This window comes from Phlebotomus papatasi, chromosome 2, assembly GCF_024763615.1.
Source record: "Phlebotomus papatasi isolate M1 chromosome 2, Ppap_2.1, whole genome shotgun sequence".
NCBI lineage: Eukaryota > Metazoa > Arthropoda > Insecta > Diptera > Psychodidae > Phlebotomus > Phlebotomus papatasi.
The window spans coordinates 62,391,496-62,452,750 of NC_077223.1; the positions used below are offsets into that span (position 1 = coordinate 62,391,496).

The 61,255-nt window shown below is 34.3% G+C and overlaps 4 protein-coding genes across 9 annotated transcripts; 2 read left to right on the top strand and 2 right to left on the bottom strand.

Moving 5' to 3' along the window:
• Window positions 1–7,194: 7,194 nt before the first annotated feature.
• On the bottom strand, window positions 7,195–11,126 carry LOC129800907 (vacuolar protein sorting-associated protein 26C). The gene is made up of 4 exons (XM_055845645.1): window positions 10,713–11,126; window positions 10,502–10,645; window positions 9,816–10,437; window positions 7,195–7,318 (listed from the first exon to the last, which is right to left on the bottom strand). The coding sequence occupies exons 1-4, from the start codon at window positions 10,833–10,835 to the stop codon at window positions 7,233–7,235; spliced, it is 975 nt and encodes a 324-aa protein (XP_055701620.1). The 5' UTR covers window positions 10,836–11,126; the 3' UTR covers window positions 7,195–7,232.
• Window positions 11,127–11,150: 24 nt separating this feature from the next.
• Window positions 11,151–16,167, top strand: LOC129800908 (serine/threonine-protein phosphatase 6 catalytic subunit). The gene is made up of 3 exons (XM_055845646.1): window positions 11,151–11,315; window positions 14,988–15,275; window positions 15,341–16,167. The coding sequence occupies exons 1-3, from the start codon at window positions 11,151–11,153 to the stop codon at window positions 15,794–15,796; spliced, it is 909 nt and encodes a 302-aa protein (XP_055701621.1). The 3' UTR covers window positions 15,797–16,167.
• A 2,831-nt stretch (window positions 16,168–18,998) lies between these two features.
• Window positions 18,999–28,393, top strand: LOC129805027 (aldo-keto reductase family 1 member B1-like). Its single transcript, XM_055852835.1, has 4 exons — window positions 18,999–19,207; window positions 23,479–23,910; window positions 23,982–24,385; window positions 28,229–28,393. Exons 1-4 carry the CDS (start codon window positions 19,136–19,138, stop codon window positions 28,278–28,280), a joined length of 960 nt encoding a protein of 319 aa, XP_055708810.1. The 5' UTR covers window positions 18,999–19,135; the 3' UTR covers window positions 28,281–28,393.
• On the bottom strand, window positions 28,392–56,862 carry LOC129805025 (venom dipeptidyl peptidase 4). Of its 6 annotated transcripts, XM_055852828.1 has the most exons (6): window positions 56,519–56,862; window positions 56,143–56,434; window positions 52,077–52,144; window positions 31,732–32,775; window positions 30,617–31,634; window positions 28,392–28,921 (listed from the first exon to the last, which is right to left on the bottom strand). In XM_055852828.1, the coding sequence occupies exons 2-6, from the start codon at window positions 56,213–56,215 to the stop codon at window positions 28,605–28,607; spliced, it is 2,520 nt and encodes an 839-aa protein (XP_055708803.1). In that variant the 5' UTR covers window positions 56,216–56,434; window positions 56,519–56,862; the 3' UTR covers window positions 28,392–28,604. The 6 variants fall into 6 exon arrangements, with proteins under 6 accessions (XP_055708803.1, XP_055708804.1, XP_055708806.1 ...); XM_055852829.1 differs by lacking the exons at window positions 52,077–52,144; window positions 56,143–56,434; window positions 56,519–56,862 and adding exons at window positions 42,395–42,725; window positions 47,052–47,281; XM_055852831.1 differs by lacking the exons at window positions 52,077–52,144; window positions 56,143–56,434; window positions 56,519–56,862 and adding exons at window positions 42,395–42,596; window positions 46,755–47,269.
• Between the last annotated feature and the right edge of the window lie 4,393 nt (window positions 56,863–61,255).

Genomic DNA, 61,255 nt, shown 5'->3' on the forward strand with positions numbered 1-61,255 from the left:
GTTGTATTCGAGGAGGTTCCGAACATCAATTAAATTAGTGACTAATTAAAATGAGAGGGCTGCTTATGGGTAAGGAAATTCACTTTCCGTCAATTTTCGTAACTTCTACTACAACGAGATTATATTGCCTGGAATTCTCTTCAATGAAATTTTATTAATTTATTGCCAGATTATTAATATTTTTCTTTCACAATTTTCTTTGCGCTATGAATGAATTTATGTTGGTGTTTATGGTGGATTAAATGTAGAGATAAGATTCTTCATCACTTTTTAACACTCTCCCTGTGCAATGCAATGAATTTTTATGCTGAGATTAGTGGATTTTCTCACCAAGGGACACCCTTAATTACCACTAGAATTTTTATGAGAAACTCGCTTGTGAGTGGATTTCCAAGTATACAGAGAGTCAGCTATAGAATTCATAAAATTCATGAGTTGTTACATTTATTATTTATTTCTACTCAAATCTCGAGACACTTTTCCTTAGAATCTTATTAAAATTTCCTGTGACATGATGTATATTTCGGGATGAATATTTATGAGACTGAGCTATTTTGTGGGTAAAAGTACAAAATTGTGTACCCTGGGACAGCACTGAGACTGTAATTGTTGTCAGAAATTGGGGCACACATCAGTACGATGCAACATATGAATTCTTGCAACTTTTGCGATGAAAGTCACACGAAGGCACGAGGCGTCTGTGAGAATACTGTTTTTTTGAAACATGTTCTCACCTACGCACTTTCACCATTCTATGAGCTTTTAAATCACCCTTTCTCAAGTATCAAGCGTGTTAAGAATAAAGCAAGAGTTTGAAGTGTTTCACAGTCTTTCACTGACACAATTTACAAAATATTCTTAAACAACTCAGTACAGCTCACCAGTTGAATGCTAACGACACGTTCCTTTGAACTTTACATTTGCCACATATTTTACCAGCTATATGATGCTCGATGCTACAAAATATTTCTTAAAAGGCTTTATATAAATACCGAATATAGCAAAATTCCCAAAGTTTCCAATAAATTATTGGGAAACTATCAGGTTGTTCAGTTCGATAAACACGTCCCATCGATTGCCATTTGCGCCCCGAAAATGCCTCTTTCACTGCAACGGAAATTGACAGAGACAGCATCAATTTCCCAGCAGAGAGGTCGGATGGGCAGCATAGGATCGTCCTAGAAAGGAAGATAAGCGCCTAATGAGCTCTGCGAGAGCGGATTTCTCGCCCTCTTGTACACTTCAATACCGTGACGATATATACCCATCGTTGACTGCATGACTTTTCAGGAGCGTATTCGGGATAAAATTTTAACACAAATTATCAATTTTTAATTATCTGATAATTTTTGGATAATACTTTCGTATATAATTTTAACTCACTTTAGCAAAATTTAAACAGCTAAATCCATTTCAAATAATGTTGTGAATGTTATTAAAATAAATCTGAATAACTAGACTAATATTATCTTGACACAATAAGAAAACTTCAATACATTCTTTTGTTCAGAAACCTCAAAAAGAGAGAGCATTTATATAAACCTTTTTCCAACTTGTCACCGCTCTGGAGCTTAAATGGCAAAAGATATCAAGTTACTGTCTTCACTGACCCCCAATCAAAAAAAAAAGACATTATCTCCAGACGTTGTTCTTCCTTTTACCCCCTGAAACTGCTCCAAAACCATATTTTTTGTTTATTTGGAAAACGGTACCGTCGTTGCGGGTGACTTTGCACTCGGGGGGTGACTTTGCACTCTGCTGTTCGCGAGACTTTGAACAATTCTAGCGCTTATTGATAGTCTTCGCCGATCCGGTCTACCATGTTAAAGTATATAGGGATATGTTAAGTACCAAGTAAGGTACAATGATCCTCAAAAGGATTCTTGTGCTTTCAGTAATAGTCAATGAAATGCTAATATAGGTATTTTGTCAAAAAACGGCTCCGTGAAAAAGTTATCTGAAGGTGCAATTTTAAAATCGATTTGAGAGTAGTAAATTGCCCAAATCTATTCTAAATTTATCTGGCTAGAATAATCCACTTCGATTTTGTTGATTATTTTTATTAAAATATTTTTTCCCTATTATCTTTCTAAGAACGCATGATTTATGTTATAAAATTGCATGTAATGGTCTTTCTAAAGCTTTATTATAAAAGTATTTGGCTAAAAATTATCCAATTTTTTGATAATTTAAGATAAAGTGACCGAGATCTACAAGATGGTGTGGTCGCCATCTTGGTTTGACGTTTCTGTCAGCCATTTTGAATAACTGTCAAAACCTAAAACTGGTCCGATTGAGTTGAAATTTTAGTATGTTCTAGCTGATGTCAAAACCTTTTCAGAACATATATAACATCCGACCTAGGTCAAGCGATTGCCTGAATACAGGAGCTCCAAGTTCAAAATTTTGACATTTTCATGAATACAGAACTACGGAGAGCTTCTTTTATCGAAATCATCACAAAAAAGACAGTACTATCGTTAGGCGATGAGATCTAAATAACAAACAAAAAGAAAAGTAATGTTTTTCTTTATAACAGCATATTATTTGAAGATCTGAAAAACTGTTTTTGCAAAAATGAAAAAATAAAAAAAAATAATAAATGCACTTTTCATTTATTTTTTTTTAATTATGTAAGAGTAAATAAATATATAAAATAAAAGCCTCAACCATTTTTAATGGTTACTGAGGCATTTCATTTAGATTTTAAAATTAAGGATTAGTAAATAAAGATCGCCAAAATATGATGATTTCAAAATTTTAAAATGTGAGCCTCTGTATCTAGGTAAATACTTGACGTAGACTGGGACATAGATACGTTCTGAAAAGGTCTTGACATCAGCTACAACATACTAAAATTTCAACTCAATCGGACCAGTTTTAGGTTTTGACAGTTATTCAAAATGGCGGACAGAAACGTCAAATCAAGATGGCGATCATGTCATCTTGTAGATCTCGTGCATATTACCCTTAGATGTAAAGATCTTCATTGTCGTTTATTATCAGAAATTGTTGATTTTTTAGTATTTATTAAAAAGTGCAAAGTCACCCGCACCTTATCCCCAGTGCAAGCCTTTTTTCTTGATTTTTTTAAACATAGTAAAATTTTACAAAATTAATGCTAGTGGCACAAAATCCATTCATTAACAACTGAATACAAATAATTTTACTCAAAAACCCCCCTCCCTTCACTTTAACTATCCACTTTTAGAGAGCAAAGTTGAAAAATAGCGAAAAAACGTGCAAAGTCACCCGCAACGACGGTACTATACATAAATTTATTTTAGAGGCGAAAATTTCGTCCAAATACACCTATTACCGAAGAAATCGCAATTTTGAATTGTTGAAGGTCAAAGATCAATCACTTTGTAGGTCTCATTTTTAACCAATTTGACCAAATTTGGATTTTTTGCAGGATATTGAAATTGGCAGCATCGGTCTTCGTTGGTAATGAATCGGTTAAATACCGATAATTGAAGCATTTTTTCGGAAATTATTTCTTTACTTGACGAAAATAAAACACGTGGGTTTTGAACTTTCAGTCCTTGACCTTTGTAGTCCGCATTTGACTGTCCGTGGTGCAAATTTGTACAATTTTGTGTGAAAAGATTTGTGAAAGTTATTGTATCCTGACTCCTGACCCGATTTCTCCATTAGATCTCAATACCTGAGGAAGGGGACAAAAAATCCCCGAAACGTGTCATAAAGAGTGAAAAGGAAGAAATCCTAAACAGATCAAAACCCGTGTTTTATTTCCATCAATCAAAAGTGACCAAACTACATCCACCATTTTTACTTGACCTTATGTTTGTTCTCGAGCTAGAGGCAAAACGGTAAGAGATATCGACTTTTGGTCTTCGGTGACCCCCCCCCTAAGTGAACATTATCTCAGATGGTGTTTCTCCTTTTTTTCCCTCACCCTCCCTCAGTCCCTTTAAAACCATGTTTTTTCGGTTTTTCTGAAAATTGACCAAGCTTCACTCTCTGTGGAATTCGAGCAGTCAAAGTGTCACGTGAAACGCTTACAGCTTCTATTTACATGATAGCTTTTGCCATAGCTTGACAAAACGCTTTAGGCAAGAATTCTCTCGTTCTGTAATAACCTTCTTGATTTGTGAGTTCTCTCCGATTGAATTTTTTTCTGTAACGGTTTGAAGTTACACATCTCTCTCCGATATCCGACACTTCGATATCTGGCTGACAGCTGCCAAACACCGGTTGATGAATTCAAACTTTTTTTTACTAAGTGTGCAGCTTGTCCAGGATGAATTAAAATGGTTCTTTTCACTTTATCAAAGCCTTAATTAATTATGGTACAAAATGGAACATAAGAGCACAATAAAGAAAATTCTGTTGTTTTTAGACAGAAACTAAAATCACACAGCGCAAAATGGAAAAACCGTTGATCAGATTCAAAAAACACAAATGTCATTTTGTCCCCCCCGTCAGCCGGATATCGGAGAGAACTGTGTATATCAGAGAGAACTTACCTAAAAATCAACTGGAAGTTCGAACGTTTAAACAACTGATGAGTTACACAAAAGTGAGAAAATTCATGAAAAGGATATTTATTTTAATAAAATTGCGACTGAAACGTTCTCCCAGCCTAAAATTCCACAAAACTACACAAAAATTAACTTTATACCGCAAACTTTTACACACTGTCGTTCACATTATTGATGATTGAAGTGTCAAGAATACCTAAATTCGAAATGATAGAACAATCAACGCTAAAACGGCGAATACGGGAACTTGCATTTCAGGCTTTCGGTAGATTTTCGAATAGGTTTGGCTTGGCTTTAGGGCGTGAATTTCTCACATGAATAACTCACAATATCCGAATTCATAATCAGGTATAACATTATCTTTATCAAGAATGGGACTCAGTCGTGCCAGGAAGAGCCCCTCGTAAACCTTTGACAATACAGGAAGTTCCGCTTTGAAAGAAATTTTCGGGATGTAAAAAAACCCATGAATTCACTCGTGACACAGAAAATTCGCATACCCATAGGAGATATCTTTGAAATGAGATACAGAAATGCCATGCAAAACATTTTTGGCCTCTTTTCATCGTCAACGGTTCATAAGAAATGCATTTCAAATTCATCGCATGAAAATTTTTTACATAAATTCAGGGCCAATTAAAAAATTATTTTATAAATAAGCTCCTAATAGCAGACAATTCATTTCAAATTTTTTCAATCCGTTTTCACTTAAGCCGGAACTCCCTGTATCGGTAGCAGAAATACTTGAAAGAAGTCATCTTTTCTGGGTTTTCCCAGGTTTAGTTATTATTATTATTCGTATCGAGACACTTTATGTGGTATTACAATGTGCCTCGTGTTGGAAGAATCTGCTGATCGTAGATCGCCCAGGAACGCCTTCTTTTGGAAGAGATAACTGTTCAGGAGACTCCAAGAAGCTATTTATTTATTTCTATTTATCCATTTCCGGTCAGGAAAAAAAGCCACCATTCAAATGGTTGGGAAATTCATTCGATTTGTCTGAATTTAACTTCCAAGGGTCCTTTTTATAAGATGAATCGCATTTTTTTTATTTCGGCTCTTTTGTAATTAGACTATTTTTTCCTTGAGTTACAACCAAGTTATTTACAGTGTGTGATGTTCTACTACAGAGGCGTGCAAGAACCGTTTGATAACCGAACAAACGTCAAATGAAACTTGTACAATAAGGGCAGAATCACATTGACAGTAAAATGCTCACCGTCACCGTCAAAGCCCTCACCGTATTTCGTTAATTTACGCATTTTCATTGCAATTCTTACGTAAATTTTCCATTACGATATTACCTTGTCTCATACTCGGTGGCCCTAGGTGAAAATAGTATAAGAAAATTGAATAAATAAAGCGAAAATGCGATAAACGGTAAGCAAAACAAAAAACTGTAGGATTTTTTTGCTACAGTTTTTCGTACAGTTTTATTGCTCACCGTTTATCGCATTTTCGCTTTATTTATTCAATTTTCTTATACTATTTTCACCTAGGGCCACCGAGTATGAGACAAGGTAATATCGTAATGGAAAATTTGCGTAAGAATTGCAATGAAAATGCGTAAATTAACGAAATACGGTGAGGGTTTTGACGGTGACGGTGAGCATTTTACTGTCAATGTGATTCTGCTCTAAGGGTCAAAACGCTATCTGAACAAACTTATTTTGACGTTTATTCAGTATAAACGGTTCTTGCACACCTCTGTTCTACTGGATGTTCCAGGGCAGAAGAGTACAAATCTAAAGAGTACCGTTAAGAAGGTTGCTCTCATGAAGTGTGGTGCAAAGGAGTAGGCAGTTATCCGCCAAAGCTACAGTGATATGATTCACTGGAAGAAGAGGCTAGTGACAGTGTTTGGTTTAATTGATCAGCCCAAAGGTATACTGTCAGCTGAACAAATTTTTTTTCAAGCACTGGGCACGGTTCGTCGCTTGAACCAGAGATCTCTGCGCCATAGATCTACCACTCTATCCACTTAGCCACGAGATCTCCACTTTGTCAGTATTTGACAGCTGTCAATAGGGTATCGGAGAGAGGATATTCGGTGTAAAAGATTTCTATTCTAATGATTGACAGACGCTTTTGTACAGCAAAAGGTTATAATGTAAATTCTAAACTTGGATAACTCGGATAAGCTTTCCATTTTATTAAAAAATATCAAACTTTTCCTGAACAAATAATTCTGGACAGATTTTGTCACTTTTCGCTATAGAAACGTTCAATATACGTTTGGGATATTCCGGATAACCTTTAATGTCAAAAAATATTTGATTATTATCCAATTTTTAAGTTAGTTGCGTCTCGGCTAAAACTGGTTAATGTCATTCATATTCTTTATACTTACATTTTCAGTTGTTATCCAAAAAAAAGAACCACAAATTTCGCTATAAAATCACGCAACATTAAAACCACTATGTAAAAAAAATCAAAGCACCATAACCTCCTAATTACTCTCCTGCTTGCCTGGAACTCCTCCGTCCGAGTCATCTAACATATTCCGAGAATGGAAGCTGCGACTGAAGCATCACAATTGTTAAATGGATAAAGTTTATGCATTAGCGAGCTTATCTGCACAATTTCGAGGTCCTCTCGGTTGCCTCAAATTTGACAATTTTGGCAAATTTCACAAGAAAAGCCACAGGGAAGGGGAAACAAGGCGCTGCAGATAGAGAAAATCCAGCAATTACAGTGACTCACTCACTTTATCTCGCCTCTCGTCCTTCAGTTACATCTATTGAGAATAATTTCAAAATTCTCCGTCACGAGATAATCGTCTTGGAACAGGATAACAAGATTCAGTTCAAATTCTGCAAAAGACAGAGGCAACAAACAAAAATGTGAATATTTGTTGCCGTATTTGCTCTCATTCTCAATATCCTTAAAATAATTCTTAAAGATACTTTGTATTTGTACTGTCGTTATTTCTTAATAAAATATTTTATTCCATGAAAATATTCCCTCAGGAATTTATTAAAAAAAAAGAAATAAAGTTTTCTGTATGTTAAAAGTTTGTACTTGGGGTGAACTGAAAGTTTAAGAAACTCTTTCATTTATTGTTTCTCTTCCGATTAGAGATGCAAAAAGTGTCTGGAGATAAAATATACTTCGATGCAATGAAAAATTTAAGATGCAAAACTTTCTGAGTTGAATGAACGAACAAAAGTTTGATAAAGTTAATATTTGCATAATATGCTTAATAAGATTTTCTCAAACAAAATGGTTTCAGTATGGTCTTTCTTCAGAAGATCTTTTGAAAATCTCTATACAGTATTATGTATTTTGCTAAGTCTGGATAAAAAGGAAACAATAAAAAGTTTTGTCAGAATCAAATGCAAATCATTTAAAATATTTTTATAATTGAAATGATACTGAAATATGGTATGAGGGATTCATATGGAGATAATAACTCGGATAATTTTTTATCCAAACAATTCGGATTTGGATAATACTTTATCAAAACCCTTTGTAATCTGGATCATTTATTATTATCTTGAATCACAATAATTTTAGCTTTTAGCAGAAAATAATATTGGAACTATAATAATTACAGCTTTATCCAGAAAAACAAATATTTTAATGAAAATGATAAACAAATTATTTTATTTCCCGCGTAGTTTGTAAAGTATTCGAACTTCCAAGAAAATTGTACTAAAGATTTAAATTAAATTATAAGCGAAAAATTAAAAATTTTGCTTTCAGATTATCAATATTCAGAAATTCTGGATAAAATACAGACTTGTTTATGATAACACATCGTAAATATATATTTAAATAATTCATCTTATGACACATTTTATCTATATCGTATTCTTTGAATGATTAAAGTTTTGGTTGTTAAAAGGACCTTAATGCAGGGATAATTTAAAAAAATGTCATTGGGATAAAATAAAATGCACAATTAAACTCATCCACACTAGTTGAATCATGGATAAAGCCAGCTGTTAAACTTCCAACCAAAGCATTTACAAAGATTGTAAAGCGACAAAATCATAAATAATTTTTTAAGTATCAGTGTTTAGAAAATCTGGATAATTTTTTAATAAACTACAATTCTTGATCTTCATCACAGTTGGAATAACTCATTTGGCTTTGCTCACTTAAAGATGTTGGATTTTTATCCTAAATAAATTAATTTTATAAAGAAAATCCTTTTTCGTGTCTGATATGCTTTATCCAGATTCGGATAATTTCCGAGGCATCGTTTTTGTTTTATCACAGTCAAGAATAACTAAAAATTATTTTTCAAGGTTAAAACAGACACTCATTTTTATCCAGGAACTTTAAAACGAAAAAATAAAACATATTTCATTTACATTTTGTTATATTCATGCAGACTGGATAAGTTCTTTGTTCAATACACTTCTTTTACTTCCTCTCGAATAGGAAATATATGGGAAATATATGTAGATTAACTATAAATTCATAAAAAGTTAATTTCTTTTTTTTTATCCTAGATTGCTAAAATATCAATGCGAAAATATTTCCGTATCATCCATATGCATTATCCGGATTCAGGTAATACTCAAAAATTATATTATGTTATCTATTGTTTAAAGTCTCCAAAAATTTCTGAATTTAGAATAATAGCTAAAAAAGTCTAAAGAAAAAGTTTCGAATTTTTAATATTAAGAATTTTAATCAATACAACGGCTTTCAAAGATCAATTTATTAAAAATAAGAAGTCCAAATTTTATCTCAAAATTCAAGAGATAGTACTTAACTTTGATAGTCTCTCTGGATAAAAACTGTTAAACATTTGGTTTTAATCTTTTCATTATTTACGAAACTGGATAAATATTTTCTTACAAGTTATTTTTTATCCCTGTCCGTAAATCAATATTAATTTGTGATTATGGATAAATACTTGAAAGTCTGTTTCTAGTTTTTACATAATCCGAATAAACGTTTCCCTATTACTGTTATTTATCTCAATAGTTCAAAAACTCAAAACTGATTTAATAAAGTTTATCTTTCTGGATAAAAGTTTTAAAAGCTTGTATTAGAAAGAAATATTTCTGAAAGTTATGAAAAATGGATAAACATGGATATAGCACAAAAATATTATTTTTATCTTTCAATAAGACTGTGTAGTAATTAAAGAAGTGATTATCCTGATTATCGACTATAAGATTTTGGATAAAAGCTTAAAATCTTTCAGTGAAAATAATTTTCAAGATAAATAATCTGGATAAGCATTTACGCACGTTACTTTTTTATCCCAGTTCAAAATTTAAAAAAAAAATTGAGTTCTGGATAAAATGGATAAATACTATAAAATCTTTTAGTAAGAATATCTTCACTCACCAACTTTGAAGTTCTTCGTCAGGAGAGTTGGGCATGTGAAAAGGCGCGGTAGGATCATGTGGATGGGAATGTGAAGCTTGGGGCAGACGTTTCCCTCCGCCACTTGGATATTCTGGATCTCTGTGGCATCCCTGGAATATCCTTCGGCACAGCCACAAGTCTCCACACGTACCAGTTGCACCTCAATACTTCTAATGGGCACCTCAGTGTGCTGGACAGTGACATGTCCAGTGAAGGGCTTCGTGAGACAGCAATCTGTGGCATCCAGGCGCCCAGTGATCAGGAACCTGGGAATTGAGATTCGTTCCTTGGCGCTTTTCTGGAGTGTCTCTGGGCTAATGGTAAAATGAACTTCATTGCCAGAGGGCTTCTCCGATGGCTTGTACTGAATCATAAATTCCTGCTGCTTCTGGATACTCTTGGCAAGGAAACTTCTTCGCATCTCACACTTCAGCATGTAATTTATGTTCACAAAGACCCCATGATAGGTCTCATAGAGAATTGAGGGTTCTTTGCGCATCCTCCGCCCGTCCAGGACAAACTCAAAGGAGAAATCTGTGCGTCCGGGAGGAAGTTTTCCCGGAGGTGCTAGTTCCAGTTGAAGATTCAGAAGCTGAATTGGCTGCAATGATACCATCAGGAAGTTAATTGATTGATTAAAAGAGATGGCATAGGGATCAAATTACCTTGACAGAATTGTAGAATGCCTCAAAAATGCCCACATTCTTGTTACTGAGCTGGAGATTCACAACTCCCTCCATGGTCAAGTAGATACCATCATGCTTCGTTTCAGTCCCACAATTAACACTCACAATGCCAGTTAGGGATTCCTATTTTAATGAAATTTGATAGTTAGGGTATTAATCTATCGATTTACGTTAAAATTTGGTAAAATACCCCTTCGTGATATATTTTATTTGCCCGCGAAACCTGGATCTCCAAATTTACCGCCATTGTTTGCACTTTTTGACATCCACCCTGGAGAGGAAAAGTCTGTAGGTTTCCATTAGAATTTCCCATGAGCTGATTTAAAGGGCTACCGGCGAAATTTCCAGTGTATTCAACAAGTGGAATACTTTTATTTTTACTTTAAATACCTTTAAAAAAGCTTGCTATTATTAAATATAATTATAACAGGGATAATACATTATTGTTCAGTTTCCTTAATTTCTTAAAAAATTAAAGACTTCCGCATTTTTTCGAATATTTTATATATGAGTTCTCCAATAAGAAAACAGTGTAGCAACGGTAATTTTGAAAATCAGTAAGGAACTTGGATTGGATAATCACTTCCAGTTGGTCGTAGTGGCGTTTGGATTGTGGAATTGTGTCGCAATGGCAGAGCTCGATAAATGGATTGAAGTAGTGAAAAATTGCAAATACCTGCCTGAGAATGATCTCAAAAGGCTCTGTGATATCGTGTGCGATCTCCTGATGGAGGAACCAAATATTCAGCAAGTCAGCACACCAGTTACAGTCTGCGGAGACATCCATGGACAGGTAACCCATTCCCCCAAATATCCTCCCATTTCCTGAACTCTACTCAACTTCCTGCTCAAATTCAATTGAAAATCCTTTAATTTCATCATTATTCTTTGATTACTTCTCAATTTATTACATAATTTAACTAGCTAAAAAGTCGAATTGGACATGAAAAGTGAGGTTACCACCCCAATCACTTGGTGTCTTTGTCCTCCTCCAAGTTCAATGTTTTGAGTTCCATCTGGATAAATATCCGGATGTTCGGGTCCGTAATGCGACTGACGACGAGATTCCGAGCCTTTTCACCCCCATCCCTGTAGATTTTGGTCAATTCCCTAGCGTATTCGATCCAGACGCAATTTGCACATCCGGACATGCAACAATTTGTCGGTTCTTCCGGAAGGGTCCCTTCTTCACACTTCCCTATTTCTTTGGTTGAATTTGAATTACTACCTCCTGAACATTTCCGGATAACGAAGAAACTAGAGTTTTGAAATTTAACTAGGGATCTTAAGAGATCCCGGGAAGGATTCATTTATTAGCATATTCCGGGGTCGATCTGAAACGATATTAAAGATTTTGCAGATATTAAAGATTTACCTTATCATTTAACAAGTTAGTGTAAAATTAACATAAAGATAGGAAATCTCTAAACTTGATACTGTGTGTACTGAATATCAGAGTTGAGGAACATAAATAATTAGCACTTACAGTAGACTCTCTTAAATTCGGGCATTTGGGACCGAAATTATGTTTCTGAATGAAACAGAGAATAATTCTATGGATTTAGAAGAAGTAAAAAAGAATTTCATCCGTCCAAAAGCAAGCGTTTAAGTAGCACTTTTCGGAAAACGATTCACTTATCCCACTTTACTATATTGGGTTCATTTGATAATCATAATCAATAAACTTGAAAAATGTCAATAAACTTTTTTCGAATTTAATTGCCGCCCGAATTAAAAAGTAGTCCGATCTTAAAAGAGTCGAATTAACGAGAGTTTACTGTAGTTCGCGAACTAGAGTGCACCTACTTAATCTGTAGCCTTTTGATACCTAGAAGAGAAGGTATAATTTTCAACGCGGTAACTTATTCCGGGGACCTTTAATCAATCTGGCCAGAGAACTCACGGGGAACTCGGGGAATCCATCAATTTTTCTCCAGGGAACTCACGTGGAACCCGGTGAACTCGTTCATTTTTCAGGGAACTCTCTGGAAACCCGGAAAACCCATACATTTTTCAGGGAACTCCCAAAACCTCGGGGAAGCCATACATTTTTTAGGGAACTCATGGAGACCCCGGGGAATCCGTATATTTTTCAGGGAACCCTGGGAACCATACACTTTTCAGAGAACTCACGAAGAACCCGGAGCACACATACACTTTTCTGGGAACTCTCTGGGAATCCGGGAAACCCATACATTTTTCAGAAAATTCACGGAGAACTGTTGCACAATAAACCCCGGCAGGTTTATTGTTACTCTATAAAACCTAAATCTGAAGAATCAGTTCCGATCAATTTGGGACGACCCTTTTGACGCACGCTACACTACTGACTTCTATCTACTTGACTTTACTACACTGTTATACTCTGCCGTACCCTACCTAGACCTGGTTCTGAACCGAAGTCAAGACTACTTCTCCACGCTGAGAATTTCACGGGAGTTGGGACAATATGTCTACAGAACCCATACATTTTTCAAGGACCTCATATAAGAACCGGGAACTTGAGCCACCCTAATTGCTTATGAGTAATCCCCTGGTAATTCTAATAAATGTAGAATGTAGTAAAATTCAAAGAACAATTAAATTCTAATACAATCCAGAAAAATACGATCTAGTAGAAAGAATTTTAAAGTCGTAAGAATCACTAAAACACATCAGAATTCAAGCCTAATGTCATCTACGAAACTTGAAATTCCAGTACAATCTTATTGAGTGTAGAGAAGTGCCAGAGAGCCTAATGCCCTAGACACAATTACGACTTAAGCCGAGAGACGACTTAGTGGAAAATTATGGAAATGTAGTTTAATCATTATTTCGAATATAATTAAGTTAAGCCGTCTCTCGACTAATCCTCAGGTCAATCGAGGCCCTAATGTCCTCTACACACTACAGAAATTTATGTCCATATTAAATTAAATTCCCTACGCTTGCGTAGGAAAAACTGTTCAATATGGACATAAATTTCTCTAGTGTGTAGAGGTCGTAAGAGTCTAAAGAATTTTACTGAGTTACCTAATAAATACTCATTAAAATCTTAATAGGTTTTTTTTTAAGTGCCTAATAGTTCTTTGAGAGCCTCAAACTAGATTCCTACATGAATCTGATAAGTATTTCTTCTCGTTAACAATTATTTGATTTAACATAATGTTTTTTTATAATTGCACATTTTTAAAGAAATTTGCAAAAGGTTCTAATTAAGTCATATTCTTTGTAATCTCCATTTCTGTGGTCCAGGATGAAATTTGACCTCGTAAAATCGTTTCTAAACTTAGTAGCAGAGTTTTGAGCAGACTGGCTATTGATCCTGAGTTACGAGTACGACAACACACGCTTAACATGGGTAATCCTGTCGGCCCACCAAAACCAGTAGGCTCCTGGTTCCAGTTTCTCAAGTCCTCGGTTATTTTTATTTCACACGACGTAACGTTTTGAGGATAGATGTACTCTTCATCAGGTATCGAATATGGCAGGGAAAATCACGTAAAGTGGCTTCAACTTTAGAGGCTACTCGCCGGTGACTAGGACACAGTGAAAATGTATAGAGATTCTGTATTCCACCCATCTCCCGTTACATTACCTCGGACAGAAAGTCTTTTGAAAAATAACGAAGACAGAGAACGAAAACAGATGTAGGCTTACAGTTTTTGAAAAAAAAAACGCTAGAAATTTTGGGATGCGCTAAATTTGGCAATGCCAGATCCTTCATATGTGCATAGTAAGTTGTACCTAGCATTCCAAGTTTTCAATTAAAAAAAAGAATGACCCTCTACCAAAACTCAAGACGGGCTAAACCCGTTTCCAATATTTCTGTACAAAAAATTGAAACGATTTTTCAAAATTCCATAAGTAGTTTTTCTTTAGTATTCCTCTATAAGGAATAATTTCATTGAAAATTTTGCCTTTTTAGAAAATAGAAGAATCAAATTGTATGAATAAGTAACCATAGGAGAGATGTGTGAGCGAGGAATGCTGATATTGAAGTGACCGAATCGAGGAACTCTACATTTTTTAAACATTTCTTTTTTTTTGTAAACCAAAGCTATTTCATCTCGAAACGAAGTTTTGAATAATGAAGAATTTGTCTTTACTGCAGCTTTTAAAGTGAAAACCCGACGAAAAGAAAATTAGTACAATTTTTTTTAATAAAACCCATCCTTAAGTGGCCGAAAAAGACCGTTTTTTTTATTTCCGGTTTTTTTCGAAACGGAGTAAGACCCTAGGAATTAAAGTTAGAAAGGTGGATTATTGTTTATTCTGACTACACTTTCTAAAGTTGTCAGGCGACCTTTCCCATAAAATTATTCCCCAAACCAAAAATTCAGTAAGAGCCCATGTCTAAGAAGCCCTTGTTAAACTCAAAACTAGATCAACCCTAATCGCTGACTTAATTTTTTATGTCAGCTCATTTAGAAGTAAGAACTCCTTGCAATTGGGAATCAAGCAAAGATTCCATTATTCTTTAAAGTTCTACGACTTGGAAGAATTGTTCCGATGCGGTGGACAGGTTCCGGACACAAACTACATTTTCATGGGAGACTTTGTTGACAGAGGCTACTACAGTCTTGAGACCCTTACGCGTCTCATGACCTTAAAAGCTCGATACCCAGATCGGATAACTCTCTTGCGTGGAAACCACGAGAGCCGCCAGATCACTAAAGTCTACGGCTTCTACGATGAATGCTTAACTAAATACGGCAACGTTAATGCCTGGAAGTATTGCTGCCGGGTGTTTGATCTTCTTACTGTAGCTGCTGTGAGTTCTAGAATCTAGACCCCTTTAGATCCCAAACCTTGATTTCTTGGTAAATTATTTTACAGTTAATCAACGAGGACGTTCTGTGTGTTCACGGTGGCTTGAGTCCTGAAATCAAGACTCTGGATCAGATCCGGACGATTGATCGGAACCAAGAGATCCCTCACAAGGGAGCCTTCTGTGATTTAGTGTGGTCTGACCCTGAAGATGTTGAGTATTGGTCTCAGAGTCCCCGTGGAGCTGGCTGGCTCTTTGGGGCACTCATAACCAATGACTTCATGAAGATTAACCGTTTGGAGTTGATCTGTAGAGCACACCAGCTGGTAAATGAAGGTATCAAGTACATGTTCGACTCCAAACTGGTAACTGTATGGTCAGCACCCAATTACTGCTATCGCTGTGGCAATGTTGCCTCCATTCTCAGCTTTAAAACCTCCAAAGAGCGCGATGTCCGGGTGTTTACGGCAGTCCCGGACACTGAAAGGGTCATCCCCACCCAACAAGCGCCCTATTTTCTCTAGTTCGACTATGATACTTACATGCATCTGATGTCCAGAGGATCTCTCCACACTCCTGCACTGAATTTAAGAAAATATCCCGGAGATTTGTTGTGGAAAAGTGCCTCGTTCCCGTTGTCTTTATATAATTTTTGCAGGTATGGCCAAATTCACGGGCAAAAGTGACAAACAATATCCGAAGATGGCCGAAAGAAGTCGAAGTGGCTGTTTTCAAACGAAATTCTTTTCACCAAAACTGTCACGTTTTTCACCACTGAACCCGGTGGGCATTACCTGCTAGTGTCTTAACATCTCAAAAGTATTCCTTACTTTACTGCGCATTTCTAGGAGGATCTCTCAATGTGAGAATAAATAAATTTTCATTGTTTTTTTCATGTGATACTTGTTTTATTTGAAGAAATTTACAAAATTTCACTTTCTTGCTTGGATATAGGGTAAGATCAGGTAATTCGGAATCATGGCTATTTTGAAATTTTTAGATTTTCTCAGTTTCAGATGTTCAAAGAGAAAAGGAAAACCACGATGAAATGTTACCATAATGTGGTCACAATCTGTCAATCAGTCAAATGGTGATGCTCCAAGCGTCCAGGTGAGTCTTTGTATTCCTCATTTTCTTTTTTAGTTAAATATTATCTAGGCTCTAGATTCTAGAGTAATAGTAAAGCATAGTAATTTGGAATCATTTCTAATTAGAAATTTTGGGTATTATCCGAATTATTTACAGAAAAATTTGATTTTTTTATTAAATTGTTTTAAAATTTTCTATAGGAGTTTTGAACAAAAGCAAAAACCCAATGATTTGCATAACATCTTTTTTTTTGTCTAAAAAACACTTATTTTTTACTAATAATTTTTGACCCTGTCGTCCTTAAAGGGTTAAAAATATATTTTATTTCAGTTGGACTTCACCGTTTGATATGGTCTTAAACTGCTACACAGACGGCATTGAAAAAATAACGAACAAAATTGTGGAACGATTAACGCAGCCTTACATCAAAATAATGGAATCACTGGAAGGTTTAATTTTAGTCCCAAAATGGAAAGCAAATGGAAATGGAAGAGCATGGAAAAGCTTGAAATATTCATATGGGGAAATTATAAATTGAGTTCGAAATGTTTCGTTCCTCGTTTCAATATTTGATAATTCGGATGCCGTGCAGAACTTAAAAAAAAACAATCATAGTGAAGCACAGACTCTCCTCATGTAAAAAATATATTGGTACTCCTCTGTGTTGCTCCCTCTTCTTCAGCAGAACCTGAAATGAAGTTTTCCGTGCTAAACCCTTTAAGGACGAATGGGACACCGGCGTCCCAAAAATAAAAACTAATTTTTCGGACCATTTAGAGGACAAATTAACTTTTTATAGTCAAAAATTTGTTTTTGTTTTTGGGATAACGGTGTCCCACTCGTCCTTAAAGGGTTAAAAGGGTTATATATTTCTACGGACGACCATGACCTCATATCGCCTGAATCATCTTTGCCTGATCCATACTTATAAAGAAGAGCTGGTTTTAATTGACTACGTGAGCCTTATCAATGATTCTATACAACACAACGAATTTAGGAAGAACGTATTCGGAAATGTTTAAAAAGCATACCTATTTTTGTCCCTCACCCCTCACCCCGTGAAAAAAAATCATTTCTACGCCCGTGAAAGTATCTACTGAGATTTTGTGGATGGAGATGGAAGGACTTTTAGAGATACTTTTTTCTCCGATATTACAAAACATAAGTCAAAGTGAAGCAGCAAAGTTACTTTAAGAAAATCCGCATTGAAGACCAGCAATAACGAGGAATATCTGCAGTACTTCAGATAGGGGAATGTTGGCATTGTTCGTACAGAGTGAACCTTCAAACAACGCAAATTTTCTCTTTGTTTGCAAAGAGGTAGTTCGTCATTTCTTAGCCATATGATAGATTATTATTAAGTTCTTTATTATGGTAGGTCAGCTCTTTGCAAACAAAGAGAAAATTCGCATCGTTTGAAGGTTCACTTTGTGCGAACTATGCCTACATTCCGCTAGTGTTCGAGATAAATTACAGCAAAAACTTGATAGCTGTGAATATATTTCTATTTGTCTCGATGAGTCTACTAATATAACGGACGAAAATCATTTTTTTTTAATATACGTCCAGAGTATTTTTCGTAGGGGAGAGACATTTGAAGAAATGTTACAGATGCAAAACCTTGCATTGAAAACCACAGGTTTGGAGATTTACAGTTGTAATGGTCACTTTGGAAGAATTAGGCATTACTGATAGGCTGTTTAGCATCTGAAAAATATTTCAGTATCATAAGTGAAAAAGGTGTTACAGGAGACTACCGCTAATTCGGCTCTTTTAAAATCGGGCTACTTTTTAATTCGAGTAGCAGTTAAATTTGAAAAAAAATTGTTGACATTTTTGATGTTTAATATTATCAAATGAGAAAATATGCTGAAATTTGCCATGTTTTTAACTTAGTTTTGATATGATTTTGTATTGTTAAGGAATTTTCATGATATATACAATATATTTGTGTAAGTAAACTCAATATGTGTTATAAAGATGAATGAAAAATCTTTGCATTTCAAAAAATTTGTCGCCCGAATTTCTCTCTAATTCGGGTGACATATTGGTCCCAAATGCCTGAATTTGAGAGAGTCTACTGTATTATGAAAAAAATCATACTTAAATAGGTTTATTAGAGCCCTAATATGTAAAATCCCAACACTTAATGTTGTGGCTTCTTAGATCTTTCTTTGAGAAGAAGAAGTCTTTGAGTGTGCAAAGTATGAACAACTTTTCTAAAAACTTAAGTCAAATTGTGGGACCAAATAAAGGTTTCATTAAAGATGATCCCTATCTAGATTCTTGATCTTTAAAAGTGAAAACGATAACCTCGTATGCGAGAAACAAGGGATGATGTTCAGGATTTCTCCACCTTGTATGAATAAATTAGCGCTTGACATTCAACAGAATCGAGAACTGTAGTTAACCCACTGACAGATTCTTAAATGACCTCGAAAGTATGAAGCAAATGGTATACATCCGCAGAGCAATACACCTGAAGGTCGTATGTTAAGCTAGATGTTTTTGTAATACATATAAGTATTTACGTAGTAGAATATTAAACATTCGCATTCCAAATGTATTCGGAATATTTACAAAGATTCTCATACTTTGTGCTTACTGTAAACTACGTAATTCTGCGAAAGTTCCACTGGGCTGTGGTGAATTTCTTAGTATATAAGCGCGGTCGCCAGCTCTTCCTCATTTATTTACTCTTTCCGAGTTGATATTGCTAAAGTGAGTCTCTTCCCGTTAAGTCAGTGACAAGTGTGGAAAATCTCCCTGTGAAAATGGCAAAAGTTCCCAGCATCACCCTCAACAATGGAATGAAGATTCCTCAGCTTGGTTTGGGCACATGGGGCGTGAGTATCTCTTGATGCATGTCCTTAACCGGCTTTTTCTAGATTACCCTTTTTCATTGACTTTACCTAACGTTATCGTCTAGATTGTTCTGTTCCTCAAAGATTTGTGTTCTGAGTGTCCTTCTGGTTAGAATTATTGTAAGAATGAAGGAAAATCGATGTAAAAGTGGGTGATAAATACTTGAGAGAAGTGACGTGGAAAATGTCGCTTAAATCATTTTTCCATAAATTGCTCGGTAAATCGATTCTAAAGTCAACAAATGTTGTAATTTTCTGTTTTTCTCCTTGGTTTATCCACCCCTAAATTATTCACATTTCACCCTTGGGTATCTCCAAGGAGTACTTCAGAGTTAGTCGAACCCTTTGAGGCGTGGGAAAAGCGCGCGAAAAGAGGCCCCTTTCAGTTGGGCGTATCTACCTACTCATATGATGGATCGGATGAATCAAAATAATTCTGGAGGGGAAGGACAGTTGGGAATAAATTGCATTAAATTGGGCTAATTGTGGATTTTTCCACAGCCAGAAACAGAATTGAGTGATGCCTGAATCAATTGGAATGGAAATTTCCATTCTGTCCAGCAAGTTCTGCTGCGTGCTTGGGCGCGCAAAAGAAGAAGGGTCCGATGATGATGTTGAAGTGCCAAGGGAAGGACATGGATAAATTGCACAAAATTCAATTAAAATCAATTAAAATATTTTTAGAGGCTATTATACTTGGGCTAGTCGTAGAGCTATTTATTTTAAACATTTTGTTTTCTAGTTTTCGAAACCTTCAAAGGGTTCTTTGAGGTTTTGAGCTTTTAGAATGCAGAGTCTGTATCAGAAATATTTTACTATTTTATTAAAAGGTTTTCCATTTAATTAAAATAGCAATGCATAACGCATTTTATGATTGAAATACGGATTTATAGTGGAATTAAGCGTTATCCAAACGTAATTAAATATTTAAACACCAAGCTTAAAGGCATTCAAACATTTGAAGCTTTAGTCTTTAATCAATCAGAGAACGTGATGGAAATAAAATAATTTAAGAGATTTAAAATTTAATTAAATGTATTCCAACAATCATAATTTACGGTATTACAAAATTTATGAAAAATTAAGAGGTTTTAAATTATTTCTGCGTTTCATTGTAATAATCGAAATAACAATTCAATGCAGAAACATACATTCGTTATGAATTTGTGAATTAACTTATTATAATTGAAGAAATAATAATAATAATTTGATATTCTTTAATTTTCATCGAGAATTTAGGACATGTACGTGTACTACTATTGAGATATTTAACCTGTATGATGATTGTCTTATAATATACATATTATTTTTCTTCATTTGTCTTCTTTTAAATCTTTTTATTCTTACAAGTCTTAGAGATTTCATGTATTTTTTATGATTTTTTTAGTTTCAATTTTAGCAAGCAATAATAAATTGGATTTTCTTTCGAAATAGTTTAAAAATTTTCCAGAATTTTAATGAAAAATAAATTTATAAAATAGTGATGTAAAGCGGTCTAACATGATACGGAGATAAGCTCATTATTTAAACTAATTTAAATTTTAAGTTTAAAACGAAGTTTAGTAAACTTAACTTAGTTAGTGTTAATAAACTAAGTTTGTTGCATTGTTTCATATGAATATTTTATTATAATTTATAATTTAATTAGGAAGTTCTCGTTTTGTAGTTCTTTTTTTTCTTCAAAAATCTCCTTGTTTTTGAAAAAATCAAACAACTATTCTATCTGATCTAATATCTAATGCTAAGGATTTATTAAAATTGGTAGAGTGAAGGCTATGTATCCCACAATTCCAAATTAGTTTATCATAGAATTTACTTTATTAGTAAATTTACAATTTAAATAATTTAAATTGGATGATTATGTATTTGATTGTTAATTATCACAATTGCATCTTCTCTAAATTATATACTATATTTTCTTCATACTTAAACAATTTAGTGTTTTTATGTGAAACAAATAGAGAATCAAACGAAATGTTTATTTGGTTGAAAAAGACAACTTAGTGAGGGAGAGCCAGTGTTGTATTTTATGAGACTTAATCTAAAATAGAAGCACTTATCAGTCAAAGAAAAAAAAATGCTCTTTCTGTTCCTCGTAGAGTCACATTAATCGCAACACTTTTCAAGCATTCTCTCTCCAATCAAGACAATCTCTTTCGTAATCGACTGTTTATCAGTTTGTTTGGAAGAACATCTTGTGCCGTTCAAATGATATCCAGAGCAATTTTTGGTTGTCTAAGTAAGTCATTCACAAAAAGAGAGTACGAAAAAATATATTTGATTAAAAAAATGTACATAGACCCAATCCGTTAAATTTCTATATACATTTCACATACTATTTGTGATAAGAGACTAAAATAAAATGAGAAAGTCTCTTATCTCTATAATGACTTGCAGTTGAGGAAAAGAAATAGCCTTGACATTGTTCTTGTTTAGTATCAAGTGAAGTTATTAAAAAAAAAAACATGAAGGCAGGACACAAATGCCCTTCCGGTAGCGTCAGTGGAAATGGATTCAATCCAGAGTAAAAATACTCAGTTTCCCAAAGCTTTCGGCGTACTGCATGCCTTCCTCAGTGGCTACAGAGGGGATTTTTATTACATAAATTACATTGTACAAAAAGGGAAAAAATAGAGATGAGCAAATCTTTGTACACTTACTGACTGAAACAATTTCGTTCTCTGAATTTCGTTAAAAATATAATGGCTACACCAATTGGTCGGAGGGAGAAGAAAGCTAACAACTGCAATTAATTAGAAAGAGAAATGGAGCAATTAATCATCAAAAATTAAACTAAAAATTAAAAGTACCATGGGTCTTTATCACAAGAGAGACAAAGAACTACTAGGGACAAAACAACGGAATTTGCAATTTAACAACTTTTCAATTTGAAAACTTTGGAAAGCCTATTTGGAGATGACTTGGTCTATAAGGTGAGTCCCCTGCGGGGATTGTCACCTTCAATACATAGGAACTACAGGACAATTACTCAATTACTACGTCAGTTTTCATACTTCATTAAAAAGAAAACAATTAAGTAATAATAAAATCTGTAATACAAAGTTCGATATTGAGAAGAATTTACGTTAAAATAAATTATACTCCTATTCATTAATTGCAGAAGCAGAATTAATTGGAATTAAAACAAAGTTATTTGTATCATTGATTGAAGATTGTTTTTATTTTCAGTTATTCATACTGGGAAGTAGTTATATATTTTTTAAGAGTACCAAACACAGAGTTCAAATTTTAATCAAATAAATAATGGAACAATTAATTGCCGTATTTGATATAAAAAGGGCACCCAATGGGTCAAGTGGTGGAGCACTCACTCTATAATGCAAGTGTCCCGGGTTCGAATCTCCTTTAGGTCACCAGGAATTTTTCTGGTGTTAAAGGTGTTCGAATGATGAAGGTGTTCGAATCAACCCCATTTAGCGGAACTATAGCGATATCATAACTTAAAGTTATCCTCCGTTATAGCACCCCTCTAGTCATCACCCAGCTGAACAGTGATCGGTAGCGTTGACTTAGAAGAGTCTTCGCCAGGACGGGCTTTCTCCCTCCAACTTCTCTATGCTCAATAGTCCTACTACAATACTAAATTCCTATCGCCTAGTTTCTCACTAAGCCATTTCTCGGCTTAAGCCAAGATACAGATTAGTCGGAAGTAGTAAGCTTTTAGGACATTATAGTCACTAGATCATTCTTAAGTCTAAGAATTAAAGCAAAGCTTGCGGAAAGCAGGGGTACAAAGTCACGTGCATCTACGGTACTTTTTCCACAAAGAAATTTCAATACTTCCATTTTACTTTCAATTTTTTAAAGTAGATGACTTCCACAATAGGATGTTTGTCCGTCTGTTTTTGTAGGTCTATTACTGTAAAATCTAAAGACAGAACAGTTAGGGATATGAACATGGTCTTCGGTAGAAATCATGATTAATTGACTTTCCTATTTTACTTCATTTTTGCCTTTACATTTTCTATCTTTTCCATAATTGCCCCTTTGTGCTTTGAGAGCTTTTAAGAGTAGATGACGTCAATATCCAACAGCTATCTTGCACAGTTTCTTATTTAATAGTGTTTGAAGTCAAAGATTAAATAGCTCTGTGGTTACGTATTACGTAACCGCTCGGGGAAAGTACGAATTTAATAAAAGGTCGATTTCTAAACTTCGATTTCTAAACTATTAAAACTCATTCTCAACTCAATACTATAAGGAATTTCATTTTCGTTTAATTCCTTTTCTAGTCACCTCAAGGCGAGGTAGCTAATGCTGTCAAGGAAGCCATTGATTTGGGCTACCGTCACATTGACTGTGCATTCGTGTATGGAAATGAGCAAGAAGTAGGCGATGGCCTGGCAGCCAAGATTGCCGATGGCACTGTTAAACGTGACGATGTCTTTGTCACCAGTAAACTCTGGAATACTTTCCATCGAGCTGATCTTGTGCGTCCGGCACTTGAGAAGTCACTGCAGAATCTTCGTCTTAAGCAGCTCGATCTCTATCTGATCCATTGGCCGATGGGCTACAAGGAAGATGGTGACATATTCCCCACAGATGCAGACGGAAAGACTCTCTTCTCCGATACGGACTACGTTGAGACATGGAAAGCAATGGAAGAGTGCTTGAAGGCTGGTCTTACACGCAGCATTGGTTTGTCCAATTTCAACATTCGTCAGGTAGAGTTTCTCTGTTATCGTCTTTTTCTTAAGTCTTACTCAATTATCTTAATCCTTTCGATATGGCAAAGGTTGAACGGATTTTGAGAGAGGGAACGGTTAAACCAGTGATGAACCAAGTGGAGTACCACCCGTATTTGCATGAGGTGGAACTGAGTCAATTCTGCCGGTCAAAGGGAATTGAGATCACAGGGTACAGTCCATTGGGTTCTCCAGCTCGTCCCTGGGTTAAGTCTGACGATCCCGTCCTTCTTGAAGACCCAAAGGTCATCGAGGTAGCCAAGCGATGCGGCAAGTCCGTAGCTCAGGTTCTCATTCGTTGGCAACTTCAACTTGGCCATATCACCATTCCAAAATCTACGAATCCGAAGCGTATCAAGGAGAACTTCGACGTCTTCGACTTTGAACTTTCAAAGCAGGACATGGAGGTTCTCGGCAGTCTCAACAGAAATGAGCGCTTCGTCCCAATGTCCATGTAAGTACATGTATAGCAGTATTTTTTACGAAATACATAAAATTAGTATTATTCGATGATCGAACTCGTATTACATACTTATATAACGTAGTTCAAGAGTAGTAAAATGAGTAAAATAGTATAAATACCTTTTTCTTGTAATATTTTTCCGACAAAACATTTCTTGAGGGAAGAAAAAAATTTGTTTAGTACGACATTTTAACAAAATTTTTCTATGTGCAGTTAAATCTCAATCTTAATCTTAACATTTATCACTAGTTTCCTGCATATACTAAAGATTCGTGTGCAAAAGTAGTAAAGCTCATAAAGAGGACCTCCATAAAATCTGAAGAAGTTATTAAAGATAAGACTATGAAAATTTGAGAGTTACTAATATCTTAAGGAAGTAGTTTTTCTCTTCCCGAATATTGTTACTAAGCAAATATAAGAAATCAGCTAAAACTAGTTACAAATGCGGCAAATAAAAAGAACGCGTTGAACGCGTTTCATTTTAATGTTGAACGTTTTGAACAGAGTATGACGATTGAACTGATTTGATATCGCGTAATTTGTCCTCTTCTCTAAGAATCAGTTATTTATTAGAATATAATTATTATTTATATCATCTTTTTTTAAATAATAATTTTTTATTAGCGTCTATTTCGGACACTTATAAAATACAAAGTTCAAACATTGTCCACATTGATATTTTTGCTTTTGTCCAATCTTCTCAAATAATATATAGACATCTTCAATATTCTCTTAGAATTTTACCAATTCATGTCCTAAATCGTCTAACCCTATATTGCAAAATAGATTTTTTTTAGTCCCCTCAATCCTCCATCTCTCTAATGCCCTTTCTCCATTTTCACACCTATATTCGGTGTCCAAGGAATCCATAATGTCTTCTATTCATCTGTCAGTGAATTATATTTTTCCTGATCTACCCTTTCTCGATATCGTTTTTGTAACTCACGCACCAAATGGACATTCCTTAGTTTAATCTTGTATTTACTATAATTTCGGAATAATCAACTCTTTCTAGGATCTTGAATTGAAACTGAAATTTGAGCCTTGAATTGGTGTTCTCCTATGTTCCAAACTTGTCCTAGTTTCTGTCGTGCCTTTTTGACTTGCTCCCTTAAGTGGTTACTGTTTTAAGCATTATTTTTCACGATATACCCTAGATATTTATACGTTTTAACGTTCTAACTTATTCAAGTTCCTAATTTCCCCATATCCATCGCACTTCATAATTCTCTCACCTCTGCTAAAAACCAGAGTCTTAGTTTTCTCCACGCTTAATTGCAATTCTATATCTCCCAGGTATAGGGCTTAAAATATTTTAACATCCGTTGCAACACTCTTGCTGTACATGCCATAGGTATGAGATCGTCAGCATATATATCATAATAAAGATTCTTGTACCTCAAATTAGATCTCCTCCAAAGATTCCTTTTTTTAGCTTCATCTAGTTCTCCTATGTAAATTGCGTACAGAAGAGGAGGACTTTATAGACATCCTTGACGAATTCCTCTATTCGTTGCAACCTCTAATTCCATAGATGTACTGCTGTAAAGTTTTTTTTTATAGCGCTTCTCAACTGCAAGTGCACGCCACTTTTCCTAATTTTTTTCGCATAATTTTCCTCTGATGATATTATCAAATGCTGCCTTAATATTGACAAAAATCACGTACAACCTTTTATTAAGTTCTAGCATTCGCTGGGTTATATTATGTAGTTCAAAATAAATATATTTTCCATCGTTGATCTTCCTGGTCTGAATTCTGATTCTGTCTCCGGCAGAATGCACAATCTATCGACCTCATTCTTGAGTCTTTCTGCCATGATCATGCAGGTCTAGCCATTCTCCGGATCATCAAAATGTAACAACTTTATTATAATAGCATAATCGAAAACACAAAGGTATCGGATTCTCGGAACATACAGGTTACTTCAGACTTTTTAAGATGTAAAATTCCTTTGATACAATCCTTGATATCCTCAGTTACTAGGACATGTTGCTAATCGGGAAAATGTTCCTATTACCCTGATTATCACTCTCCACGCAACCTTTGACACCACACGGATGTTCCCTATTCGAACTTTCTCATCTATTGATGAAGTACGCGAGAGTCCCTGGTCCAACAATCGAATGAGGGTCATCGGGGCAGCAACAAATGTTATTTCGTATAGAAAATGAGGTATCATACCTGTTTTTATCAGAAAGACTTTCTAATTAGGCTTAAGGGGCATATACCCGACATTCCAGAAGCCCTTTATTAACTCCTCCTGCAGGTTCTTTGACTTCATCCTACTCCACGGAAAGACACTAACATCACCCTTATTGCGTCAGTCAGTCGAATGGTGAACATTACGGAACCAGTTGTAATTCACGTCCAAGTGCAGTATAATAAGCCCCCCACCCTTCCATCCTTTCAGTGATTTTCCTTGCGATATTCGATAGCTGATTGAAACTTGAGGACATTCATCCTCGATACGTCGCGTTGTGTCGTGGAGAAAGAAATTGTAAAAATCACGACAGGTTCACTGTTTCCGTCCTATTCCTGTTACATTCCATCGGACCGAACATCTGTTGAGACACCAACATCTAAATAACGCTGTGATTTGATCACAGTATTGTGTTTCCCAATGAAGATCGGATTGAGTTTAGCCAGCTACCGATAAATACTGTATAATCTATTGGGGACCAAGTCCCCTGGGTCAAACAAAATCAAGAGTTAGTGGACTGTATTTATTTTTATCAACTGATTTCACGCGTTGCGGACTGCAAGGACTTGATTAATTATGGCGGTGACTGATTGGCTAATTATACGAAAGTAGGTGGTCCCTAAAATATAAACTACATTTCAATTCACTTCCTTAAACAAGATAAATCAATTCTTACTTTAACACAAACGGCCTCCGTTTGCTTCCATCAACCTTAAGCTATTTCACGAGTTTACAACCTGTAATTTAATAATTTTCATACTATCGCCATATTGAATTTCTCTAATTTTTCTCTTTCAACCTACCGAGTTATAAAACTCTTTATCCTGACTCAGGACCTAGCTTGATCGTCTCCCAAGGAGTTCAGCCAAACCTATACAATAAATACCACTAAATTACATAGGTTTTTAACATGAGAAAATATCCTAACTTACGCAAATTCCTTTTCCAAAAGAATTACACAACTGCACGTCACGCCACGCTTTTCACAAAAATACTGACAAATGTGCCGGAAGGGCTTACATAATAAATTCTCAGATATTTCCGCCAGTTGGCGCTCGCGTTTCCAACATAATCCTTGAACATATTGCGTTTTGACGACTACGTGTGGCCGAAATACTGAAGGTTAGGGTATGTGGCTCGAAGGGCAAATTTTGAAAACCGCATTATATATTCAATCCACAGAAAGTTTCTCAGAATTCTTAAATAAACATTATCAGTTAAGTTCAAGTAACTATTTAATATAACAACTCATTAGATTTTAGGGAAAATTAATCAAGAATTTCACGTAAAGTAAAATAATCGTGGTCTTGTGAAAAGTTAAGCAAAAAATGACATTTTGCAAAGGAACCCGGCTGGGCATACATAAACTCATCGACTCGTCGATTTCAGTATGCTTGTCGTTTTGTAGCAAAAACAATATTATATTTTTGATATTCTGAGATATTTCTGCCATTTAATACATTGCTAAAACCAAGTGTAAACCGTACCGTACCCCTTAAAGTGAAACTTACCTCCGATTAAATTTATTCAAAACATTGTTGCCAACATAGATATAGCAAACTTGTTATATGTGTTTTTACAATAAAACACGTTATCGTAACAGCTTTTAAATCTGTTTTAACATTTTCCAGGTGTGCTGGTCACAAGTACCACAGCTTTGAGAATAACGAATTTAAGGATTAGAGCGCCGAAGTTGCAGTAAAGAATCCACGAACAAAAGAGTTTTGGGCTCAAATCTCTTTGTATTATTCGATACTAATTGTAATAAAGACAGATAGAGAGAAGCGCAGAATAAACTGTTTAAATTAAATTCTTTATTAAACGGAGACAAAATAAAACGACGGATATTGAACACAAAACGTGTCAATAGTTGTACGCGAAATTAGTGTGGCGAGCTCAGCAGATGACTAGGCTGCGAGGACGTGGAATGCAAGTGATCCGGGGTTATACCCTCGGTCACCAGGACACAGACACGGACGGTTGGATGGCGATTGGCAATTTAGGACGTCAGACGCCTCCGCCTGGGGCGAAGCATTCGTCGAAGAAGCGCCCCAGAGAGTGGTAGAGATGAGGCCGTACACCAGCCAAGCCATGATCTTCATCTGGATATGTGAGCTGCTTGAAGGGCACGTCGTTCTGTTCCAAAGTCCGGGAAAGGGCCATTGATTGCTGGTAGTGGACGTTGTCGTCTAGCGTGCCATGGATGAGGAAGAATTTCTTGTCCCGGAAATTGTTGTAGAGGGTACTGAGACGCGAACGATCGTAACCTTCTCTGTTGTCCTCAACAGTTGGCAAACCCATGTAACGTTCCGTGTAGATAGAATCTGAGGATAAGAGAAATCAGATAATTTTAATCTTTGGTTAGCTGGAATTCATCAGGTAGGGGACCGAAACATAGACCGTTTTTGATTAAACAATAAAAATAAAGAAAGCTCTTAATCTAGTTTGGGCAAGAGTTTGGGTCCTATCAAACGAGGCGGATTTGTTCATTAATTCATCAGACTTCTTGAAACAGAATTTAAAGGAATTTCTAAGATTGTAAATCGTTAACTGCTACCAATTTTAGCACAAACCTAGCAACCATTTTTGATCGTTTTTCGGTCAAATGACAAACCACTGTAGGGTAGGTTACTCAACAAATTTGTCTTGGAAAAGAGCAAAAATGGGAATTTAAACATTGAAAAATATATTACATGCATATTTTAAGAAATTCATAAAGTTTAATGACATTGTACCGTTTAAATATGTGTTAATTTTAAACCGGTCAATTTGACCTTGGCCGGGTCTTGGCACAGTAGACTTTCACTCCTAATCCGATATTTCACCTCTTGACGATCTTACCCGAATAGAAACTTTCGACGGCTAACCTCGTTATGAGACTCCTCTACTAAGAGTAGATTTATTTATTTATTTATTTATTTATTTACTTAAATGAAAATCTGCTTTTGAAACTGTGCGTTTCTTAGAGGCAACATTACAGGCGGGAAATTATTTGCGTCCACCGCCGTCTCAGCGTTGGTGACCAACCTACTCCAGAGCCAAACGGTGGAAATGCTCCTTCTCAGGTTGTATAAATCAGGAAAGGGACAGTACAGTTTAACAAAAGTGAAAAGAAGAGAAAAAAAAGAAAATAACCAATGGCAAGAAAAAAAGCAGTCAAGACGTTACAAAGGCTTGGATCAATCGTCGTTTTCTCTCTCTGGGTAATTCATTCCAGAGAGATACAACTAATACAAAAAGTGAATTATGGTGAGTGCGGCTCAACGATCTGGGCACGACGAGAGAGGAAGACCTGGTGGATGAACCAGGCACGAGAAACTCGGTTAAATACTCAGGTTGTTTAGTTAATAAAATACGGCAAATGAATTCGACGGCTCGTGACTCCAGAAAGCGTGGTAAGGATTGCCCTAAGATAGAATTAGCAAAAGGAGAGATATGATCATAAGGACGAAGATTGAAAATATAACGTAAGCAGTTGTTGAATGCAACTTCGAGACGTCTTAAAGAAGCTTTATCACATGAAAAGAACAGTTCAGCACCATAGGAAAATAAAGGAATGAGCAGAGCTTGCACTAAAAGAAGCCGGACACTCTGAGGAGTGTAGAAACGATGTCTACGAAGGGTGAAAAGTGAGAAGTTCACTCTTTTACAAATGTAAGAAGTGTGATCGTCCCAAGTCTGGGTATCATTGAAAATTATTCCAAGATTCCTGACTTTACAGACGCCGGTAATTTCCTCGCCATTGAGAAAAATGGGGATTGGGGAAGGACGAAGCCGATTACTTGACACAATCATAACCTGTGACTTCTTCGACTTAAGAAGAAGATCGATCAGAGCTCCGATTAGTGATGCCCAGTTCTCTTTCTAATACTAGGAGCCCTAGTAGAGTTCTTAGGGAAACCCAGTGTTACACTGCGGGCGGACATCTATGATGTCAATTTGAATAACAACGGGCAGTTTAACCGCTTTTGGGGATAAGGGGAATAAGCTAATGCTAATAACAATTTATACAAACTAACCGTAGTAAGTCCAATCGGTAACCGGTGCTACAGATGCAGCACAATTAAGCACTTTTCCGTTCTGCGTTGAATTCCCGTCCCTGGCCAGAGCCATTGCACTTGCATATCCTCCATAGCTCCATCCCCAGATGCCCGTTCGCTTGGGATCAATAAAAGAATGCTTCTGTTGTAATCTCCTAGCTGTCTCCACCTGATCTTCGACTTCCACTGTGCCTAGGTTGCGATAGATCTGATGGAGAAGTTTATCTCCCCGTAGTCCACTTCCACGTCCATCAATCTTAGTGTACACTACAGATCGGTTGACAGTTAGGAAGGCACCCCAGTCCATTGACCACCGATCGACTACGTTGTACGAATCCGGTCCTCCGTAGACGTCAATGAGCATAGGATACTTTTTGGAACGATCGATATTTGGCGGAAGTAGCATTAGCACCTTGGCCGTGAAACCGTTATCCAATTCAATGACATCCTTCTCAATCATTGGCGTTAAATGCTCCTCCAATAGTTCACCAAGTTCCTCATTTGTTTCCCATGCCATATTATGAGTTAGAGCAATATTGGCATTCCCATCCATAGCCCAATTGTACACATGTACCGTTGGGAGCTTCGGTCCCAAGGCTGAGATCGTGACCAAGTTTCCTCCGGAACTAAAAGTAGCCCCGTAGTAACTCTGTCCTTCGCTTTCTGGCAATTGACATGTCAGACACTGCATCGAAGCATCTCCTGAAGCTCTCACAGCGTACAGATGCAACTGCTCTGAATGAGTCTCTGTGTTACCCATGAAGAAGATGACGTTTGAAACAGGGTCCCACTGGAGAACCTCAGTGACCACAAAGCGACCACTCGTCACAGCCCGGGTTGCTCCAGAATCAGTAGATAACACAGTAAGATGTCGATAGGAGCCCGCATCGCCTGACTGAGGTTGTGAAGCTATAAATGCAATCTCTGAACCATCAGCACTGCTCAGCGGAGCATCGAAGAACTCCACCCAGCCATCAGAACTGATCAAGCTAAGAATCTGCAAATATTTATTTTTAATAAATTAGTGTTCAATAACATCTTAAGTTCTTGACAGTAATTTGAAAGTTTTAAAATGAGTTCGACCGTTGACTCACTCTTTGACAGTCCCCTGTGTCTGCGTTGCATTTCGAGAGGTAGCATCTATTCTGAACCCTGTTCATCCAAACGGCCACAACAGTGTTATTTGTTGTCCATTTGATGGCAGTGATAAGATGCTCCTCTGATGCCACTTCTTGCGCCGGCGGCAATTGAACAAGAGTCGGTGGTGTACTTTCAGACAACCGCGTCAGGTCCACAGCATGGACACTAACTGTTGGATTGGGAGTTCCGGCTTTGGGATAATAGATGCCAATGCCCCTGGTGTACTGGAACTCCATGATTCCAGGAGGACCATAGAAGGGGATGTTCATCAAGTGGGTGGGAGTATCGTCGAAACGTACAAAGGCCAGATGTTGACCATCTGGTGAGAACCAAAGGGCAGAATTAGAGGAGAAGACTTCCTCTTCATACACCCAATCTGGAACTCCATTGTAGACCGCAGGATTATTGTCAAATGTCACCTGAACAGGAGATCCAGTTACACTCGGCTGGTAGTAAATGTTGGAGGCATGAACAAAGACCAGGGCATTGGACACGGGATTCCACTCAGCATACATCAGAGGAACCTGAAGTCCTCCAACTGTGACTGGATAGATAGCTCCGGAGCTAAGTTCTACAATGTCATAGAGCGCCAGGAAGCTATGCCTGAAGATTTTCTTGTGCTGCGTCGCCACAAGAAGGTAGTTGTGATCTGGCGAGAGATCAAACTTCACCCCTTCAGCCAGTTTCTCATTCTGTGTACTGACTAGAACTCTCCGGCTTTTCTGTGTAGCATCGTATAACACAACATCTCCACTTATATCGCGGAATAACACATGTTGATCACTGATCCAACTTCCGTTGAATCTTCGTGCTGACAGACGTCCAGTTAGCACATCCTCCAACTCAATCGGAGTCTTATTGCCTGGTGGGGGATCTTCACTTTTTCCTGTGAGCAGGACAACTGGCACTATTATGGCTACCAGGATCACAACAACAACCACTCCAATGATGGCAATCTTTTTATAATTCCATCTCCTGCTAGAGTTCTCCATCAGCTCCTGTAATAAGCAAATTCATCATTTTACTGGAAAATTTAAATAAAATTAAAATGTTGAGATGAAAAAAGCTCAAAGATTTTACTTTAATAAAAATGTGAACATAAAAACGCAACTGAGGATGACTTACAGGGCCCAAAAACTCCAACTGATCCTCGAGATTATTTAATCAGTAAAGATTTGGCAGTAAAGATTTATCCCAAACTGTAATACACTAAGGGCTTATAAATCATCGATTAAAGGTCTTTTGTATTAATTTCCTCTACCTATTTTTTACTGCCAAATTTTACAAGCTAAATATTCTAGAGGATCAGCCTGAGTCCCTTTAGCCACTTAGAATCTAAGCTGAAAGACTTTGGGAGGAATTTAAATCTCTAATACAGTTTTTGCCCAAAAATTGTAATTTTTCTAAGTTTATAAAAATCAGTTCTAATGATTCTAATAACTTTTCATATATTACAAATTCTTACTATTTTGTTGCTCGAACTTAAAGAGAGAGCAGTTATATGATCCATTTTTTTTTTGTAACACGGCTAGAGGCTAAGCTAAACGCTAAGAGATGTCCACTTCTGGTCTTCGACGACCCCCCCATAAGTTGAGATTATCTAGGACAGTTCTCTCCCCCACCCCCTGCTACCCATCAAAACCATGTTTTTTTGTTTATCTCGAAAACGGCTCCTTTCATTTTCGGATATGTTTTATTTGAATATAAATTAAATATTTGGTGAATATTTTGTCCTTGGACACCTATGTTCGAAAACCACTTCGATATCGATTTTTCCAATATCAAAGTTAAACCATTTTAGATGGCCTATTTTTCAAATGATTTGCTTAAATTTGATTTTTTTTAAAGATCTTGAAATTTCCGACCAGACTGCATCGGGCTTAATCAGGAATGAAACGGTAGTCTAACTGGAAATAATTTACCTTTCTCGTATTTATTTTTTAAATATTCTAAAAACCTACTTTTCTTAAGCAATTGCTTGTTTTATAATGTTTTTTTTTTAATTTATTGATAAATTTAATCGGTAGTGAAGCGGCATGTACTCAAAAAGCATGTAAAAAGATAATACACGGATAGCTCTTTCTCGTTAGTTTGAGCATTCTGCAAAGCTGGGACGCTTTGCCGTCTCTTTTTATTAAACATTCAATGTTTATTAAATTAAATCTTAAATATTCAATATTAATTAAATATTTTATCTTAAATTATTTCATTCAGTCCTTACATCCGGTTTTTAAATTTAAAAAGAAGATTTTTCCATTTTGGAACATAAATTACTTCAATTTCAAATAAAAATTGTAACTGCAAGTTTATGTACATTTTTAAAATTGTTGAAAAGCTGTTTGATGTTAATTGAACATTCAATTAAGAGTAGTTGTATTTCTTTTAAGCACTTTAAATGCAAGAAAAACATTTTTACAATCGTTTTAACATCTTAAAGAATTTTGCAGCGTGAATACACCCAAATAAATCGTTAAACACTGCCAGTCGCATATTTTTAGAATTATTTTCATTCTCTTGAAGCTTGGTTTTTATTGGATCTTATTTCCGTTTTTATTCATTAAGTCACATCATTGAGTGATATGATTGTGCGAATTTTTCGTCGAAATTGAGAATTTTGAAGAATTATGACGACCTGGTTTGCATGCACTTGCACATGTGCAAGCGATTTACTCAAATTTGCTATTGACGAAGTCTTCTTACAATATTTAATGATCGTTAGGGATGTTATACTCAAGTTCGGGATAGTAAAATTTATACTGCCTGTAACAGTATATTTTTATTTTACTGGAATTTGTAGAAAAGCTTATAGAACGTTCAATAAGCTTATTCTCAATATAAAACTAAATTCAAATTGTTGAATTCTTCTGAGAGAAGTGGAGAAGTAAAAAGTGAGAGAAGTAAAAAAAACAATTACACTTTTACGACATAATGACCAATTTTCTGCCCTATTTTACTTTACTTACATTTAGTGATCTTTGCAATGTTATTTTCATGAGATATAACATTTATAAATTTTTTAGACATCAGTAAACATAAAATGTCCATTGTTCATACGGGGAATCATTATTCCAGATGGATCCATAAAAATTGCCCAATGGGAGTGTTTTCTTTCACAAACACAACTATTGCAATGCTGCTGTTCCGTAAACCACTTACCATTGATCTCATATTCACAAAAGGGTAAACTTTCCATATTCCGGAAAGGATCACGCATGAATATCATTTCCTTTATATTGTAATATTTATAATATTCGATTAAAAAGAAATATTGTATCAACTAATTTTTCAAAAAATAACTTTTTATTGAATTAATCTTAGAAAATGTTTGAAATATTGATCTTTATACTGTTAATTGCTTTAAAAATTCATGGTTTTATTGTAGGGCAAAGCATTCTACTTTCGGACTATTTATGCTTCGCACAAATAATTTTTTTCAATGTGTTATAAATGAATTTGGTCCATTATAATATTATTATTTTAACAGCTTGTCCAATGCCTTAAATTTTCAGAAATGGGTGAAATCCATAAGGAACATTAGAGAAAAAATTGAATTGTGCGAAGCTAGAGTCGTCGAAGGTAACGAGCTTTCACCTACGTATTTCTACTACCGACGTGCCAGCTTTTTATCATGAAACAGTCAGATTACGCTATAAAAATTTTGCATTTTTTTTAATATTTCCTTTCTTTATTATAATATATTTTTTTATATATATTCTATATTACCTCTTCATTAGTATTTTTTAACACTATAACAAGATATTATTAAGAAAAAGAAAAAAAATATAAATTGGTTTTATTCACTTTTCCATAAATTTCAACATAAATTTTCCATTTTCAAAAAAATATTTTATAAAATTATTCGTAAATGTTTGGGAATTTCCATTGGGGATTTACGAAATGCTCTAAATCGTATAATCCACAAACAAGTTCGAAAAAGTTTGTACATTTTCACAAACTTTGTTCGTAACATGACCACTTGACGAGCATTTTTTGGTTTTTTACGAACGTTTTTTTTTGTACATTTATGTTTGTCCAGCAAAAATTTACATACAAATAACAAAATTTGACAAACATTTTTCTGTCTCTTATAAACATCTATAAAAAATATTTGTAATAGAACAAAAAATGCTCATCAAGTGATTGTATTACGAACAACCTTGTGATAGAAGTACAAACTTCGTAAATCCCCAGTAGGAATTCACAAACATTTACGAACATTTTTACTAATTTTTTTCTGTATGTCAAGTTTGTATATAAAATGTATGCAATAAAAGAATCCTATTTCCTATACGCTTTTAGTATTTTATCACTATCTCTGAAATAGGATAAGAACAAATATTTTTGTCACAGCACGGGGTGTTATATTTTGTTTAGAATAACTTATAAATTTTGTAAATTCATAGAAACTTCTGTAACAAATCACGTAGACTTTAAGATATTTTATGCAATTGAATAAATGCGAATTCACCATTCTCTTTTATTTATGTGAAATCTGTTTGGTTGTATACTGTCTACTTTTCAAACAATCCTAAGAAATATTGACTATATGTAGGTAATGATTGCTTTAGGGCAAGTGTGCCAAATTTCGGCATAGTTGCATGCAAGCGTCAAAGTCTCAAGTTTGAAATGTAATACTTTAAATACAAATTGATTTTTTTTCTTTTTTCTTTTGTTGCTTGGAACCTTGTAAAGAGTTTACCGTCTTTATTTACTCTAAAATCATTTTTAATACATTTTAAAATGAATAAAAATATAGACATATCTTTGGTGCCCTATTTCGGCCACCTTCATTCTCATAGTTCCTTGCCCTTCGGGAATTCTTCCAATATCTTTTTCACGTCATCTCGTTTGTCGAAGCTACATTTTTTGTTGTTCTTTTGCATTGTATAATTTCTAGATTACGTAAAATCTAAAAGTTCATGGAAATTCGAGGAACAAAAAAGGTGGACGAAATTGCAAGCTGGTTGGAATTTGGCACACTTACCCTAAATAAATAGCAAAAGTAATTTATTTCGCATGCTAATATTTGTACTCAACGTTTTTTGGGGACGTCTTTACATGTGATTAAGAATCTAATTTATTAGCCTTCAAAATTTTAGAAATATTTATTTTAAAAATCAATATTAAAATTGAAAGAGTAAATTGTATAAAATATAATTAGGATAATAAATAAGCAAAAATTAATTCTCAGTCAGAATCATTCTCAAAGTCGTTTACATTTGCATTGTTAATGGTTATGGTGTTGCTACTATATGCACAGTTTATTTATTTTGGCTTGTTTTGATGTATCATACGTCACGGTTTTGCTAAAAACTTCATGACCAATAACTTTTGTTTTTTTAAACACGTTTCTGGCAATCGAATGTGAGTGAATCAAATCTAGATAGTACTATTGCTCGCTCTCATAGACTGTTCCGAAAACAAGTTTACAAAATAAATGTTATTTTTCGTTGGATATTATAAAACTGACTCGTACATGCAGTATCCTCGGACCGACTGACCAAAATATCTATTTGAATTTCATCCCTTGTTGTTAATTTCTAGTTCATTTTCTTAAAAGGATTGCTGACAGGATGTTCCAGTAATTGCTTATTCAAACGACCGGTCGTCTTCAATGTAAGAATTAAACTTGCAAGTAATTTCTGCAGTATGCTTAAAAGTTTTATGCAATATGACAAGATTTCAAATACGGTAATTACTCAAGATTAGTCTTCAATTTGAAAATGTACAACGTGATAATCTGCCTCCAGTGTAAAACAGCTTTTATCTCAGAATGTACAAGTGACAAATTTAGTATCAGCAGCACCATTTCACAGAGCTCTCCTATAAATTAATCAAGACGAAAGGGTGAAATCGATGGCAAAGACATGGAATTATCTCACTCTAAAATTTTTATTGACACATCAATAATGATAAATTGATGGCATCATCTCTTGACTATCGATAGCACTCAAGGCAAGTCATTTAATGCCAAAACACGGCAAATTTCTTGGTACATTAACCATCCTATTTCCATCAAATTTTCTGCCTGAAGTTTTTGCACTTTTAAACAGCATTCACCTTATTAAATTAAGGAAATAATACTCTTTGGAGGAATATTACGCTTTTACGCCAGGATTAAGAAAATCCAATCAATTGAGCAGGACAGAGACTCAAGCTACGGAATGATGCTATGAATGTTTTAATTGACATGAAAAGGTGATAAAATACATTAGATTAACGTCCAAGATTAATCTTTCAGTCCTCTTTAGCAATTTCTGAAAGCTTTCGCTGATGTTTTACTTGTATCTCTCAGAGACTTTTACTTTCGTTGAAGTTGCGTTCAAAATAAACTATTAAAAGATCAAAAGACCTGTTCAATACGAAATTTTTTATAGCTCGCAAAGGTTTATCATTTGTTTATTTAATACTCTGCATAATGTAAAATACAAGATCTTTTATTTGGTAACTATTCGCATTTAAGAAAAAAAAAACTGAATTGAGAAAAACACACGAAAAAACCGAAGTTACGATATTTGCAAAAAAAAGAGAGAAGCAGAAATTAGTAAAGTCAGCGAGCGGATAAATGTGCGAAACGACTAGTAAGAGTTCAGAATGAAAATGAAAATATATAATTATTTATTATTGGAATTGATGGGAAATATTTTTATTACCCATATATAATGTGACATAAGCAAATTTCAAAGAATTCCTTGAGCAAAAGAAAGTGAAGCAATATGAAACCGAATTCAATAAATATCATATATTGAAGTTGCACTAATTTTCTGCCTTCTATCATTTCTCAAATTTAAATTCAATAAAAGTAGGAATTTGTAATTTACTAGTATTAAATAATTCTCTATTCATATAGAAGACAGAATTAGACAGCGTTACTAAAAAGTGAATTAAATGTTAAGGCTTCTCACAGAAATTTTTTAGTGTATGAAATCCTTAACACACTAAAACAGTTACTTTTTTTCTTAGATTGTTCCTTTCGCCTCTTCAAAATTAGTATAAGTGGATGTAATTTAAAGAACATTATCCCCTATTAAATTTTGATAATATAAAATCGCATTTTTTTTAAGCACGCAATGCATGCAAGGGACAGAGGCGTGGCCTAAATTATTTTCCATTCGAAATTTATTCGTTCCCATCTTTATAAAAATTTAGAAAACGTTTTTAAGAAAAGAAACAAAATGAAATAAAAAGAATTGAAAAAAATGTATTTTAAAAAATAACAACTTTGGCGTCTACAGAATGATTTTAAATAATATGCAATAATATAATTTGAATTAAATTCAGATTAATAATAATTTTTACATCGAAAAGTTCTGTTTTCTACTAGCACGTTTACGCAATTTTACAATTAAAATTAAACTAAACAAATAAATAATATAAGAGAATATTTTAGTTTGCGCAATTCAATGTCTTTTAATTTCAATGTCATTTTTAGAAAAAAATGATTAAAACCAGTAATCGAACTAACTTATAATGTCTTATAGCTCTAACTCAAGTATTGTGGTTAATATGAAATATTTAAATCAGCAGCGTTTACTAGCAAATAAATTGATTCTTAAATCATACAACCATTTCAAAATACAAAATTGGTAAAGAAATAGTCATTCTAGAATGTTCTGGCATGAGCTACAAGCATTCGGACAAACAAAAAATGTATATACGAGAAAGGTAAGTCAGTTAACAGGATTCATTACTTTCAAGACTTTTCGAAAATATCTAAATTATTCAAATCGGTTGTAAAATAGGTAATTTAATAAACTTTGAACCTCATAAAATTCAAAATAACGATTTTAGGTATATTTCGACGGAATGTTCGCCTGGACTACGGGAGACAGGTGCAAAATTTGTCAAAACGAAAATTTCAATATTCACTATTTTCTAAAATAAAAGAGACTGAGGTTTGAAATTTTTATTATAGATAGCCTTCATGAACCTTCTCAAACTTACAAAATTTCAAGGGATTCGAGGAAGGATTATGTAAAATAAAAAATAATGAAATTTTGAGCCCTATTTTTGGAATATTTGGCTTACAGAAAATATCAATACTGATTAGCTCAATTTAAGCACATTTCTCGTTAAGATAGAGAAAAATTATCTTCGACAAAGTTGTAGAGGAATATATTTCCTATAAAAATATGTCTATTTGATATTTTTAACGTTTGCGAGAGTAAAACGTCACAAATTATCCAAAGCCTGACAAAATTTGCCCCAGAAAATTTGAGAATCTGGACAAAGTCGACTTTTAGAAAATGATTCGAAAATCACATTTCTTTCGAGATAGAGGAAAATAGTCTTCCGCAATGTTGTAGAGCAGTAAATTTCCCATAAGAATATGCCAATTATAAAAAGTTTAAGTTTTCTCAGAGCTCGTGAAAGAATTAAATATGCGTTTTGACAAGTTTTGCCCCAGTCTCCCCTTCCTTCTAAACATACCCGAGAATAAAAGAAATTATAGTAGCCGTTTACGATAAAAAGCAAAAAAAAAACATGGTTTTGGAGGGAATGGAGAGGGGTGAGAGGGGTTATTAAAAAGAATCCTGGGTCACCTTGTGAGTGTGGGGTGTCACAAAAGACCGGAAGATCGTATCTCTTACCGTTTGGCCTCTGGATGGCTAACAAGTTTATTGACAGAACAGAAGAATATTTAAAAAAGATAGGTAACTTATAGGTACTTTACTGACTCATTACCGATTACGACCGATGCAATCGGATTGGAAATTTCAATACCTTTCCAAAAAAATCCAAATTTAACCAAATCGGTTGAAAAATAGACCCTTTAAAGTGGTTAATTTTTTACCTTCAAAAATTCAAGATGACGATTTTTTAGGTCATAAATATGTTTGGAGAAAATGTCCACCTAGATGACCAATAAATATATCCAAAAATTAAAAAAAAAATTGTAGGAGCCGTTTTCGAAATATTATTATTATTTTATTTATTTATTTTGATGTACTGAGCCTTTTATCCATTTTGTACATTTTTCAGTTTACAAGCTTTCGAAATAAACTTAAAAAATATGTGTTTGGTGGAGATAGAGGGGGTAGGAGAAAAAACATCTGGCGGTATTGTTTTTTTTTGTTGGGGGTCACCGAAGACCGGAAGTTGATATCTTTTACCGTTTAAGCTCAAGGGTGAGGGCAAATTGAAAAAAAGGAAGGATAAGTAAGGATAATTATATTGATGAAGAAACCGAAAATCATCGGGAAATAAGTAAAACTCATCAACTTTCCTAAAGCTTTCGGCTCAGGTTCAGGCTTGAGAAAGAAAAGATCAATGAAAAAATATGAATAAAGAAGAGCTCTCTCTTTTGCTCCAGCCACTCTGGCTCGAAGCCTGAGCAGAAAGCTTTGGGAAAAGTTGATGAGTTTTCCTTGAGAGATCCGGTTTCCCCATCATGATAGTAATGTTAGACTTCTTTCAGTTGTCATTAATTTTAAAGAATTTGTGTGGATTAAGGTTTGGGTTTCAAAAGATTAGGAAAATTTTTTAATTATTATTTAAAATTGAATATTTAGTGTCAAAATTTAAACTTCCTATTCAGCGTTTAAGGCTAATGATGTTGCATTATCAGGAAATTTGATTAGTAATTTTCAGAATTTTCACGATTTAAATAAATCATAGTTGAAATAATTTTAAAAATTGCAGAAAACTTAATAATTTTGAAAGGTCCGTTTTAGATGCGTTATTGTAAAATTTTCTGTTTTTAAAACTATAAAAAAAACTTCAAAATTTTAAATTAAAAATCTTTATCAGATAATACTAATTGGACTTTACATATCAATAAAAAGACTAAAACGTTGAAGATTTGTCTCAGAGTTGAGAGCTAAATTATTAAGTTCAACAATAAATATTGGACTCAATTCTAGGGTAGAATCTTTAAATATGAATAAGATATCAGTATAATTATTTAGAAAATATCTCATAGGTTTCACATCTATAGAAGACACTTAAAATTCAAGATTGTCAAAATTGTAATACATCATTTGTGGATTTATGCGGGAATGTTAATGTTAAAGTTTATTGCACATTTCTGGGAAATTGCTTTGCATTACTTTGTTTACTTCAAAGCTTATCTCCTAGTGCCTTACTTAACGAATACAAAAGGAAAATTTGAAACAAAACAAGAAGCACTATGCCAAACCCATATAAAGTACCAAAACTGCTAACAAACTTTTGAAAAAAAAAAATGTTAAGCGTTATCACCATGAATGCAATTTTAAACATTAATTGAAAATTCGTGCTAAAGTTTCCGCACAAGAAACTTTGTCCACGCAATAGATAAAGTGCAAAGAGAAAAAAAACGTGAGAGACATAGGAAATATTTTAGTGAATCCGGAAATAAATATTGAATAGCCATCAGAGTCTTTGGGTTCGGGAAAGTGATAAAGACCAACAGCAATTTTCTCATTAGTTTTTTTTTTCATTTAGTTTATGTTAAAATTTCTCTTTGCCCAATTGACGGTGCAATTGGACGTGAGTTGAAGATCAATTTGTGCTTCATTGGACAGAAAGACGAGAGCCAAAAAAAAAGAGCCGTGAAAGAAGTTTGAATCACCAAAAGAAATGCAATGATTTTTGCTGTGCACATTGAAAATTCTATAGCCTTCCCAGGAATGTTACCTGATCACTCTGAGCCAGTTCAATGGATGTTCCATTGGTGGGTGACATCCTCGGGAATCACACGCGAAAAGGGGCCACGTATAAATGATGGGATTATTAATTTACACTTTATGGTGCGTCAGTCTCACAAACACTGTTTTTTTTTTCACTTTAAAAAGTCTCAACTCGCAGTTGCGAACAGGCGTGGATTTTATATTTAGCACTAGATCAGAACGCAATTGAACGGTGGGTGGATGAGCACCTTATCCGAGTAGCTCTCGAGATGGAGGAAGTCGCACTGAAAGCTCATGGAGTTCTTCCGCGCGACAACTCCACAACTCTCGTGAATGCCCTGAAGAGTCCAATGAGGAGATAATACTTTTTGAATAGTGTCGAAGGGGCTGACAAATAGCATTCGTGGCAACCCAGCGTACACCAAATGCTAAAAAAGCTAATTAACGTTAGAAACATTTAGCTAAAAAGTCCTTAATGTCTTCTGGGGGCAGCGATTAATTTTAAACAATGAATACTAAATCCTAACTCCAAATATGATTTTCGAAACAAATTTTGATTGAATAATGACATTCTTGGGTATTAGCCTTTCGAGGACAATTCGGATTACGGATCAATAGAAGTTCTCGAAACTCAAGTTTATTTCAAGATAAGAAATGTTCTAAATAAATTAATACGGAGATATTACTTAAGCACGTATTACTTTAAAAAAATTTAGAAAGTAAATAAAATATATGAATTTTGTTTATATGCACAGTAAAAAAAAATTACAGGAAAATAATCGTTGGTTTGCTTTTTTACTACGATTATTCTTGTAAAGTTACACGAATTATGTATTTCAACAAAACGTGTAATCTGAAAATGTGTAATTTAAATTTTATGTAATTTTAAACCGTACACAGTAAAAAATTGTGTGAGAAATAAAGTTGTGTATGGGAAAAGTTGTGTAAATTCACAAGCACTATGGTTGTAAATTGTAAAATTACTATCATATTGGTGGTACGATACTAACATAATGCTAGTAAAATTATGTATTGTGTAATGAAATTTGTGTATGGGAAAATTTGTGTGAGAACTGTCAAAATTTCATTGTTTACTATTGCAATTTTTCTAAGATTTCACACAATTTTTGAATTTTTAACTGCCTAATTGTCTTCTGGAATCATTCATTGGGTTCTTAAAATGTGCCTCAGTCGTGAAAAATGAGGAATAATTATGTAATAACAGAAAACAGAGGAAGCGTCATGTATATTTAAAAAATTGACGATGCAACTCTTGTACATTTGCCGAAGAGAAGTAAGCAAGTCGGTAGCGCAGGCAGAAAACACGAGACCATCAACGCAAAGATTATGGGTTCAAGTCTCAGACACTCTCTTATTTTTTTTCCTTTTTTTATTCTTTTTTTCTTTTTTTTCTTAGTTTAATACCGAGACATATCACAGGTAATACAAATAAACCGAACAAAATTGCTCTACAATCAAAATTATAGACAGGAAGCCATTTTATAAGATTGAAAATACACAACCTTGCCAATACACAACATTGCCAATACACAAAATCTACAACCATAGCGCTCGTGCAAAAATTACCAATCGTAGTGGTTGTAAATTTTTTTACTGTGTATAATCAACTGGGAATAATTACACAGTCTTGTATATTTTCTTACATATTTCGTGTAAAATTACACAATTTTCAAATAAAAGGTTTACAAATTACACAGTTTTCAGACAAAATGTGTACAAATTACACAAATGTGTATTAGTACACAAGATTACATGTTTAATGTAAAATTTACAATGAAAATCATGGTAAAGCAGCCAAAATTTTTTACTGCATGCAGTCAACATCAAAGAGACAGTACGGAAAATGTTAATTATCCTGAAATTTATCTTTGAAGAAGGAATAGTGAAAAAAATTAAAATTCGGAAAACTACCCTTCCCTGTCTTTCCCAGTGAACTTTTGGAGACTTCCAGAAGCTTAAATATAAGTTTGTGACTCTTTCAAATCCCTATCGGAAAACTTAATGTCCGTTTTTACCGTTGCAAGAACAATTTTTTTCTCAAATTGGTAAGCAAAGTTAAGGTATAACATTGATCTAACTATCTAAAATGTAAATAAGGAAATATTTAAACTTAATTAAATAATTCTAAATGATGTTTAGATCATAATATATTTCATGAATAACTTTTGTGATTTTATTCTAAATTACATAAGGAGAACTTCCTATATATTTTTTCTGAATAATTTAGAAAATAATAATTAGAAATGAGACCAAAAATTACTAAAAAAAAAAACGGGATAAAAATAATATTTTGATTCTTTTTCAAAATATTCATTTTTTTAGAACAAAAGTTGGAGTTCTTTAATGATTTTTTTCGAATTCCTAGTAAACAACACTATTTCCAAAGTTATTCAAATAAATCTTTTAATTTGATAGAAGACTTAGAAAAATGAAGCTTTATCAGTTACCACGTAATTTAGATCAGATTAAAACTAAAATTCTTTGTTATTTAAATTTTAAATAAAAAATTATATTTAAATTTTATTTTTTTATAAATAACTTTAATTCCTTTTTTACTAAGTTTTCAAAAATTTTATTCTACTATTTTTTATAGATTTTGTTTATGTTTTATATTTATCGAACCGTTTTCTAAAAGGTAATTTTGTGATAATTCTCAAAAATGCTGGGGCAAAATAGTATCAGGCATGAGATACTATCACATTTTGTTTCGCTTTATTTCGGGATTCCGTAAATTTAAGTAAAATACCTAGATTACATATTTTCATAGGAAATTTATTCTTCTACACCTTTGTAAAACACCGTTTTCTCTATCTGAGCAAAAAAACGCATTTTAAGCTATTTTACAAAAAAACACACAAAGGACTGCAAATCGTTTGACCAATGCAAACAACGCGGCGATACATAGCATTGACGTTTCTTTCCACCGTGGGACATAAGAAATTGTTTCGATTTTTCTTACTTTTTGCTCCATAGCTTTTGTTACTTTTTACCCCAAGTGGTCATTTTTAATTAAAGGATTTCTGGAGAAAAGAATCTTTGTAAAATTCTAAAATAGATATCGGATTCGTATTCAAAGAATATCCAGATAATTTGGGAAATATTCACCAGTACATCAAATTTAAAATAAGTAGCTAATAATTGATATCTCCTTCACGAAAAATATTTCAAAAATAGGGCTAAAAATTTCGATATTTTTTATTTTCTAAATTCCTTGTTCAAATTTTAACAAACTTACGACATTGAAGAAGACCTATGGAGGCTGACTATGGAAAAAAATTTAAGCCGCTATCTTATTTATCTTGGCAGATATTGAATTTTGAAAATTTCGATTTGTGACTTTTTGCCCCAGATTCCCCTACCGCTTGGTACTGATTACTTACTTGATACTGAAGAAACGCTAGAATATGGTAAAACTTAAAAAACAACTTTTAATGGATAAATATTTTCGGCCATTACATTAAAAATTTGACCATCACAAAAATTATTAGATTTGGGAAAAAAACATTTCAATTTGGTCAAAAAATATCGAAAATAATCGAAAATCACTTCAAATTATGCTTGAGATTAGAAATTGTTCAATAACTTGTTAGCGATTCTTTCGATTCAAAGAAATGTACAGTTTTGTTTAGTATTCATTATTATTTTTTTTAATTTACTTACTAAATCTGATTTGTACTGACAAAGTTTTTATCCTAAAAACTGTAGCAAAATAAGCGTTGAACACTTTCACACCATTGGAATCGCACTGCAGTTTGATTTTAAAATATCAGTATATTGTACTACGGGAAGTATTATACATTATTCTATCACCATGTAAAGAATACCTCTAACATTCTCTCATTCCTATACTTGTACGTAATGCTTTTTCTCTAAAGGAAAACTCTAGTATGAACCGGAATAATTTAAAAAAGTGAAAGATATTGAAAGCTGAATATATCAAAAGCCATTAATTACGACACCGGTCTTATCATTTTATAATAATGGGGATCACACCACTATAATTTTATAAATTATTTTGATGATTGTATTTCACAAAGCTTTCCAGTTAGCTTCAAACCTCCTTTCTAACCTTAATATTATTCATGAGAATAGCAAAACCGGTATACTGTTGCATTTATAATCCAGTGCATCATCAACTTCCTGCTGTTTGTTCATACAAAAGTAATGGTAGTTCTCGTATTAACTATGCTTCAAGTGCTAAAACGACAAAAAAAAAGTATTCTGCAACGATTGCACATTGACGCCTACACTGTGGCCAATTGATCGCCCCCTCCTTGGACTCTCATCACTGATTTAGCTCGAGTATCTCTCGCTGGCTGGAGATTAAAATTAAATTTTCACCGCACGAGAGTGTATATGTTGGCCGATTGTTCTCTCCCCATTATCTCTCTCTTGTCTTTCATAACACCTCACAATAGCATCATAAATTTTTAATTGATTGCCTCGAGAGTGGACACGAAAAGATACGGGAAATTCCCAAAAGAATCCCCTGAATCCCCCATCCTCGAGAAGAAAACTTCTATCCTCTAATTATCACTAATATTTGCCACTATGTATTACTACAGTAAATAGAAGACAGGTTTTATGGGTTAATCCCCTTTTTGAAATGTACTTTTATTTGTTTTTCCTGAAAATGTACCCACCACTAGTTAGTTACACTTCCGCAAAAGATCACTCGAATTGTTCTTAAATTGGTCCAAAGGAACTTCTGTTGTTACTATTAAAATCACAAAATAATCACCAAAAGCCTGAACGGAAGAATTTCGCGAGTTGGAACATAGTTAGGTGAATATTCCACTCACTTCCACACTCATCCAGTGACTGGGAACTCGTTTGCAGTGGAGGAGTGTGCTGTTCGAGAAGCCGCAACAACCGCCTGACCCACTCTTTCAATCGGAAAGCGTGCTCTCCGTCGCCAAATACCCGAGAGAGCACGGCACGAGAGAGCCTCTCTCGATGGCAACAGATCGAGGATGAATACTGCACAATGTTTCCGAATTTTTCGGAAGAAAATTTGCAACTTTGTAGGACGCTCAGTACAAAAGTGTGAAAATTTTAGAGGGAAAACAAAAATATCCAATTTCGAAAATGTAAAATTATCATTCTCAAACCCCGAAAAAAATTCCGAAAATTTTCCGAAATCTTTAACAAATAAAGATGGATGAATAATATATATAATTATTCTCTGAAATGAGTTTTGGTATTGTCCTCTTAATGTTTGATAACAAATCAGGACATGAATAGAATTGGAACTAGCTATGGCCCATGAAAACAATTCCGGAAAACAAGGCAATTACCTTTTGAACGTTACATTTCTGAAAAATGGCAAAATAAAATCTTTTTGAAAAATGTTTCTATAAATGAAAAATCTGAAATAAACTGATTCAAAACTTTAAATAAATTACTGGTTTTTAATCAAATCATAACCGATTGAACCGATTGCAAATTTAAAGCTTTTCAAGTTTAACCAACTTTGACAGAAATGGTTGAAAAATCTACCGTAAAAAGGGCTTCAGACCTAAGGCTTAACCATAAGGCTTAACTTCTCTAATGTCTTATTAGTCGAACATTTTTGAAAATTTTGACATAGACATGGACTATTAAGGGAAAGTAATCTATTTGAATCACAAAAAAACAAATTAAATTGGTTGTTATTTAGGATTTTGAGACCTTCGAAAACTAGACTAAACCTTTAGTCTGAAGACGGTTTATGTGCCGGTAGCTTTGCGTTTTGGGGTTGACCTTGCATCTCTACTTTTCGTAAGCTTTTGTTTAATTGTATCACTTAAGAGTGATCTTCTTTAGATCATCCTTGACTGTTCTTGTTGCCTTCAGACTATCCTTAAACACTTAAATTAAAGAAAAGCTTAAGAAAAGCAGGGGTACTCTCATCAATGGTAGGAGAAAGTGCCCATGCTGTATACGGTCCCAAGCTTCATAATGGCTAAATTTTTCCTGTTTTTGAATAAATTACTCTGCAATATATTTTATTAACAGGACACTGTCTCCTAGTTTTTAAAATATGGGGACGATGAGCCACATTAATTGAAAAACATAGAAAAAAAAATTAGTCATTATCAAGCTTGGGTGGGACCGTGTAAAACATGGGCACTTTCCCTATAGAATTTTACTTTGTTCTTGAAAAATGCAAAATCATTGTTTCCGATTATAAATATACATCCGGATGATTCGGATTCTTGAAACAATGTAAGAAATCCTTAATTTTGTTTATCAAGTGCTTAGTATTGTAGTTCTGCTGGGACAGTCGAAAAAGTCAAATTATAAAGCAAAATTCTCCTATCGTTTTGGCCTCATTTTCGGTTAAAGACCGATAAAATGCGGACAAACCGTTATTATAGATTATTAGGAATTTTTTAATTAGGGTAAAATATGATTCCTAAAAGTTGAGTTTGAAAAATAAATCATTGACCCAAATGGGTTAAACGTGGTATAAATATAAAGATTGGTGATATTGAAAAATTAGAGCTTATCGATATAATCTGGATTCTAATTACTTTTTATAAGTTCAAGCTCAGTGTGTGAGATAACTAGTTACTGTATAAAACACTTCCGGAATCACTTTTTTTAATACAAAAACTCATTAGCAAACGAACTTATAGAATTGAAAGATCTAATCCAATTTTTCATGATTCAAAATTTCTAGAAATCTACCAAATTAATATATAGATAATTATATAAAATATATTTTCAAATCGAAAAAAACATTGAGGTAGCGTAAAGAACTAGAATTGAGGCTGAGTGATTTTACACAAATTTTGTGAATAATTCAAAGTGAATAAATTAATTTTCGCTTGATATTCAACTTTATTATTTTGTATTTGATTTTAAGAATAGTAGAATTAATTTCAAGAATTTCAATTTTTTCGGATTCTCTTATGATCAATCAATAAAGGTGATTTGTTAGGAACTTAACAGATAGTTAATGATTTAAACATGTCTACTAAAGCTTGATTGATCGATGAAGTAACCTGGGACAATAGGGACAATAGAATAACATAAATGATAATACAGAAGATTTGTTTCCGAAATTTAAGCGAATATAGTCAAGAAAGGAAATAAATCGTTCTATATCATGTATATAATGTTCAGTACTTAAATCTACATTATGAAAAACTTAAGGGAACATGGGGGCTAAAATTCATAAAATAGGTTTATCATTCGTCTGCACGATTAACTGTAGAATCTGTGTCTTTTTGAAGACGTAGGCTTTTTAAAAAAATTACCGCCCTACGGCTTTTCGAATTTATATTTGTTTTATATTTTAAACGGTATTTTTTTTTGTTTTTGAGGTAAAACAAAAAAAAATTGGATTTTTTCTAAAATGCTCTAGCAAATATTAGAAATGAGGTAATTTATGAAATTTTAATTATCATTCATTTTGCTAGAAAAAATATCTAGATATCTTTTATCATTTGTGCCCCAGACCGGAGACTTATTGAAAAAAAAACGGATTATTAGTTTAACTGCACTCTCTTTATGTTCGAACGTTAAAACACAGAACTTACTATTTTCCATTCCTAAAAGATTCTTCTTAGTTTTAACCCTTTAAGAACGATTGGAACACCGGTGTCCCATAAAGAAAATAATTTTTCCTGACTACCCAAAGTTATTTTTTTCTTATCTCTGTACATAATTGTAAAGTAGAAGGTTGAAGGGATCTAGCATATTTTTTGCAAGTCTCTAGCTATTTACTATGTATTAAGATCAAAAATGGCGATTTTTTAAATTCTAAAATTCATAATTGATTTTATTTATTTTTTATACTTCCAATTTTTTTTTATCAAAACCATTTTGGCAATAAAAACTACAATACTCATGCGTAATATTTTTCATTAAAGCGAAAAATATTATTCATTGGTATTGTCAGAAAAATTACTTAAAAATTTGGGCTATTTTTGTCCCTATCGTTCATAGAAGCACAAAATATACCGAATCAGACTCTGTTGGACTTTCCAAGGTTTGATGTAAGACTTATCATTGATGCCATTTACATCATCGCTTTAGATTGAGATTGGATTGTCCCAAAATCCGAATCCAATCTTGTCTGTTTATATCGTACTGTTGAGATTGAATTGGATTTTTAGCGGGATGCCATTTTTGTGAGGTTAAAAATCATATTTTCGATTTTTAAGTTGGATATTTTGCTTAAGATTCTTAAATTTAACTACACAATTTGCTTAACATTAAATTCATATCCTTGTTTAAGAAACTCTGCAAAAACTTTTTGGTTGCGATTTTTTTAGAATCTATCGTCACAACAACCTCCTTCTCCTGATCAACTTAGAATAGGAGCTTAGTCTCCTTCCTTTGCCATTTCTTTTAAACTTGTCGTTGCCCATATCCTTGCACAATACACAAAAAAAGTCCTGAAAATTTTATTTTTGTGCGACTTCCATTTCAAAACAACACAAATGATGAGGTTAGTTTTAACGTCAAATGCAACTCCGAATTTCGCTTCGCGCGCTCCGAAAATATTTGGGACAATTGGGACAATTTGAATCCAATCCAATTCGATACGAGCGGTCGTATTGGATTTGCCGTTTATATCGAGAAAAATTAAACAAATCCCAATCTAATGCGGTGATGTAAATGGCCTCATTGATTATGTTTTCCAGTTTAATTTTTATTGTTTGATTTTCAGTCCGTAAAAAGTGTCTCGTCGTTAAAGGGTTAAAAAATGCATTGAAGAAGAAATTTGTGAAATTCTCGAACTCTTGAAAATTATACTTTTCCCTTGAATTGAAACTCCAAACAATTTTATTATCATAAATGATGTGAAAGTTCTTTTGAAATATTCCGCAGTTCTAAGTTTGAGCATTTCGCAAGGCATGGGGTGTTTCGCTACCCCTTCTTTCAGGAAAGACCTCGGAAGTAAGAGCCTCATCTGCGTTTAAGTTTGAAATTAATTAAGTTCTTATCATGAACTATTTAAGAATTTCATAATTATTCATGAGTTTTTTATCGAAACCTCTGAATGAAAAAAAAATGGAGAAATATTTACAATTATTCGACACGGTTATAATGAGTTAATTAAACATGAAACATATAATTTTTTATTTCAAGATGTCAATTAGAGATGCTGTGTAGCCTAAGGCACATAATGTAATTAAAATACAGGAAACTAATACAAAATTTTCGAAAATTGGAATTTTAAAAATTCTTTTGTGATTTCATATGTTTGTGTTTTAGATAGAATAAAAAAGAGAGGAAGTGGAATTTTTAAACGGCTTTTTTGTATTTACCAAAATTTACATTTTGGGTAAACAACATTGCGGTGTTGCCTACCATAGTCAATAAATTTTATTTTTTTCTTCTTTTTTGATTCCAGAAATATGAAGTATATTGTACTTATCACGATTTGCATACATTCACATGAAAATAATTATATTTCTTGAATGTTCAATTAGAAACAAGTTAATGTGGCACTTTTTTCTATAAATGTTGCGTGGAATATCATACAACAAAGACCACAATATTGCCCCACTACGGACATTTCTCTGTGACTATGAAGTAGAAATATCATATCTCTTTCAATTGGCGCTTTCTGTTGCGTGTGCTTTCACTTTTTCGCGGCCAGACTTTTTTCCACGTGGCCGCGACAAGTGTGGGAAGCATGGGAGAAGGTGAGAGATTGTCTGAATACTCACCTCTTGGAGGGACCAGGTGAGCTTCATGCTGGAATCCGGGAGTTCGGGATCGGTTTGCGTGAGGAGGCTGTACACAGAGAAAAAAAATACCCTAGAATCAATACTTTTTTGGGATACTTTTGGTATTAAAAGGGCTCCAATACCTCGTGGTATTAAATTCTAGGGTATTTTGGGATTAAATTCAAGAAAATCTCTGTCATTGATTTAATACCATAAATTCATTAATTTTCAATCGCAATGAGTATTGATTCTATCCTATTTTGGTATTGATTCTATCCCATTCTGGTATTGATTCTATCCCATTTTGGTATTGATTCTATCCCACTCTGGGATTGATTTTTATCCCACTATGGGATTGATTCTATCCCATTTTGGGATTGATTCTATCCCACTCTGGGATTGATTCTATCCCACTCTGGGATTGATTCTATCCCATTTTGGGATTGATTCTATCCCATTCTGGGATTGATTCTATCCCATTTTGGGATTGATTCTATCCCATTCTGGGATTGATTCTATCCCATTTTGGGATTGATTCTATCCCACTCTGGGATTGATTCTATCCCATTTTGGGATTGATTCTATCCCACTCTGGGATTGATTTTAGGGTATTTAGGTATTGATTTTATCCCATTCACGTATTGATTAAAAAAATATTCCTTGGAATCAATACCTCGTTAGTATTGATTTTAGGGTATTGTGGTATTAATTTTATCCCATCTTGGTATTGATTTTAGGGTGCCTTTATCCCATTTTCCGTATTGATTTCAGGATATTTTTATTCCAGTTTTCGTATTGATTTTAGGGTATTTTCATCCTATTTTTCGTATTGATTTTCATCCCCCTTTGGTATTGATTTTAGAGTACTCCAGTATTGATTTTTTTTATCCCATTTTGGTATTAATTCCATTCCAGTGTAGTATTGATTTTCGCAAAGTCCATTGAAGAATCCATATTTTTTTGCATCGGCCGAGATTCGATCTCACAACTTTGCAGCAAATCTTCACTTGAGAGTCGACGCCTTAGCCAGTTGCGCCACGGGGCTCCTTGAATTTCCTTTATTACAGCACAATGAGTTTCTAATTTCATCCCATTGTGGGATTAATTTCATACAATTTCAGTATTGAGTTTAGGGTACTCCAGTATTGATTCCATCCCACTCTGGGATTGATTCTATCCCATTTTGGGATTGATTCTATCCCACTCTGGGATTGATTCTATCCCATTTTGGGATTGATTCTATCCCATTTTGGGATTGATTCTATCCCATTTTGGGATTGATTCTATCCCATTTCGGGATTGATTCTATCCCACTCTGGGATTGATTCTATCCCATTTTGGGATTGATTCTATCCCACTATGGGATTGATGCTATCCCATTTTGGGATTAATTCTATCCCACTCTGGGATTGATTCTATCCCATTTTGGGATTGATTCTATCCCATTTTGGGATTGATTCTATCCCACTCTGGGATTGATTCTATCCCACTCTGGGATTGATTCTATCCCATTTTGGGATTGATTCTATCCCATTTTGGGATTGATTCTATCCCACTCTGGGATTGATTCTATCCCACTATGGGATTGATTCTATCCCATTCTATGGGATTGATTCTATCCCATTTTGGGATTGATTCTATCCCATTTTGGGATTGATTCTATCCCATCCCACTCTGGGATTGATTCTATCCCATTCTATCCCATTTTGGGATTGATTCTATCCCTGGGATTGACTCTGGGATTGATTCTATCCCTATGGGATTGACTCTGGGATTGATTCTATCCCATTTCCCACACTGGGATTGATTCTATCCCCATTCTATCCCATTTTGGGATTGATTCTATCCCACACTGGGATTGATTCTATCCCACTCTGGGATTGATTCTATCCCACTCTGGGATTGATTCTATCCCATCGGGAATAAGAATGTCTTAATAATATAAAACTGATACCATAATCGTAGAATCTATACCTCAGTGGGATAAAATCAATAACCTATTGTCATTTTGGAATCGGTTTGGGTAGAAGGATGGTAATGACGTGTCTTGTACGAGTGTTCTGTATTTAAAGCGAAATATGAAGGTGTGCTGTCTTGTGCCTGGTTATTAGTGCAAAAGGGCTGCAGTGGATACAGTGTACACACACGTGTTGTGTAACCTCAAAGAGGATGCTAATTTTTAGCATAAAAGAGGATTTTGTCCACTGCATCTCTACGAATCTGTCAAGGCAATTAATGTGACAAAAAAGTTCCTAAAATTTTAACATTTGGAGAGTAAAGATGACATTTCTCACTCCTCAAATTTCAACAATATTTCCAAAAACATAACGGAATTCATGTGAAATTTACTTTTCTTAAATTAAGATAAAAAACTTTAGAGAATATATCAATTTAATTTATTGTGAAAAACCTTTCTTCACATAACCTCAAATTTTACAGTTTGAACTCAACCGTCGTTCAAATTCGTGTAGTTCAAATTTGATGAACTCGACTGTACCAGTATCTGTGAAACTTTTCACAATAAGACACTGCAAGTGACTAGATTGCCTAATTCTTGGCTATTTGGGGATTAGTGGAAGACATTCTTTTTCTTCCTCTGAGCTCGGTATTTCTTGTATAACACAACAAAGACCAATGTCGAAAGCCGAGCACTGGGCTCTGAAGAAGGCATGGACATGAACACTTCATGCGGTGAAGGGGAGGTTTGGCAGTGGGACACTTAGGAAGGCTAAATTAAATACCGAAATGGGATAGAATGAATCCCAGAGTGGTATAGAATCAATCCCAGAATGGGATAGAATCAATCCCAAAATGGGATAGAATCAATCCCAGAGTGGGATAGAATCAATCCTAAAATGGGATAGAATCAATCCCAGAGTGGGATAGAATCAATCCCAAAATGGGATAGAATCAATCCCAAAATGGGATAGAATCAATCCCAAAATGGGATAGAATCAATCCCAGAGTGGGATAGAATCAATAACAGAGTGGGATAGAATCAATACCAGAATGGGATAGAATCAATCCCAGTGTGGGATAGAATCAATCCCATAGTGGGATAGAATCAATCTCAAAATGGGATAGAATCAATCCCAGAATGGGATAGAATCAATCCCAAAATGGGATAGAATCAATCCCAGAGTAGGATAGAATCAATCCCAAAATGGGATAGAATCAATCCCAGAGTGGGATAGAATCAATAACAGAGTGGGATAGAATCAATACCAGAATGGGATAGAATCAATCCCAGTGTGGGATAGAATCAATCCCATAGTGGGATAGAATCAATCTCAAAATGGGATAGAATCAATCCCATAGTGGGATAGAATCAATCTCAAAATGGGATAGAATCAATCCCAGAATGGGATAGAATCAATCCCAAAATGGGATAGAATCAATCCCAGAGTGGGATAGAATTAATCCCAAAATGGGATAGAATCAATCCCAGAGTGGGATAGAATCAATCCCAAAATGGGATAGAATCAATCCCAGAGTGGGATAGAATCAATCCCAAAATGGGATAGAATCAATCCCAGAGTGGGATAGAATCAATCCCAAAGTGGGATAGAATCAATCCCAAAATGGGATAGAATCAATCCCAGAGTGGGATAGAATCAATCCCAAATTGGGATAGAATCAATCCCAGAGTGGGATAGAATCAATCCCAGAGTGGGATAGAATCAATACCAAAATGGGATAGAATCAATACCAAAATAGGATAGAATCAATACCAGAATGGGATAGAATTCATACTGTTTCCTAATAAATAATGACTTTCAAAAATCAATGCTGCAATGGGATTAAATTAATCCCACTATTTCTAAAATTCAATCTGAAATTGAGATAGAAACAATACCATTTCCTCCTCAAAAAATTAATTTCATAAATTTAATACCAATATGTCCTAAAAGTAATCCCAATATTTCTTAACTTTGTTCCAGAAACTAAAATCAATCCCAATATGCACCTATTTTCAAGAAAATTTGGGATAATTTTGGTATTGAAATGGTGGGATTAAAATCAATACCATGGGTATTGAATCTGGATACTTGAAAAATTTTCTCTGTGTAGTCACAGTTTCCCTGTTGAGATTCAAATTTGCGCCGTTTGTTGTTAAATGAGAGAAGCCAGTGGTGCATTCTTCCATATGAATGCACCAGAAATCTATTAAACACTTGTTATTTCTTTTAAGCACCAAAAGCCAGCACTGTTTTTTTTCTTCTTCCTCTTGGTATCTCTTGAAGCTTTCGCTTGGAGCTAAGCTATGTTTGGATACTCTGTGGAATTTTCCCAGTTGATAGCTCTATTTTGTGAAATACTTCGTGATCTCAACTCACAATTTTGCACGTTTTTGGACCCTGAAACACTCAATAAAAAAACACACAATATTCCCAATATTATAAACTTGGTTTTGAGCACAGAGAATGAAAAACGTGTCGCACCTGTATTAATTGTACCAAGCCATAGAAATTTACTTTTTACGAAGAAATGTAGAACAATTGCGCGCAAATTGAAATACTCAACAAACTTAAAATCTTCCAAGAAAGCACATAATATTCTTCTGCTACCTTTCACTCTATCAACATTTTATGTAATTTCCCGCACAAATCACCCACCAAAAGGTCACTTACTCAATCGAGTATAGCAACTTGTTGCACCACAAGCTCCACTCCATTGTGCACCACAATCCCCGGACAATTCCTCCAACTGCACTGTTTGCGTGGCAAAGGAAAAAATTTAATTTAGTAATTTTTGATGTTATTAAAACAAACCGCAACCAATGTGCGACTTTCCGCAGAGACTCGTCGACTGACGCCAAAAGAGAAAATCTCATTCGGAGAGTCTGTGAAATGGAGAGTCTATTGAGATTTTGCTCAACAGATGAATCTCATTGTTGTAAACATCAACATTCAGCCTCCCATCTTCAGTACATTCAGTTCACTCCATTTGAATTTCCACCACACTTGAAAGTTGTCGATGTCGTTAAATCTATCTTGAGCTTCGGAAGTTTTGCTAAAATTTACCAGAGATCTTTCGAAAGCTCATTCATTGAGAAGCAAGAAAGGCAAGACAGGGGTAGTACAGCGTTCCAACTTTGTGTATCACTACAATATTTTTTAATTGATACAGATAGATAGGGTGGAATCACCAGTTCTCGCTAGTGCCCCACTTCTCGCCACTTACATTGAAATCGCTATTTTTCGCAATTTATGAAATAAATGAGTCGCAATTTTTTTGTATTGTTTCTGCTTCTACGCATAGAATCGAAAAATAATAATTATTCGTTTTGGATTCACGATTTTGATCACTTTTTAGAGCAATATTTTAAGCAAGTGCATCGAATCCAACATCTCTTACCAAATGTACTAAGTGTCGTCAAATTTTCATCAGGCCAAAAATACCTATTTGGGTAAGAAATTTGTCTATTGAATATTCAATTGCACTTGTGGAATACATAAAATTTGTATTTAGTCAATTAATATTTCATTTTATATTATTTTTGTATAAAAATGAGGCATGGCGAGAAGTGGTAATATTCTGGAATTGATTTTACCACCTGTCGCCATATCTTTTCAATAGGCGACGCTAACTTCACTTCGTACATTCTCAGTTGTCAAATCTGCATTGTTTACTTTCTGCATAAGCCCCATAATTTGATTTCTCAAATAAAAGTGAAGACAAATCATTTAAAGAGAGTAATAATAAAGTGATCACAAGGAAAGAGAAATGGTGAATGTATTCTTTTCATAGCATTGCCTAAAATAACCGAGTGTGGTTCTTTTCAAGTGGGTGGCGAGAAGTGGTTACAAATTTTACAAAACTGGCGAAAAGTGGTAAAAAGTGGCGACGAAATGGTTATTTTTGCATTATTAATAAAAATCAGTTTTTTAAGTAGTCCAGCGTTATGTTCTAGGATTATTGTTTTCACGTATCTAGAGCCAATATGTACATCTAAGTAACTTTGTGTCAAATTTGACTTATCTTGTAACAAGGATTCAAAAGTTATGATTAAATGAATTTAATTTTTCCTAAACATGGCGATATCCGGTTATTCCACCCTAGATATATATTTATTGCCATCAATGTTTTTGGGAATGGTTTAAAAAATACTATTAAAAAATTACAATTATTTTCTGTGTCCACCGCCGTCTTACTCTTATAGTTACCAACCTGCAGATCAAAATAATTGAAGACTCCTTCTTTGGTTGTATACGCTTTATATTCGTTGGTTTGTTTTTCGAATTTGGGGAAATGCTCATTTCGTACGATCCCAAGCTTCGTAATGCCTAAAGGACAATGGGCAAAATGGTCCATTCTTTCACCAAGAATGAGACCTATACCATCGAATAGGTATTGACAAAGCTAACAACTTTTATTCTGGGGCCAACCTCAAAAGTATGTAGGAAAAGCATTAAAGCATAAAAGAAATGTGACAATTTTTTTTTTACAAAACTCCTTTTATACAATAAAGGGTTATTTTATTTTGCTCGTTTCTGAGAACAATTTGAACAATTTTTCTAGAACAAACCATATCTTCATCTCTTCATTTTCACTTCAATTTCCAGATTTACCTAATAAATCCTTGAATATTCTTCAAATTCACAAAGATGATTTTAAGTAGGGAATCGTCTCCTATGCACAAATATTTCCATTGAAAAAAGCCTAAAGATTCTGAAGATCACAAAATTTACCATTATCCAAAACTTTGAATAATAAGTCCAGAGTAAAATGTTTTATAATAAAGCCATTATACTCTGATGAAGACTTTGAATCTTTTGTTAGAATTCCGTTGGTAACGGTACATTTCAACGCTATGATCTTTACCAATTCTAGCTCCTGTTTGAAGGAGAATATTTCTGTAAGGGAGACAAAAGGACGCAATACTTTTAATGGAATTAAAAAACATTCCAGGGTAATTGAGGAAAACCTGGATACGTACTAAGAAAATTCAGAGATAGCACTGAGAGAAATCCGAAAAGTTGAAATAACATTCCGGATATATTAATTTTACCCTGCAGTATTGATCTAAAATCGGTGTAAATATTACCCTTTTTAGGTGTATTGGGGTTTAAAGTTACCCTTTTTCATGTTAATTTTACCCTTAAAAAGGTGTAAAATTAACATTAAAAAATGTTGTTATGTATTTTTACACCTAAAAAGTGTTAAAGTTATGAGGAAAAAAAGTTAATCACACCCTCTTTTTTTCTCAGTGAGGGATATAAGGTTTCTTCTAGAAAAGTGTACCTTAACTTTTCCTTTAGAAATCGTTCTTTGACATCAACAACTTACAGTATACCGTTATCGAGAATAAAAGCAAGCTTCATGAAAATAATTCTACCCATTTCCTAGGAACTTTACTTTATTTACTTTACTTTACATTTACTTTTATGTTGAATACACACGAAGGACTCCAAAAATATCGGTGATTTTCCATTCCAAGAGAAAAGTTTTTATTTTGCTGCCTTGTAATGGTTGATGGCTTTAAAAAATGATTAGTTTGTATGGAAGCTACCAGTTGAAGCAGTCAGAGGAAATCTAAAAATATGTGATTAAAGCTTAAGTCATACATCGACATTGAGCAGAATTTTATTAAGATCGGTTAAGCCGTTTTCAATAAATAAAATGTCAAAGTTCTGAATTTTCAGAAGAATATCATTAATTTCCCAAGGACTGACAGTTCAATCTAACGCGGGTCTTGGTAATTTTTAAGTCACACACCAATATCTACAAAATGAGCCTAGTTCCGGCGAAAGGTTGGATCAGCTCCCATAAATTTTTGCCCATTGTCCTTTTTCCTGTGTTTCTGAATAAATGTGATTCCGCAATATATTTTAAAAACTGGGCACCGTCTCCTAGTTCTTAAAATACGGGTGCGATGAGTCACACTTATTGAAGAACATAGGAATAATTGAGCCGTTATGAAGCTTGGGATCGTACGAAGCATGGGCACTTTCCCGCACTCTCGAATTGAAAGACTTTATGTGCAACGTACAGTAACAGATCGCCCAAGAGTGTTCGGCTTTTAGGCTGTGTGACCCCCGACCCCGACTCGACTGTCATTGTTATGAATTATGAATGTAAATCTTGCTCAGTGCAAATAATTGAAGCGATTGAAGTATCGATGTAAAAAATGGCAATTGAAGCCCAGTAGAGCAATATAAATAATTAATAATAATAATATTTACAAAATAAAAGTTATTGTGCGTTGGGATATTAGGGAACCTTTGAAATACGGTTTTTTATCTTCATAATTCAAACATAGGAGAAAAGGACCTAATTCAAAGGTATGCCACTTCCATGTAGTCAAAGCTGAAATATTTTAATATTCCATGTTTTGATTTCGGACTCTCCGGTGATGACCAATGGATTTCAAGTCACCTCACAAAGAGAAATTCTTCCTCAATCTTGCCAAGAGTTTTCGGTTTTGAATATGGACCTTCTTCAGTGGTTGACTAAACTAAGTTTTTTTTGTACATATCTAGATCCGAAAGCTCTGAGCAATATTCAAGAAGTGTTTTTCTTTGTGTAATGCCTTGAAATCCACTCGCTATCACCGACTTCGTCTAATTACATGTTTCAATCTATCTAGTTTTACGGATACCGAAATTAGGATAAAATAGGTGTGATTGTGAAGGAATAACAAATAATATGATAAGTCAAAAATATTACAAATTTTTATATCTTCCAAGATGTCCAAGATGTTTATCCGTCCGACCTTTACCGCACCTAAAGCCCATAAACGGTTAGAGATAGAGACTATTGGACCTTTGAGGAACCCCCAATAAGTCGACCCAAGGATCGTTAACATTCCCCGCCCCTCTTATTTTTCCCCATTCATTCATTTCCTCTCCAAAACTATGTTTGTTTTAGGATTGCCCGAAACGCGTCGTGTGATTTTTTTCATTTTTAGTTACGTTTTAGAAGTTAAATCATTTCTAAAACCTGATTTTCAAGGAGAAAGTTTAAAGATGTCCTAGAGAGCGTATTTCTCAATCGAATGGTATCATATTTGGGTTTATTGGAGAGGGTTTGATGACTGAATAATAAATGAATTCCTGACAATCATGAATAGATTCCAATCGGTTATGAACCGGTAGTGAACCGGCTCGTAACCGATAACTATTTTTTGTCCGAAATTGAATTACTCCTACAATGAGAAAATAAAAAGGGGGTGCGAT

Excerpts from the sequence above, each read along its gene's own strand:
- LOC129800907 (XM_055845645.1), bottom strand. The coding sequence starts at position 10,835 with ATGGGAAATTCTAATGGAAACCTACAGACTTTTCCTCTCCAGGGTGGA. Across the intron at positions 10,646-10,712 it reads ATAAAATATATCACGAAGGG|GAATCCCTAACTGGCATTGT; the intron begins GTATTTTACCAA and ends TCATTAAAATAG. Across the intron at positions 10,438-10,501 it reads CATTCTACAATTCTGTCAAG|CCAATTCAGCTTCTGAATCT; the intron begins GTAATTTGATCC and ends GTATCATTGCAG.
- LOC129805027 (XM_055852835.1), top strand. The coding sequence starts at position 19,136 with ATGGCAAAAGTTCCCAGCATCACCCTCAACAATGGAATGAAGATTCCT. Across the intron at positions 19,208-23,478 it reads TTGGTTTGGGCACATGGGGC|TCACCTCAAGGCGAGGTAGC; the intron begins GTGAGTATCTCT and ends TTCCTTTTCTAG. Across the intron at positions 24,386-28,228 it reads CGCTTCGTCCCAATGTCCAT|GTGTGCTGGTCACAAGTACC; the intron begins GTAAGTACATGT and ends AACATTTTCCAG.
- LOC129800908 (XM_055845646.1), top strand. The coding sequence starts at position 11,151 with ATGGCAGAGCTCGATAAATGGATTGAAGTAGTGAAAAATTGCAAATAC. Across the intron at positions 11,316-14,987 it reads GCGGAGACATCCATGGACAG|TTCTACGACTTGGAAGAATT; the intron begins GTAACCCATTCC and ends TATTCTTTAAAG. Across the intron at positions 15,276-15,340 it reads ATCTTCTTACTGTAGCTGCT|TTAATCAACGAGGACGTTCT; the intron begins GTGAGTTCTAGA and ends ATTATTTTACAG.
- LOC129805025 (XM_055852828.1), bottom strand. The coding sequence starts at position 56,215 with ATGCACCACTGGCTTCTCTCATTTAACAACAAACGGCGCAAATTTGAA. Across the intron at positions 52,145-56,142 it reads ACAGGGAAACTGTGACTACA|GCCTCCTCACGCAAACCGAT; the intron begins CAGAGAAAATTT and ends TCTCTGTGTACA. Across the intron at positions 31,635-31,731 it reads ACACAGGGGACTGTCAAAGA|ATTCTTAGCTTGATCAGTTC; the intron begins GTGAGTCAACGG and ends AAATATTTGCAG.